The 72,089-nt window shown below is 44.4% G+C and overlaps 1 protein-coding gene across 3 annotated transcripts; it reads right to left on the bottom strand.

Moving 5' to 3' along the window:
- Nucleotides 1-24,729: 24,729 nt before the first annotated feature.
- LOC139757155 (uncharacterized) lies at nt 24,730-56,753 on the bottom strand. Of its 3 annotated transcripts, none has more exons than XM_071677255.1 (5): nt 56,541-56,753; nt 35,178-35,412; nt 34,572-34,677; nt 30,222-30,367; nt 24,730-25,725 (listed from the first exon to the last, which is right to left on the bottom strand). In XM_071677255.1, the coding sequence occupies exons 1-5, from the start codon at nt 56,580-56,582 to the stop codon at nt 25,553-25,555; spliced, it is 702 nt and encodes a 233-aa protein (XP_071533356.1). In that variant the 5' UTR covers nt 56,583-56,753; the 3' UTR covers nt 24,730-25,552. The 3 variants fall into 3 exon arrangements, with proteins under 3 accessions (XP_071533356.1, XP_071533355.1, XP_071533354.1); XM_071677254.1 differs by having other exon boundaries at nt 34,572-34,681; nt 35,182-35,412; nt 56,541-56,750; XM_071677253.1 differs by lacking the exons at nt 34,572-34,677; nt 35,178-35,412; nt 56,541-56,753 and adding an exon at nt 30,601-31,037.
- Nucleotides 56,754-72,089: the final 15,336 nt, after the last annotated feature.

A 72,089-nucleotide genomic window follows, 5' to 3' on the forward strand; every position in this document is an offset into this window, starting at 1 on the left:
CAGACATCCTAGTGGTCATACCCTGACACTGGGGGGATGGTGTGGGCTTCCCATAGTGGGACCAGACCTCCTAGTCCTTAACACCCAGATAATGGGATGGTGTGGGCTTCCCACAGTGGGACCAGACCTCCTAGTGCTTAACACCCAGATAATGGGATGGTGTGGGCTTCCCACAGTTGGACCACACCTCCTAGTGGTCAGTCCCTTGACACTTGGGATAGTGTGGGCTTCCCACAGTGGGACCAGACCTCCTAGTGCTTAACACCCAGATAATGGGATGGTGTGGGCTTCCCACAGTTGGACCACACATCCTAGTGGTCATACCTTGACACTGGGGATGGTGTGGGCTTCCCACAGTGGGACCAGACCTCCTAGTGCTTAACACCCAGATAATGGGATGGTGTGGGCTTCCCACAGTGGGACCACACCTCCTAGTGGTCAACAGCCATACGCTGTGGTAGATGGTGTGTGCTTCCCACAATGGGACCAGACCTCCTAGTGGTAAACACCAAAGTCACTGGTGGGATTGTGTGGGCTTCCCAGAGTGGGACCAGGCTTCCTTGTGGTCAACAACCAAACACCGACGGGATAGATGGGCTTCCCTTAGTGGGACCAGATCTCCAGGTGGCCAACACCCATACTCTGGGTAGATGATGTGGGCTTCCCACAGTCAAACCAGACTTCCTAGTTGTCAGCACCTAGAAAATGGGATGGTTTGGGCTTCCCACAGAGGGACCATACCTCCTAGTGGTCAACATCCAGATACTGGGGGATGGTGTGGGCTTCCCACAGTGGGACCAGATATCATAGTGGTCAACACCCAGAGACTGGGATGGTGTGGGTTTACCACAGTGGGACTAGAACCTCCTAGTGGTCAACACCCAGACACTGGGGGGATGGTGTGAGCCTCCCACAGTGGGACTCGACCTCTTAATGGTAAACACCCAGACACTGGGGGGTGTGGGCTTACTACAGTGGGACCAGACCTCGTAGTGGTCAACACCCAGACACTTGGGGTGTGGGCTTCCCACAGTGGGGCCAGACCTCCTATTGGTCAACATCCAGACATTGGGATGGTATGGGCTTCCCACATTGGGACCAGACCACCTATTGGTCAACATCCAAACACTTGGGGGAAAAGGTGTGGACTTCCCAGTTTGACCAGGCCTCTTAGTAGACAACACCAAAGCACTGGGATGGTGTGGGCTTCCCACAACAGGACCAGACCTCCTAGTAATTAACATCTAGACACTGGCGGATGTGGGCTTCCCAAAATGGGATCAGACCTCTTATTGGTCAACAACCAGACACTAGGATGGTTTGGGCTTCCCACAGTGGGACCAGACCTGCTAATGGTCAACATCCAACTACTGGAATGGTATGGGCTTCCGACAGTGAGATCAGACTTCCTAGTGATCAACACCTATACACTGGGGGGTTTGGGCTTCCCACAGTGGGACTAGACCTCCCAGAGGTCAACACCCAGACCCTGGGATAGTGTAAACTTCCCACAGTGGGACCAGACCTCCTAGTGGTCAAACCCAGACACTGGAGGGATGATGTGGGCTTCCCACAGTGGGACCAAACCTCCAAGTGATCAACGCCCAGACACTGGGGGGATGGTGTGGGCTTCCCACATTGTTACCAGACCTCGTGGTTAACACGCAGAAACTGATGAGATGGTGTGGGCTTCACACAGTTGGACCAGACCTTCTAGTGGTCAACACCCAGACACTGAGGTGGATGACGTAAGCTTCCCACAGTGGGAGCAAACCTCCTAGTGGTAAACACCCAGACACTGGAATGGTTTGGGCCTCCAACTAGACCTCCTAGTGGTCAACACGCAAACACTGAAGGGGGGAGGGGGGTGGAGTCGGCTTACCACAGTGGGACCAGACCTCCTAGTGGTCAACCCAGAGACACTGGGATGGTGCCGGCTTCCTCTTTTGGGACCAAACATCCTAGTGGTCAACACCGACACTGAGGGGGTGGATGGTGTTTCCTTCCCACAGTGGGACCAGACCTCCTAATGGTCAACATCCAGACAATAGGATGGTGTGGGCTTCCCACAGTGGGACCAGATCTCCTAGTGGTCAACATCCACACACTTGGGGTGATGGTGTGGGCTTCCCTCAGTGGGACCAGACCTCCTAGTGGTCAAGACCGAGACACAAGAATGGTGTGGGCTTTCCACAGTCAGACAAGACCTCCTAGTGGTCAACACAAAGACACTGGGATGGTATAGGCTTCCCACAGTTGGACCAGACCTATTAGTGGTCAACACCCAGACACTGAGAGGGATGATATGGGCTTCCCACAGTGGGACCAGACCTCCTAGTGGTTAACATCCAGACACTGGAGGGATAGTGTGGGCTTACCACAGTGGGAGCAGCCCTCCTAGTGGTCAACACCCAGACACTGGGAAGGAAAGTGTGAGCTTCCCGCAGTGTGACCAGACCTCCTAGTGGTCAACACCCAGACACTTGGATGATGTTGGCTTCCCACAGAGGGACCAGCCCTTCTAGTGGTCAACACCCAGACACTGGGGTGATCTGGTCTTCCCACAGTGGTACCAGACCTCCCAGTGGTCTACAACCAGACACTTGGGGGGGGGGGGGGGGGTAATGTTGGCTTCCCATAGTGGGACCAAACCTCCTAGTGGTCAATACCCAGACACTGTGGAGGATAGTGTGGCCTTCCCACAGTGAGACAAGACCTCTTAGTTGTCAACACCCAGATACTGGGGGATGGAGAGGGTTTCCCACAGTGGGATAAGACCTAATAGGGGTCAACACCCAGACACTGGCTGGGATGGTGTGGTCTTTCCACAGTGGGAATATAGCTCCTAGTAGTCAACCCTCAGACACTGGGATGGTGTGGGCTTATCATAGTGTGACCAGACCTCCTATTGGTCAACACTCAGACACTGGAGGATAGTGTGGGGTTCCCACAGTGGGACCAGACCTTCAAATGGTCAACAACCAGACACTGGGTGGATAGTGTGGGCTTCCCACGGTCGGACAAGACCTCCTAGTGGTCAACACCTAGACACTGGGATGGTTTGGGCTTCCTACAGTAGGACCAGACCTCCTAGTGGTCAACACTCGGACATTGGGATGGTGTGGGCTTCCCACAGTGGGATTAGACCTCCTACTATTCAACACGAAGACACTGGGGGGGGGGGGGGGATGGTATAGGATTCTCACAGTTTAGCCAGACCTCTAGTGGTCAACAAACAGACACTGGAGAGATGGTGTGGGCTTCCCACAGTGGGACCAGACCTCTTAATGGTCAACACCCAGACATTGACGGGTCTGGGCCTCCCACAGTGGGACCAGACCTCCTAATGGTCAACACGGAGACACTGGGGGTGTGGGCTTACCACAGTGGGACCAGACCTCTTAGTGGTCAACACCCAGACACTGGGGTGTGTGGGCTTCCCACAGTGAGATCAGACCTTCTAGTGGTCAACATCCAGACACTGGGATGGTATGGGCTTCCCACATTGGGACCGGACCTCCTACTGGTCAACACCCAGACACCTGGAGGAAAGGTGTGGGCTTCCCACAGAGGGAGCAGACCTCCTTGTGGTCAACACACAGACTCGGGGGGGGGGGGGGGGATGCTTTGGGCTTCCTTTAGTGGAACCAGACCTCCTAGTGGACAACACCCAAGCATTGGGAATGTGTGGGATTCCCACAGTGGGATCAGACCTCCTAGTGATCAACACCCAGACACTGGCGGGTATGGGCGGGTATGGTCAACACCTAGACACTTGGATGGTTAGGGCTTCCCACAGTGGGACCATTCTTGCTATGGTCAATACCCAACTACTGGGATGGTGTTGGCTTCCCAGAGTAATACCAGACCCCCTAGTGATCAATACCTACACACTTAGGGATGTGAGTTTCCCACAGTGGAACCAGACCTCCCAGTAGTCAACACCCAGATCCTGGGATGGTGTGGTCTTCCCACAGTGGGAATAGACCTCCTAGTGGGCAAACCCAGACAGTCGGGGATGGTGTGGGCTTCCCACAGTGGGACCACATCTTGTTCTCAACACCGAGACATTGGGGGGATGGTGTTGGCTTCCCACAAATGGACCATACGTACCAGATGTCAACACGCAGACCTAGGGATGGTGTGGGCTTCCCACATTGTTACTAGACCTCCTATTGGTCAACATCCAGACACTGGGGGAGGGTATGGGCTTCCCACAGTTGGACCAGACCTCCTAGTGGTCAACACCCAGACATGGGGGGATGGGGCTGGCTTCCCACAGCGGGAGCAGACCTCCTAGTGGTAAACACCCAGACACTGAGATGGTGTGGGCTTCCAACAGTGGGACTAGACCTCCTAGTGGTCAACACGCAGACACTGGGGCGGAGGGGGGGGGGGGGGATGGAGACGGCTTTTCACAGTGGGACCACACCTCCTAGTGGTCATCCCCCAGACACTGCGCTGGTATCAGCTTCCCACAGTGGGACCAAACTTCTTAGTGTTGGCTTCCCACATTGGGACCAGACCTCATAGTGGTAAACACCCAGGCACTGGGATGGTGTTGCCTTCCCACAGTGGAACCACACCTCCTAGTGGTCAACACCCAGACTCTGGGGTGTGATGGTGTGGGCTTCCTACGGTGGGACCAGACCTTCTAGTGGTCAACACCGAGACACTGGGATGGTTTGGGCTTCCCACAGTTGGACCAGACCTACTAGTGGTCAACACCCAGACTCTGGGGAGATGGTGTGGGCTTTCCACAGTCGGACCAGAACTCCTAGTAGTCAACACCTAGACACTGGGATGGTTTGGGCTTCCCACAGTGGGACCAGACCTCCTAGTGGTCAACACACAGACACTGAGGGGATGGTGTGGGATTCTCACAGTTTGGCCAGACCTTTAGTGGTCAACAACCAGACAGTGGGGAGATGGTGTGGGCTTCCCACAGTGGGACCAGTCTTCCTAGTGGTCAACACCCAGACATAGACGAGTCTGGCCTTCCTACAGTGGGAACAGGCCTCCTAAGGGTCAACACGGAGACATTGGGGTGTGTGGGCTTCCTACAGTGGGACCAGACCTCTTAATGGTCAACACCCAGACACTGGGGATGTGGGCTTCCCACAGTGAGACCAGAACTCCTAGTGGTCAACATCCAGACACTGAGATGGTATGGGCTTCCCACATTGGGACCAGACCTCCTACTGGTCAACACCCAGAGACTTGGGGGAAAGGACTGGGCTTCCCACTGAGGGACCAGACCCTCCTAGTGGTCAACACACAGACACCGGGGGTGGGGGGATGGTTTGGGCTTCCCATAGTGGAACCAGACCTCCTAGTGGACAAATCCCAAGCGTTGGGATGGTGTGGGCTTCCCACTGTGGGATCAAACCTCCTAGTGATCACCACCCAGACACTGGCGGGTATGGGCTTCCCACAATGGGACCAGAACTCCTAGTGGTCAACACCCAGACATTGGGATGGTTAGGGCTTCCCACGGTAGAACCATTCCTGCTAATGGTCAATATCCAACTATTGGGATGGTGTGGGCTACCCAGAGTGAGAACAGACCCCCTAGTGATCAACACCTACACCCTGGGGATGTGGGTTTCCCACAGTGGAACCAGACTTCCCAGTAGTCAACACCCAGATCCTGGGATGGTGTGGTCTTCCCAGAGTGGGACCAGACTCCCTAGTGATCAACACCTACACACTGGGGATGTGGGTTTCCCACAGTGGAACCAGACCTCCCAGTAGTCAACTCCCAGATCCTGGGATGATGAGGTCTTCCCACAGTGGGACTAGACCTCCTAGTGGGCAAACCCAGATAGTGGAGGGAATGGTGTGGGCTTCCCATAGTGGGACCACTTCTAGTTTTCAACACCAAGACAGTGGGGGAGAATGGTGTTGGCTTCCCACAAAAGGACCATACCTACCAGTTGTCAACACCCAGACCCAGGGATGGTGTTGGCTTCCCACAAAAGAATCATACCTACCAGTTGTCAACATCCAGACACTGGGGGATGGTGTGGGCTTCCCACAAAAGAATCATACCTACCAGTTATCAACATCCAGACACTGGGGGATGGTGTGGGCTTCCCATAGTTGGACCAGACCTCCTAGTGGTCAACACCCAGACACTGGGGGGAATGGTGTTGGCTTCCCACAGTGAGAGCAGACCTCCTAGCTGTCAACACTCAGACACTTGGATGATGTGGGCTTCCCACAATGTGTCCCGGCCACTGGGATGGTGTGGGCTTCCCACAGTGGGATTAGACCTTTTAGTGGTCAACACCCAGACACTGAGTGGGATGGTGTGGGATTCTCACAGTGGTGCCAGACCCCTAGTGGTCAACACCCAGACACTGGGGAAATGGTGTGGGCTTCTCACAGTGGGACCAGACCTCCTAATAGTCAACACCCAGATATTGGCGGGTCTTGGCTTCCCACAGTGGGACCAGACCTCCTAATGGTCAACACGGAGACACTGGGGGATGGTGTGGACTTCCCATAGTGGGACTAGACCTCCTAGTGAACAACACTCAAATTCTGCGGGGTTTGATCTTCCCACAATGGGACCAGACCTCCTAGTGGTCAACACCCAGACACTGGGATAGTGTGGACTTCCCACAGTGGTACTAGACCTCCTAATGCTCAACACCCAGACACTAGGGGGTGGTGTGGACTTCCCACAGTGGGACCAGACCTCCTAGTGAACAACACTCAAAGTCTGCGGGGTTTGGGCTTCCCACAATGGGACCAGACCTCCTAGTGGTCAACACCCAGACACTGAGATGGTATGGGCTTCCCACCGTAGGAGCAGACCTCCTAGCGGTCAACACCTAGACACTGGGGGAATGGCGTGGGCTTCCCACAGTGGGACCAGACCTCCTAACGGTCAACACCCAGAGACTGGGGGGAATGGTGTGGGCTTCCCACATTGGGACCAGACCTCCGATTGGTCAACACCCAGACACTGAGCTGGTGTGGGTCTTCCACAGTGGGACCAGACCTCCTAACGGTCAACACCCAGACACTGAGGGGGAATGGTGTGGGCTACCCACTGTGGGACCAGACCCCCTATTGGTCAACACCCAGACACTGAGATGGTGTGAGGCTTCCACAGTGGGACCAGACCTCCTGGTAGTCAACACCCAGACAATGGGGGATGGTGTTGGCTTCAAACAGTGGGACCAGACCTCCTAGTGGTCAACAACCAGACATTAGGGGGGGGGGGCTTCCCACCCAGACACTGAGGGTGTGGGTTTCCCACAGTGGGGCAAGACCTCTTTGTGGTCAACACCTAGAGAATGGGGATGTGGGTTTCCCACAGTGGAACCAGACCTTTGAGTGGCCAACACCGAGATACTGGGATGGTGTGGGCTTCCCACAGTGTGACAAAACCTCTTTGTGGTTAACACCCAGAAACTGAAGGGGGGATATTGTGGACTTCCCACAGTGGGATCAGACGTCTTAGCGATCAACACCCAGACACTGGGATGGTGTGGGGTTCCCACATTGGGACCAGACCTCCTAGTGTTCAACACCAAGACACTGGGATGGTGTTGGCTTCCCACAGTGGGACCAGACCTCCTAGTGATCAACACCCAGACACTGGAGGGACGGTGTGGGCTTCCCACAGTGGGACCAGACCTCCTAGTGGTCAGCACCCAGACACTGGGATGGTGTGGGCTTCCCACAGTGGGACCAGACCTCTTAGTGGTCAACATCCAGATATTGGGAGATGGTGTGGGCGTCCCACAGTGGGACCAGACCTTTGAGTGGTCAACACCGAGACAATGGGATGGTGTGGGCATCCCACACTGGGATCAGACCTCTTTGTGGTTAATACCCAGACACTGGAGAAGGGATGGTGTGGGCTTCCCACAGTGGGACCAGACATCTTAGTGGTTAACACCCAGACACTGGGAGGGGGGGGGGCTTTCTACAGCGGGACAAGACCTAGTGGTCAACACCCAGATACTGGGGGATGGTGTGGGCTTCCCACAGTGGGACCACTCTCCTATTGTTCAACGCCCAGACACTGGGGTATGGTGTGGGCTTTCCACAGTAGGACCAGACCACCTAGTGGTCAACACTCAGACACTGGGATAGTGTAGGCTTCCCACAGTGATACTGGACCTCCTAATGGTCAACACTCAGACACTGGGGGATGGCGTGGACTTCCCACAGTGGGACCAGGCCTCCTAGTGAACAACAACCCAAAGTCTGTGGGGTTTGGGCTTCCCACCGTAGGACCAGACCTCATAGTGGTCAACACCCAGACACTGGGGGGATGGCGTGGGCTTCCCATAGTGGGACCATACCTCCTAGCGGTCAACACCCAGACACTGGGGGGAATGGTGTGGGGTTTCCGCAGTGGGACCAGACCTCTTAGTAGTCAACACCCAGACAATGGGGGGATGGTGTGGGCTTCCCACGGTGGGACCATAACTTCTAGTGGTCAACACCCAGACCGTGGGGGATGGTGTTGGCTTCCCACAGTGGGTCCAGACTTCCTAGCGGTCAACAACCAAACATTAGGGGGGTGTGGGTTTCCCACACTGGGACCAGACGTCTTTGTGGTCAACATCCAGAGAATGGGGGATGTGGGCTTTCCACAGTGGGACCAGACTTCCTAGTGATCAAAATCCAGACACTCAGATGGTGAGGGCTTCCCACAGTGGGACCAGACCTCGTAGTGAACAACTTTCAAAGTCTATGGGGTTTGGGCTTCCCACAATGGGACCAGACCTCCTACTGGTCAACACCCTGAGCCTTGGGGATGCCGTGCGCTTCCCTCAGAGGGATCAGACCTCCTCGTGGTCAGCACCCAGACTCTGGGGGGTGTGGGCTTCCCACAGTGGGACCAGATCTCCTTGTGGTCAACACCCAGTCACTGAGATGGTGTGGGCTTCCCACAGTGGGACCACACATTGGAATGATGTGGGCTTCCCACAATGGGACCAGACCTCCTAGTGGTCAACACCCAGACACTGGGATATGTGGACTTCCCGCAGTGGGACCAGACCTCCTAGTGGTCAACACCCTGACACTGGAATGATGTGGGCTTCCCAAAGTGGGACCAGACCTTCTAGTAGTCAACATCCAAACACTGGGGTGGTGTGGGCTTCCCACAGTGGGACCAGACCTCCTGGTGATCAACACCCAAACACTGGGATGTTGTGGGCTACCCACCGTAGGACCAGACCTCCCAGTGGTCAACGCTCAGACACTGGGGGGATGGCGTAGGCTTCCCACAATGCGACCAGACCTCCTAACGGTCAACACCCAGACACTGGGGGGAATGGTGTGGGCTTCCCACAGTGGGATCAGACCTCCTATTGGTCAACACCCAGACACTGAGGAGATAGTGCGGGGTTTCCACTGTGGGACCAAACCTCCTAGTAGTCAACATCCAGACAATGGGGGATGGAGTGGGCTTCCCACAGTGGCCTCATACCTTCTAGTGGTCAACATCCAGACCCTGGGGGGATAGTGTTGCTTCCCACATGGGACTCGACCTCCTAGTGGTCAAGAACCAGACATTAGGGTGGGGTGTGGGCTTCCCACCCAGACACTGGAGGTGTGGGTTTCCCACAGTGGGACCAGACTTCTTTGTGGTCAACACCCAGAGAATAGGGGATGTGGGCTTCCCACAGTGGAACCAGACCTCTGGTGGTCAAAATCCAGACACTCATATGGTGTGGGCTTCCCATAGTGGGACCAGACCTCCTAGTGGTCACCACCCAGACACTGGGGGAGATGGTTTGGGCTTCCCACATTGGGACCAGACCTCCTAGTAGTCAACATCCAGACACTGGGATGGTGTGGGGTTCACACAGTGGGACCCGACATCCTAGTGGTCAACTCCCAGACACTGTGATGGTGTCAGCTTCCCACAGTGGGATCAGACCTCCTAGTAGTCAACACCCACACACTGGGGAGATGGTGTGGGGTTCCCATAGTGGGACCAGCCTCCTAGTGGTCAACATTCAGACATTGGGGATGGTGTGGGCTTCCCACAGCGGGACCAGACTTCCTATTGGTCAACACCCAGACACTGGGGGGATGGTTTGGGCCTCCCACAGTGGAATCAGACCTCCTAATGGTCAACACCCATACCCTGGGTAGATGGTGTGGGCTTCCCACATTGGGACCAGACCTCCTAGTGGTCAGCACCCAGATACTGGGGAAATGGGCTTCCCACAGTGGGACCAGACCTCTTAGTGGTCAGCACCCAGATAATGGGGGTGTGGACTTCCCACAGTTGGGCCAGACCTCCTAGTGGTCAAAATCCAGACACTGGGATGGTGTGGGCTTCCCACAGTGGGAAAAACCTCCTAGTGCTCAACACCCAAACACTGGGGGCGGGATGGTGTGGACTTACCACAGTGGGACCAGACCTCCTAGTGGTCAACACTCAGGCACTGGGGGGATGGTGTGGGAAGACACTGGGTGGGGGGATTATATGGGCTTTCCACAGCGGGACCAGACCTCTTAGTACTCAACACCCAGACACTAGGATAGTGTCGGCTTCCCAGAGTGGGACCAGACCTCCTAGTGGTCAAGACTCAGACACTGGGATGGTGTGGGCTTCCCACAGTTCGACCAGACCTCCAAGTGGTCAACACCCAAACACTGGGGGGGGGGGGATGGTGTGGGAGTAAAGACAGTGGTTGGTGAGAGAACAAGAGCTAAGGAAGGGGTAGCACTACTTCTGTAGCTGGAGCTGTGTGAGAGTGTGACAGAGTGTAAGAAAGTAAACTCTGGATTCATGTGGGTTAAAACTGAAAGTGGATGGAGAGATATAGTGTTTATGCACCTCGTCATGAGAGGAAAGATCATGAAAGGTGAGTGTTTTGGGAGCAATTGAGTGTGTGTCAGCAGCTTCGGTGCACGAAACTGGGTATGAGTGATGGATGATTTAAATGCGAAGGTGAGTAATGTGGCAGTTGAGGGTATGATTGGTGTTGTAAATGGAAATAGTGAAAAGACTGTGGATTAGTGTGCTGAAAAAAGACTGGTGATTGGGAATACCTGGTTTGAAAAGAAAGATAGTAAGCATATGTATGTAAGTAGGAGAGACGGTGAAAGGGCATTATTGGATTGCGTGTTGATTGATAAGCGTGTAAAAGAGAGACTTTTGGATGTTAATGTATTGAGAGGGGCAGCTGGAGGGATGTCTGATCACTATCTTGTGGAGGCGAAGGTGAAGATTAAATGAAGAGAGAATGTTGGGGAGAAGAGAGTGGTGAGAGTAAGTGAGCCTAGAAAGGAGACATGTGTGACGAAGTACCAGAAGAGACTGAGTGTAGAGTGGCAAAAGGTGAGAGCAAATGACATCAGGGCGTTGGTGAGGAATGGGATGTATTTAGGGAAGTAGTGGAAAGCATGTGGAAAAGATGCATGTGGCATGAGAAAGATGGGAGTTGGGCTAATTTAGATTAGAAAGGGTAGTGAGTGGTGGATAGAAAAACTATATTTGTTAGTGAAAGAGAAAAGAGAGGTGTTTGGGTAACACTTACAAGGAAGGAGTGCAATGGACTGGAAGATATATAAAAGAAAGCAGCAGGAGGTCAAGAGGAAGGTGCAAATGAGAGCTGGGGTGAGAGAGTATCATTAAACTTTAGGGAGAATAAAAAGATGTTTTGGAAGGCGGTAAATAACATGTGTAAGACAAGAGAACAAATGGGAACATCGGTGAAGGGGGCCAGGGGGAAGTGATAACAGAAAGTGATGAACTGAGAAGATGGAGTGAATATTTTGAAAGTTTGTTGAATGTGTTTGATTATAGAGTGGCGAATGTGAGGTATTTTGGTCGGGGTGGTGTGCGAAGTGAGAGGGTCTTGGAGAATGGTTTGGTTAAGAGAGAAGAGGTAGTGAAAGCTTTGCTAAAGATGAAGTCTGGCAAGGCGGCAGGTTTGGATAGTATTGCAGTAGAATCTATTAAGAATGGGGATGACTGTGTTGTTGATTGTTTGGTAAGGATATTCACCGTATGTATGGATCAGGATGAAATGCTTGAGGATTGGCGGAATGCATGCATAGTACCATTGTAAAAAGAAAAAGAGGATAAAGGCGAGTGATCAAACTAGAGGCTTAAGTCTGTTGTGTATTGATTGGGTATTGTTGGATATTGATTGAGAGGGTTAAGGTATGTACAGAGTGTCAAACTGGGGAAGAGGAATGTAGATTCAGAAGTGGTAGAGGATGCATGGCTCAGGTATTGCTTTGAAGAATGTGTGTGAGAAATACATAAAAAGACTGATGGATTTGTATGTAGCATTTAATGAACTCAAGAGGGCATATGATAGGATTGATAGAGATACTTTGTGGAGGGTCTTCAGAGTATATTGTGTGGGAGGTAAGCTGCTAGAAGCAATGAAAAGTTTTTATCAAGGATGTAAGGCATGTGTACAAGCAGGAAAAGAGGAGAATGAGTGGTTCCCAGTGAAGCTTAATCCGAAGCAGTGGTGTGTGAGATGTCCCCATGGTTGTTTTATTTGTTTATGGATGGGGTGGCTAGGGGGTCAAGTGCTAGAGTTTTGGAGAGAGGGGCAAGTATGCAGTCTGCTGTGAGTGAGAGGGCCTGAGAAGTGACTCAGTTGTTCACTGATGATACAGCTCTGGTAGCTGATTTGAAAGAGAAACTGAAGACGTTGGTGACTGAGCTTGGAAAAGTTTGTGAAAGGAGAAAGTTGAGAGTTAGTGTGAATAAGAGCAAGGTTATTAGGCTCAGTAGAGTTTAGGGACAAGTTAATTGGGATGTAAGTTTAAATGGAGAAAAATTGGAGGAAAAGAAGTGTTTTAGAACTCTGGGAGTGGACTGGTTTTTCTGGTCTATATGTAATGGAATAAGTATTTGTGTGGACTGTGTCTGGCATCAGCCACCATAGTCAGAAGACCAGACAGATCACAAATGGCCACAGCAGGCAAACTGGCTGGGGGTTTGGGGAGGGGAGGGCTCTTCATGGTGTATGGGTCTGGAGAGGGGAAGTCTCTGCAGGGAATAGTTGTCTTGGTAGGAGAGGTCCTTGATGGGGATGAAGGCTTTTGTTTGTGGGCACCGTGCAGGGATTGGGGATCTTGGAAGGGAGGAGCCATGTTGGGATGGGAGTCTGAGAGTGGAGGCTTATGCACAGTGCGGGGGCACGGGAAGGATAGGGCCATGTAAAGGTTGGTATTCTGGGAAGGGGAGGGCTATGTAGGAGGTGGAGGCTTGGGGATGGTGGCCTTTGGAGAGTAGGGCCATACACGTGATTGTTGCGTAGGGAGGGGAGAGCTGTGTAGGGATGGGAGTCTTAGTATTTTTTTGCTCCTTAATGTACGTATGTACATCACAGTGATGTGACATTTCTTCCTGAAGCTTCCATGTTAATATGTCAATATGACCAATTATGAGCTGTCAGTTAGTTTCCCAAGCCTTGGCTACTTTGGCCATGGTGAGTCAGTCAGATGATTATGTGAGGTGTTTGTTAACTCTGTGAAAAGTCTGTTTTTCTTGATAAAGAATATGAAGGGGTATACGCTTTACAGAACCTGATCTATGGAACCCATGACTACACTTCAAGTGATCAAACTAATGTTAATGTGAAAGGCTACAATTTTTACATCCTTACAAGAGCCTCCCATAGTTGATGACACTTTGTAGTTTTCTGATTAGTGAAGTATTGCAATTCTGGCATTTCCTAGTGTATTATTGGAACTGTTGCAATGTCCTTATACTTGAATTTTCCTCTACATTGCTACCCTTTTTCAGTGTGGCTGTTTCCTCATACCTATTGTACAGTTAGATAGTTCCACCATGCCATTACCTTTTCCTGATGTGGCTGTGCCCTGCTGCCATTTATCCATAGTGAGAACATGGGCTGGGTTTTCTTTTGCCTTGTATCGTGGTCTTAAGCCACCTATGGTGCTCTCCATGTACACACCCACTCCAACAGCTCTTGCTTTGCTGTTATAGTTCCCATGGCTGCTCCTAGCACCTAGCCTCTAGACTGTGCTGCCTCTGATGGTCTGTAGATGAATAGGTGCATCAATAACCAACTGATGACCACATTAGTTACACCCCCCATCTATTTAGGCTGGGCTGATGTGTCACTCCGCTGTCATTGTCCAGTCAATTTGGACAGGCTTCTGTCAATTTCAACCATATACCACTTGCTCGTCTGCTTGTGGGTGGAGCTTCTACCCAGGGGATGGAGGTTGCCCTATGATACGTACTGCACCTGGTGTGCCGTTTTGAGGATCACTTATCCATCGTGTCCTGAGATCTTTGGGTATACCTATGCCCATAATGTTTTGTAGTGCATCCCTCACCTATCATCAACAGATTACTGCTTGACCATGGGTGGCACGGTCTGCCTGGCCACCTGAGATGCACTGGCTTTGCTTTTCTCTCCAAATGAACATTGTTCTGTGTGTAAATGTTTGTTTCAGCTACATTCAAATATAAGAACCTGGCCTGTTGATTTATACTGGCTCCATCTTAAGTTATCTATCTCTTTAGTGAACCATTTTACCTCAGTACTGAACTGGATGTTGACTTTTTAGCACTCTCTTTAGTTACCCTCATGGGTCTAGCTTTGTAGTGTTCAGTAATATTTTTTGTTAGAGATTTCAATAAAGAGCTCATTATATTTGTCGTTACTGATATAATTCTATCTTATTCTAATTTCGCATTTTATTTTCTACTTCATAAATCCTTTATTGCTTTGCACTGGATATGTTATACCAGTTATTGTACCATTATTCATTTTAATTTTTCGAAGTGTTCCTGTATTCGTTACCTACTTTTTGTTTACAATGATGCATATATTTGCTTTGCTTATTCGGTTACTTTTCATACAAAGTCTGTTGATTTGGCACTAATTGTCTACTTATTTCATTTTCATCATCTTTTACCTGTTAATGTTTTTTTCCTTATTTATCATTCATATTGTGCGTGTCTTACTTGCCATATTGTGGGACTTTTGAATCATTCATGTGCATTTTACTGTATCTTTAATTAATTTTTAGTATTTAGTAGTTGGTAGGGCAGTTACTGATCGGGAAGCTATATTATTGTTATTACCCAACTGGTTATCAGGAAGTTAGTGGCAACTGTGTAGTGAGCCAAAACTGCAGTGGTTGTCATGTTCCACCCATCTGACCCAGGTAGCAGTCTTTTGTTTCTGTTTCACCCACATTTGGACTACTATCATTCTGTTCACAAATTGCTTCTGCTTGGCCCACATTTGGACTGCTGGCATTCTGTTCACAAACATACAATCTCTCCTTGTCAAATATAACAACTCACACAACACTTAACAAATTCCTTTTAACTAGTTTTTCCTGTGGTGAGCACTGTGTGTTAGCCCTGCCTTTTGATGAAATGGTATGAGCAATAGATAGAACTAGTAGGCAAGAGCATTTGGTAAAAACATTAGGTAGAAGTAGTAAGTTGGAACATTAGGCAGGAACATCAGGTAGATACATTAGGTAGAAGTAGTTGGTAGGAACATTAGGTAGGATCCTCCGGACACCCTGCAGTTGAGCTGTTCTCTATCAGTGGCCTGTTCAGGGTGAGGAACTGAAGGCTTAGAAGGGGCAATGGAGTGGCTGTGGCTGCCCCACTGAGGGAGTTCTCAGAGGGAACGGGCATCAGAAATGTAGACTGATAGATAGAGTTTGCTTAGGGTCCATTATGGACATTTCCTCATTGTAGAGAACCCTGCATGCGTGTTTTCAGGGTTTGGGAACAATTTCCTGTGTTTCATTTCCTTGGAATCTTAATTTTCCCTCGATGCTCCAGCCATTTCAGTGGGGCATCATTTCTTGATTTTTCATATTAATGCATTTCTTATACACTTTTGCTCACACCTTGTGTTTCCTCCAGTTTTTGTTTTGTATTAACACATGTTCATTGAGGATTATTTGCTTTCTATTTTGTTTTGATTCAATTGGTAGAGGGTCCATTTAAATGGGTAATTTTCAGTTGCAGTTTTCTCTTGGGGCCTCTCTTTCACTCTAGATGCATATCATGAGTACTCATTGTCCACCTCCCTTTTGTTGTTGTAAGTATGATCCGCAGGGTCCTGTTGAAAATGCACATTCTATCCTGACATCTGACATCTGGGCTGGGTTACCTTTTGAGTTTTCTGACTTTTTGTAGAAACCATCCCAATTTTGTAATTCATATGCTAGGACAAACTTGTGATGGTTCAAGCCTCTCTGGCTCCCATATTTGTCAAACAGGGGAGTCTTTTCATCATCATTATTTGATTTGTATGGGAGGGCAGAGGATAACATGTGTCTTAATTCTACAGATGTGGCACAGTTTTTTGTAGGTTCATCATATCCTGTTTTAATGATGCCAGAGATTCAGGTTTGCCTTTACATTCATAGGGATGACCATGTTTACCAAGTTAGTGATGCTCAAATGGCCAGATGTACTGGTATTCTCATGCCTATGATAAAAGACACCCTATGGTCTTTATTGTAGGATTTTATAAGCCTCTCATCCATGATTTTGTGAAGAAAGTTACACCTTAATGGACACATTGAAACAGACTCAAAAGATTGATTGGGACAAACTGCAACAGCAATTGTTGAATCTCTCAAAGAAGCTGAATCTCTCAAAGAAGCTCTTACCACAACTCTAGTTTTTCATTTCTTCAGTTTTTCATAACTTGTCATCTTGGTGACTGACACATCTGAAATAGATGTAAGAGCAATCCTGATGCAGTATAACCATGGTAAACCCATTCCGATTGCTTATGCTAGTAGAACAGTCTCTAAACCACGTAACGGATACCATACGGTTTTTATTGTAGGATTTTATAATCCTCTCATCTGTGATTTTGTGAAGAAATTTACATCTTTGATGGACATGCCGAAACAGAATAAAAAAATTGGTTAGAACATACTCCAACAGCACTTGTTGAATCTCTCAAAGAAGCTCTTACCACAACTCTAGTTTTTCATTTCTTTGATGTTTCATAACCTGTCACCTTGGTGACTGACAATTTTGAAATACATGTAAGAACAACCTTGATGCAGTATAACCATGGTAAACCCATTTCCATTGCTTATGCCAGTAGAACAGTCCCTAAACCAGAGTCCATTTTTCTGTAGTGGAACTTCAGGCATTAGCTTTAGTATGAGATAAACTATGGAAAGGTCTGTGGGGCTTGGTTGTGGATTAGGAGCTCTGGTTTAGTACATTACACATGACAGCTAGAGAATAGATGTGAGTGGATTCAGCCTTTATTTGTCTGTTCATGGTGTTTCCTTGTCAGTGTGGGAAAATGACGATCAGGCACGAAAATAAATATGTTATAAAAGTTCATGCCAGGACCATCATTACTCAACCATACAGGTAAATAATCCCACCGTCTTGGTAAAGCAGATATAGTAACAAATGCATTATCTCATCAAAGTGCACCCGTAAGTGCATAATTACCCTACTCTTGATGAGGAAGAGGTGGCAACTATGCAGCTGCAGGATGCTCACTTTTGGTCCCCAATATGTTTCTTAGGAGAAAAATAGTATCTCTGAAGGAGTTGATGATTACTGATAATGTGTTGTGCTGGCTCGTACCCAGAGATGTTAAGAGGCTAAAGTAAAAAGGAAGTCTATTTTATGGGCCCTTCAAGTTTTGTCTGAGATGTTTTAAATCTTTTTCATGATTCTCTTGGTAATACCTATCCTGGGAAGGACAGTATGCTAAGACAGTCACGTTGTGCTGCTCAAGTTCTTTTGGCTAGGTATGACCCGAGACAAATGTGCCTTTATGATAAGATGGGTGTCATTCGTGTATCATTTATGGTCACGTCAGTGCCAGCCCCTATACTGACTTATAATATCATGAAACAAAGTTTCTCTGGATTTACACAGTGTATTTCAAACCCTGAGGATGGTAACTCATCTCCTAGTCATGATTGAAAATTTCTTTTAATATTATGAACTGGTACCTCTCATAAAATGGCAGTTGAAGTGGAATGAGCATCCCATGATAACTTTGTTTGCAGACATACCTAGCCAAAGATGATTCTCTCTGAAAATTGCATCAAATTTGATAATGAGATTCTGAGAGGGATATGTAATTTGTATGATATATACAAGATTGCCAGTGCCTGGTTGAGTGACTAGGTAGAAAAATCATACATGTAGTGCACCATATTGTAAATTCCAACATTGCCTCCTGGGATAAGGTTGGTCCAATTGTACAAAGTGCATTTAATCCTGTGATTTCTGTTTGCATTAGGACTTCACCACATTTTACCCTCTTTGGCTTTGAAAAGAGATTACCTTATGATTTATTATGCTCAAAATCAAAACTTGTGTACAGCACTGATGACCAAATCAGGAATAGACTGGGTCAATAACACCATATATTTATAAGTGTTAAGGAGTCCCTACATAATGGGGTCAGTGAGGAGAGAAAAGGATCATGCAAGGGGCGGGAGTCTGGGGGTAGGTCCATGTAGGGATTAGGGCTTGGTAGAGGGGAGAGCAGTGCAAGAGATGAAGATTGGTGGAATGAAGGGCTATGCAGGAGGTGTGTGTCAGGGGAAGGGTGGAGTATGTGGACTGGGGAAGGAAGGGCTGTGCATGGGGTGAAGGTTAGGGATGGGAAGGGAGGGTCATTCAGGGAATGGAGGTCATTTGATGGAGGAAGTATTTGTGCGTACTATGCTCGGCCCAAAATTATCAGAGTTTTGAACTCTGAAATGACAAGATTTAAAATGACAAGATTTGAAGGTAGGTTCATGGTTGGCCAAAGATGCTACTTATGTTTCAAGTCAGTCATCATTGTCATCCAATGTTATATGTACAATTGTGATAGTTGAATATCGTCATCATCTGAACCAACCAAATTTTGTTTGTTTATACTAGCTAGCAAGGTGGGTGTCTGGTTGGGGAGGGCAAGGCATCTTTCCGCTATGTTTTTCTTTTGGTGACTGAGCTTTATAGATATCTATGTATGCTAGGTAGAGGTCCCGGTGGCATTTGGTATATACATATGCCCCAAGTCAGGAAAGGAACCATTGGTTCTTTCAGATTTTTTTTGGAACATTCAGACTGCATGGCATGTGTGGTTACAACAACCAATCATTTTTTTTTTTTTTTTTTTTTTTGCTTTGTCGCTGTCTCCCGCATTTGCGAGGTAGCGCAAGGAAACAGACGAAAGAAATGGCCCAACCCACCCCCCATACACATGTATATACATACGTCCACACACGCAAATATACATACCTACACAGCTTTCCATGGTTTACCCCAGACGCTTCACATGCCCCGATTCAATCCACTGACAGCACGTCAACCCCGGTATACCACATCGCTCCAATTCACTCTATTCCTTGCCCTCCTTTCACCCTCCTGCATGTTCAGGCCCCGATCACACAAAATCTTTTTCACTCCATCTTTCCACCTCCAATTTGGTCTCCCTCTTCTCCTCGTTCCCTCCACCTCCGACACATATATCCTCTTGGTCAATCTTTCCTCACTCATTCTCTCCATGTGCCCAAACCATTTCAAAAGACCCTCTTCTGCTCTCTCAACCACGCTCTTTTTATTTCCACACATCTCTCTTACCCTTACGTTACTTACTCGATCAAACCACCTCACACCACACATTGTCCTCAAACATCTCATTTCCAGCACATCCATCCTCCTGCGCACAACTCTATCCATAGCCCACGCCTCGCAACCATACAACATTTTTGGAACCACTATTCCTTCAAACATACCCATTTTTGCTTTCCTAGATAATGTTCTCGACTTCCACACATTCTTCAAGGCTCCCAGAATTTTCGCCCCCTCCCCCACCCTATGATCCACTTCCGCTTCCATGGTTCCATCCGCTGCCAGATCCACTCCCAGATATCTAAAACACTTCACTTCCTCCAGTTTTTCTCCATTCAAACTCACCTCCCAATTGACTTGACCCTCAACCCTACTGTACCTAATAACCTTGCTGTTATTCACATTTACTCTTAACTTTCTTCTTTCACACACTTTACCAAACTCAGTCACCAGCTTCTGCAGTTTCTCACATGAATCAGCCACCAGCGCTGTATCATCAGCGAACAACAACTGACTCACTTCCCAAGCTCTCTCATCCCCAACAAACTTCATACTTGCCCCTCTTTCCAAAACTCTTGCATTCACCTCCCTAACAATCCCATCCATAAACAAATTAAACAACCATGGAGACATCACACACCCCTGCCGCAAACCTACATTCACTGAGAACCAATCACTTTCCTCTCTTCCTACACTTACACATGCCTTACATCCTCGATAAAAACTTTTCACTGCTTCTAACAACTTGCCTCCCACACCATATATTCTTAATACCTTCCACAGAGCATCTCTATCAACTCTATCATATGCCTTCTCCAGATCCATAAATGCTACATACAAATCCATTTGCTTTTCTAAGTATTTCTCACATACATTCTTCAAAGCAAACACCTGATCCACACATCCTCTACCACTTCTGAAACCACACTGCTCTTCCCCAATCTGATGCTCTGTACATGCCTTCACCCTCTCAATCAATACCCTCCCATATAATTTACCAGGAATACTCAACAAACTTATACCTCTGTAATTTGAGCACTCACTCTTATCCCCTTTGCCTTTGTACAATGGCACTATGCACGCATTCTGCCAATCCTCAGGCACCTCACCGTGAGTCATACATACATTAGATAACCTTACCAACCAGTCAACAACCAATCATATTCATGCTATAATTGGTTAGGACTGAAAGGATTAAATGTTCATATTTCCTTAAAAAAAAATTCAAACTAGCTGTACCTTGTGCATCTAAGTGGAAATAGCAAATGACATACATAATTTCATGTCTTATCTTCAACCCTTTATCATGAAAAATTATAGTTGCACTTAAAGAACCTTGAGTATTGTACTCTAGAAGTAAAGAGTAGTTGCTATCCAGTTTTTCTTTATATTCTTTAGATAAATTCTGTTGTTCCTAAAGTTTAAAGAAAAATTGCAAAGATAAAATTGCACATGACCAACCAGAAGGTTTCTGAGTGTTGATAATTACATAAATACATGAGCATAAGCCTAGCTTGCTTACCCACAGTACAATAATCATGTGAGGCATGTTCAACAATGATTTGTGTCTTTCATTGTAAACTCAGGATCATGATGATATTTCATTCTCATGTATAGGCTATATATGGTGACCTTTATGTTATCAAAAGATAATTACTGTTTGAGACTCCACATTGCACTCATGGGACTGTATGGTCGCAGTCTGTTCCATAAGTAAAGGAAAGGGATAGCCTGTGGAATCTGTCTTCTTGATGGGTCAGCCTGTAACACACTGTTCTGTAAATAAAGGAAAAGGATAGCCACTGGAATCTGTCTCCTTGATAAGTTAGCTGGCATTGACTTATCTTGGGATTTGTATTTAGATGAGTGTGTCTTCTCTTAAGCTTATGTATTTCTAAGCTCTTCTGTTACCATCATGTAATGTCTCCTGCAGTAAGTAGGAAGCCAGCTGTGGCCACTGGGTGGGACCATAGGTCATGAAGTATAACAATGTTGTGTAAGTAAAAATGTATGCTAAATGAAGCAGCTCTGTACCTCAAAGACAAAAAATTCTTCCTTCCATATAAAACTGCTTATCATTTGATTTTTGATTATCCAATATTATTGGACACTGTATGCAGCAATTATGAATTTAGTAATGGCATATGAGAAGAAGAATGGGAAAGCACTTTGAAAAGTTTTTATTCCCTATGGTATACACGTTAAAAGCTTTTATGATGTGAGTCACATGCATAAAAGGAGGCAGTGGTGTAAGTGAGTGGTTGAAAATAAATGTAGGAGTGCATTGATGTTGTATAATGTCACCATGGCTATTTATCATTTTTATGGATGGGGCATCACATGAGATAAGATCAAGATGGGCTGATTTTGTTGTTATACTTGACTAAGGAGAAACAAAATGGAAGTTACTGCAGTTGTTGTATGCAGATAATGTTGTAGCTAAATCAGAGCAGAAGCTGGATAGAATGATGGGCAAGTTTGAGGATGTATGTTGGAGGAGGATGCTAAAAGTGAAGATGATAAAATGGAAGACATTAGTGTGTGAAAGGAAAGAGAATTCACAGCATAACATTAGCTTGCATGGTAAGAACTGGAAATTGTAAATGAATTTGACTATTTTGGAATAAAGCTTAGTGGAGATGGTAGTGGTAAAGCTGAAGTTGAGAGCAATCATGCAAGAGAGGAAAATTGGGCCTGCATTGAAAACAATAGCAAATGGGAAAAATTTGTGTGCAAGATCCTTACATGAAAGAATACTTGTCCTTGTGCTGATGTACAGCTGTTAAACCCAAGTGTATATAGGTTAGAAGGAAAACAATAGAGGTGGGTAAAGTTTGTAGTATTACACAAATTAGGAGGAAAAATAGAATGAAGATGTGATAAGGTTATGTAGTGTGAAAAAGGGATTAGAAAGACCCTGAGATGAAAGTGTTTTAGGATGGTACAATCATGTTTAACAAATGACAGGTGGGGAATTCAAGAAGAATGAAGCAATACGGTGTCAAGTACGAGGAGGAGAGTAAAACCACAGATGAGATGGATCATTATAGTGAGAGAACTGTTAAGGGCTGTGGTTATTTCAGATTAAGATATTTATGGATTGATTGGGGATCGGATACTGAGAAAGCATTTTGTGTATGGAGGTGGTATGAATGGAGACACTTGTCTCTTTTGAAGAATCAACTTGATGTGTAAAGTGGAAAAGGAAGAAGCACTTTTATAAGTGTGTAAGTCCTTGTTTCACTTTAACACACTGGTCAAGGGTTGAGGATATGTGGGTGATATTTGGATACTATGTGTTCTTGATCTACTCCATTAGACTGGGAATGAATTATGAAAATAGATAGATATGATTATAAACCTTGTTGATTAGCTCATATCCTGCTTGTGATTTGTGTTCAGTTTGTGATATCTCTTATTTCTTCTGAAATTTCCATTCTCTAAATGCCTTTTTTTTTCTCAGGAATTGATGAGTACTTCAAAAATTTAGCAAAAGCATTTTGTAGATATGCCTTTCAAGTTTGCAGTGTATGTATTTCAGAGGGAATCACCTTTAGGGTTCCTACTGTGTGAGGTAATATTCAACATATTAGTAAGATTGTGCACAGGAAAAAGCCTGTAATCTCAAAAAGAAAATTTTCTCTTCTGTTTTAAAATGAAGAGAACTTTTTCAAATGTAGATTGTTAGATTTTGTTATGACCTTTGTTTGCCTGTACATTTTTTGTATTGCAGTGCTTTCATATTATTTTTTCATTTTCTTAATATATTTTTTTAAGATTTTGTCCCTGAATCTAAGGCATATTTCAGAAACTATCAAAGCAATTCGTAGATATCTCTTTGAAGTTTGTATTTAATGTATTTTAGAGAGAAATATATAAAATATTTGAACATTTGCTAGATATTTATAATATCTAAGGTTTTCTTAAAGATTTGCAGTGTTTTAAAAAACATTTGGTGGATCTCCATGAAATTCTTTGCGTAACCATTTTAAATTGGTGTATTATGCATTGTTTTATTCTTATTGGAGTGGTCAGTGAATAATCTGTATGCTCCCCTTAGGCATTATAACTCTTTACCTCAGCTTGGAAAGGAAACTTCTTTATAGGTTTGGTATCAAAGTCTTTCCGGTATTCTGAGCATATACCATCTACCCACCCATCTCTCTTTTACATCATTCATCCTGTCACAGAGGTCTTATGATATTCTGTTACTGAATTTCGTTTTTCTCAGTTAAGTAGCTTAGGATTATCTCTTTATCACCATTCTTAAAGGTTACTATACTACTACATTAGTTTTCTTTCATTCCCATACAGCATTATTTCCTTTGACTGAGATAGATAACAACATTCTCATTGGCTTGTACAGGGTGTCTGCACACATGAGAATTTATGGTGAGATTCTATTTAGCCCTTAAAGTTTGTGAAGGTCCATCTCCTTCTTGAATCTTTCTTACTTCCAGAGCTTTCATTTCAGTAATTTTTTTTGTATCATGTCTCTTTTGTAGTTCAAGAGTGTTGAATATGATTAGAAACTTTGTGTTAGGCATTTCATATGCCCCTTCCTCTGTCTCAAAATTTTTTCTTTGCTTATTTTAATATGATTATTTGATCATTTTAGAATATTTGACCCTTATGATTATACTGTATGGAATAGTGCATAGTGATCCTTGAAATATCAATGATATTTCTTTTGTGCAGTTTTGATCCTTCTGGTAGAGTAATTTGATGATTTATTATTTTCAGCTACTGATGTTACTAAAGATGTTGAAACATTTTCTAAATAACTGTCCATAACAGTTGAAATAGATTTCATGTGGCTTGATTTTTATTGTTGTTCCTTGTTGCTGGTTATGAGGTGAATCTGCCATCCCATTAATAGTTTCCCAGAGGGAACTTCAGTACCTTAATATCTTTTGTTCCTGTATCCTAAGAGAATTTTCATGCAAGTCTACAACTTGCCTCACAACTTTTTTCGTTTTCCCCAGTTTTTCATGCTTGTAGTTCATTACAGTTGGTCCTAACTTCATCCTTGATATTTTCCTATTTTATAAACAAAAGAAGTTAGGGTAAGCAGCAGATCATTGAGATTACATGCCAGAAATGGTGTAATGAATAGCAATGTGGGAATTTGCTGGGTCCACAGTAAACAAACCATCTTATGGAGAATCTTTTAATATACATATTAAGTATAATAAATACAGAACATGTGAGATCAATGAGCAGTCATTCATGAAGTCTACGTTGTTACAGGCTGTTCTACAGTCTATGCAAGACACAGTATACATACACACTTTTGTCAATAAATAAGTTGAAAGCAGAAAGAGTGCAATACCATAATGTCTTAAAATTATCTAACAAACTTTATCTAATTTGGAAAAGACAGAGAGAAAGAATGAGTGCATGACTGGAAAATATTTCATCAGAATATATATATCTTTTAGTTATATAAGGATATTTCAATTTGCCAGTGATTCTGTTGAGCTAAAAACCGCCTTATCTCTGTTTTAGACATCAGAGATCACATTCACAGTAAAAGCACCATAGATTTAAATTGGACTTCCTTGCCACTTGTCATCGGTACAGAAATAAGTTTGTTCATCACATTATGGCATACATTTGCTGCTGTTCATTTATTTTGGAATGTTGGTCCAGCTTTGTTGATGGGGAAACAATTTTCCTACATCTTTACCTTGAGTGATCATGAATTGTGAACATTTGAAATTATTTGGAAGTGTGGTCATGAACATTGATAGCAAAAATATTTCTAAAACTTACATATGAACACACATAAAATGTGGAGAAATCTGTCCCCTCATTTTGAAAGAAGTATGTATTGCCCATGTGGGAGTGTCAGTAATAATGTCTTGTGAAATAAGTTTAGTTATCCAGTTTACCCATATAGTGGAAACTTATTTACACTTTAAGTGTCTTCCTTTCATCCAAAAGCATCATTTAAAATTTACCCAAACTTCTTGCTGTCTATGAGAACTTCTTGAAGAAGCGATGTTCTTGCTGTACAATAGGGACAGGACCATGTCTGGGGGCAAAGTGGAAGTGCTTTGGTGGCCCACCTGCCATGTGGGTCTTGGCATTGCCCAGAATGGCAATATCAGCACAGTTGCGGAACATTACCTTCTTTGGCTTGAATTGATCTGTACCAGATATAATGTTGACATGTATATAGACATATATAGATATAAGATAATGAAAATATGTATAAGATAATATTAGTGACTGAAATATTTATTGTTGGAGATGAGGACATTATGAGATACAGTGATACACAGCTTATGCATAAACTAATCCAGCTATAGCTGAAGTGTAATATATTTAGCTACTCAAGTGACCCAATGACCAAAATCAGGAATGATTGTTCTATGATTTAACCCAATAGTGGTTGACTGGTGATTAGATCAGCTACACCTTACTCTATCTTTGCCCTGGGCTATTTTCACTACATCTAACTGCACCTTACTTAGTTACAGTTGACTCATAACTAAAACCAGATAAAACGTGCCCCCTAATCTAATGCCTCTCCACCTGACCACTGATGTGATCTAGCTGCTGTTGATTCTCTGCTCCAAACCTATCTTTTTTCCTGAATCAGCTTTAGTTGTTCACTGGCCTCACATAGCCAATGATGATCTCTACCGTAACCTGCTTATGGCAGACTTTAGACTTAATCCAGCCACATCTGACCCTTGTTAGGAATCATATACAATTATCTTTTACCTGGTCCTGCAACAGTTAGCACTTAATCCAGCCATACATAACCATGAGTTATACCTGTCTATAGTGACACCCACCTGACATGAATGCATGATCTTACCCTGGTGAAATAATCCCCATATATGATCCATTTATAATCAACTGTTGATAATCTAACCACAGTTGGCACATATATTGAACCCTAAGATGACCATGCTACAATTAAATGATGATCTGACCCATTTGCAGTAGACCCACTCCTACTGTAACACACTTGTAGTAGACCCACTTGTATTTGATCTCTGACCTGACTCCTTCACAGCTGACACCTGGTGTGTATTGCCAGTTGATCCCTAGTGAAACCCATTTGAAGCTGCTTTTAACAAGACCCCTTTTTTTTCAAGCTTATCCTAGACCTGTTTTAGCTGCTGTAGGCTAACTTACCTGTGTGTTTCCTTTACTTGGCTTGCCTTTAAATTGACCTCTAACCAGACTCAGGAACAGGTGAACCTTATTTTGATGCAATCTCAATGGACTTTTCACCTGCTTACTCATGGCCTTACCCAGCAGCTGTTGACCTGCCTAACCCAGCCAAAGGAGACCACTAATTTACACAGTTTACCTCTCTGATCTGACACACACTGGCTCTCCGTCCATTGTACATTTAACCCTTGACCTGACCCAACACATTTGATTTCTGACCTGACCTTTTCATTGTTGACTCCAATATGACATAACTACAGCTGACGACAACACAGCCTCATCTGACCCCTGACCAGGCACAGCATTAACTGATCCTCAGATGCACCCAGCAGTTAAACCTTAACTGCAATCTAGCTACAGTTTATTTCTAACAAAAGCCATGTACATCTGACAGCTGATCTCACTCATTCACAGTTGATCCATGACTTGTAACCTGGTACATCTAGAGTTAACCTTCTACTGTAGTGAGCTATAGTTTTTAACTTAGTACATCTAGAATTTACCCCTTGACTGCAGTGAGCCACGACTTTTTTTTTTATGTTGAAGGCTCTAGTCACAGACAAAAAAGTCCACATCAAAGCTGGGCCTTAATTGAAATACAGAAAGAAGCATGAAATGGAAGAAGAGAAGACAAGGGAAAGTATTTACAAATTTTTGAGGTGAAAAATCTGTCATTTAGAATGTGCCAGGTTATAGTTATTGGGAAAGACATGAGAGAGTAGAGAGTTCCAAAGCTTTGACATGCAGGGAAAGAAGCAGGTATCAAAATGGCCCTCACTCGAGTTGCTGATGGACACACAGTAATCACATGACACAGCAGCTTGCCGAGTATTGCATGGTCTAGCTAGTGGTATGGGTACACAAGCAGCCATCTGTCATGAGCGAAAACCAAAGTAACACCTATAAAAGAGGGAAAGTGAACCAACATTGTGGCGTTGGGCGAGGGGGGTCAGGTTTGGAAGTTAGCCTGGAACATTTTATAAGGCGGATCGTTTTTGACTCAACTGTCAAGTAAGGATGCAGAGCTAGAACCACCTCAAATATGAGAGCAGTACTCCATATAAGGACAAATCAATCCCTTGTATAAAAAGAGCAACTGTTCTGAAGAGAAGTTTCGACATCTAAACAGGACACCCAGTTTCTTAGAGGCAGACTTAGCTATTCCTGTGATGTGGGTTTCCAAGAAAGAGTGGATGTTTCAGTAATACCAAGTATGTTCATTGAGTCAGAAAGGTGGAATTACAGAACTGTCAAAGGAGGGATGAGAGTTGTGAGGAGTTTTCGACAGATGGATAGAAACTGGGTCTTGGAGGCATTAAACTTAGATTTTGTGTACTCCACTGAGCTGTCCTCTTAAGGTCAGAATTTATTGAGGAGGCTGTGTCGAGACGAGATTTAGATTGAGTGAGAGAAGAGAGAGCAGAATTAAAGGATGTGGATGAATGCAGTGTTGAGTCGTCAGCTTATGAGTGCATTGGATTATTTGTGGAGAAGAGGAAGTTATTGAGAAAAAGGAAGAAAAAGTGTAGGGGGACAGGACAGAACCTTGAGGGACACTGCTGTTGATGTAGAAAAGTGGGGGAGGCTGATTCATCAACAACCACAGAGAAAGATGGCCAGACAGGAAGCTAGATATGAGAGAGCAGAGTGAGGGAGGGAAGCTAAAAGAGGGGAGCATAGAGATGAGACCCTGATGCCAAACCCTGTCTGAAGCCTTAGATATGTCAAGGGCAACTATAAATGACTCCCCAAGATCTTTCAGGGATGATGACCAGACATCTTTAAGATATGAAAGAATATCACCAGTGGATCTTACCTTATGGAAGCCATATTTGTGATCAGGGAGAAGATTATGATATTCAAAGTGTTTAAGGATATGGGAGCTGAGGAGGGATTCAGAGACTTTGGGAATGGTAGATGACAAAGCAATAGGACAGTAGTTAGAGGGATCAGAACAGTCACCCTTCTTGGGGATTCGATGTATCAATGCATGCTTCCAAGGAAAAGGAAAAGTTTGGTTTTTAAAGAAATGGAACAGATAAGCAAGCACAATGTGAGTTCAAAGGCAATCTTTTTCAGTGTCTGGGGATGGATGCCATCAGGGCCATAAGCCTTGCTTGTGTCCAGAGATAGAAGTGCTTTCCTGACAGTATAAAAAGATATTATGGGAAGGGGCATAGGATTAGTAAGAGGAGCATCAGGGAGTGAAGGAGTGTTAGAGTCATCCAAGGTGGAGTTAGAGAAGAAATGGAAACCAAAGAGTGTTGCTTTGTCTGTGGAAGAGACAGCTATAGTACTGCTGGAGCGGAAAAGTGAAGGGAGAGCAACAAAAGTTGGTAGAGATGCCCTTACCTAAGACCAGAAAGATCTATCACTGGATGATGTGGAGAGGTTATCACACTTCCTTTGAATAAAGGAATGGATAATGTGCATGCAGGGATTACAGGCAGCAAATAAAAGCTGAATGGGCGCCAGTTGACCCGTGATGACCTAGCTACTGCTGAACCTTGACTAACTCAGCTTTTGTTGTCAACTGATGTGTCAGAGTCCCCTTTAAATCCTGACCTGTCCCAATTACAGTTGGTCCTTTGACCAGTCTTGACCTACAACCACAACTACTAGCAACTGATTCTCCGACAGGAATCACTTTTAGTTGAAATTTGATTACACCAAGCTACCCAACACTTATTCGAACTCAAATTCAGCCGTGTCTGTCTTCTACATCACTGTTTGGCAAGATGACCTTTGGCCAAACCCAGCAACAGCTTAGTGTTGACTTAATCCACCCACTCAAACTCTGACCCACCCAGGCCACTTCTGATCCTTAGTCTTATCCTTGCTTAATTAGTCCCCAGCAAAATTTCTCTTTTTCATGACTCATGACCTGATTCAGTCATCGGTAATTCCTGATGTGTCTTGGCAACAGTTAGCCTCCAAACCGTTAGAGCTGCAGTTCATCTTTGACCAGACCCAACTTCATTTTATCCCTGATGTTATTTAGGCACTGGTAATCGCTCGACAGCGTTCAGTAGGAATGGTCGTTTAACTGTGTGGGGACTAATGAACCCTGGTCTGATGTACAGGTTTAGTTGACATTTCATATGAGCAAGAGTACCATTAATTTTTGACTTGTTTCGGCCAAAATGCTAAGGTAGTTGGTGCTTCATCTAAACCAGTAAACCCTGATCTGATTCAGTCACCCCTTGACCAAGAACCTTACTAGAATCTGCCCTCTTATAGCTGACCCCAGCACAAAGTAGAAATTGATCTCTGACTCACACATTTCAGTTGCTGAACCATCTATAGGGGACCAACGACTGGCATGGAGGTGACGTCTGATCTGGCAATGGTTGAAGACTGGAGATAACCCCGACTTACCAACACCTCATGAGATGATACTCAAACACTTTTTGAACCCTGATCTGCACCCAGCTCTTGACTTAATCCTCTGACCCACCTGCTATGTTGGTCATCTGCAGGACACACTGATCACAGGTGACGCCTGGGGGCAGCTTGACTTGAAGGTGGAGTTGTTCCTTGTCGTCGTAGGCCGCTGAAAGGCTCACCTTGTTTCCCCTGTGACCCACGATCTGCAGGGGGTACCTGTAGTGAGTTACAGGGAGGTTAAAAGGGATGACAATTGGTTATGAAGGAGGAATTTGTGTGCATGGTGTCTGAGGTGGGAGAGGGGGAGTGTGAATGAGATAGGTTGAGGAGAAAGAGAGATGTCCAGAGAAGCATGAATAGTTCTGATTTTTAGAGATAACCTGATGAATATATATGCCTTGAGACTTGTTCCTGTGAACATTTGACAGATTGTAGCTTACTCAACACACCTGAATGACTGACAGACGTGGCCTGTCAAACACTCCTGACTGACTGACAAAGATATGGTTTGCTGTACACATCTGACTGATTGATAGATGTAGCTTGTTTGCCACATCTGCCTTAATGATGGGTGTGGCTTGCTGATCACACCTGAATGACTGACATGTGGCTTGCTGAACACTCCTGAGTAACCAACAAATGTGGCTTGCTGAATACACCTGATTGACTGAATGATGTAGGTTGCTGAACACACCTGACTTGACATGTGGCTTGCTGAACACACCTGACTGAGTGGCAAATGTGGCCTGTCGAACACTCCTAACTGAATGACTGATGTAGCCTGCTGAATACACCTGACGAACTGACATGTGGATTGTTGAATACACCTGACTGACATGTGGCTTGTTGATAACTCCTGATTAACTGACATGTGGCTTGCTGAACACACCTGTCTAAGTGACAAATGTGGCTTGCTGAACACACCTGACTAACTGACATGTAGCTTGCTGAATACACATGAATGACCGACATATGTGGCTTGCTGACCACATCTGACTGACTGACAGATGTGGCTTGCTGAATACACATGACTGACTGGCAGATGTGTCTTGCTGAACACACCTGATTGACTGGCAGATGTGGCTTGCTAGACACACCTGACTGACTGACATGCGGCTGGCTAACACACCTGACTGACTGATAGATGTGGCTTGAACACACCTGACTGACCGACAGATGTGGCTTGCTGAACACACTTGACTGACTGACATGTGGCTTGCTGAACACATCTGACTGACAAATGTTGCTTGCTGAACACACTTGACTGACATGTGGCTTGCTGACCACACCTGACTGAGTGACATGTGGCTTGCTGAACACACCTTAATGACTGACATGATTTTAGCTTAACACAGCCGACTGCCTAACAAATGTGGCTGGCTTAACAGAGCTGACTGATTAACAAATGTGGCTTGCTGAACATACCTGACTGACTGATAGATGTGGCTTGCTGAACACACCTGACTGAACGACATATTGGCTTTCTGAACACACGTAACTGACACATGTGGCTTGCTGAACGTACCTGACTGACTGATAAATGTGGCTAGCTGAACACACCTGACTGAACATATTGGCTTTCTGAACACACGTAACTGACACATGTGACTTGCTGAACACACCTGGCTGAATAACATATTGGCCTGCTGAACACACCTAACTGACTGACTGACTGACAGATGGTAGCTTGCTGAGCGTATGACTGACTGACATGGTAGCTTGCTGAAAGTATGATCTGAACATTTTGGCTAGTTGAGTGTGCAGCAGGGAACATTGACTTGTGGTGTTTCTTGACTCCACTTGATGTGAAAGAGAGAGTTTTTCCCTGACATGCCTCCAGGGGAACGAATCGTAAGTGTTTACTAAGAACCTGTGACAGGTTTTGTATGGTGGTGAACATTTCCTTCCTGTTGTACTCAGCATTTGACTTGTGGTGTACATCAATCAGCATCTGAGAGATCGGCGCACGTAAGTCAACGTTTCATGAATTGTTTTAGTGTGCATTTCCCACTGTTTCATTGTTCTGGTGGACATTACTCAATGTTTTATTGTTTTGGTGGACGTTAGACAACGTTTTACTGTTTTCGTTTCATTGTTTTTTTTTTTAGACATTAGGCAACGTTTTATTGGTTTGGTGGAAATTAGGTAATATTTCATGGTTTTGGTGGACATCAACCACCATATCATTGTGTTGGTAGGCATTAGGCAGGCTGCGTTTCATTGTTCTGGTGGTCATTGGTCGGCTTTTCATTGTTTTTGTGGACAGTCGTTTCATTGTTTGGTGGAAATCAGTCTACGTTTCGTTGTTTTGGTTGACATTAATCAACATTTCATTGTTTTGGTGGACATATGTAACGTCTCATTGTTTTGGTGGACACTGGTCAACTTTTCATTGTTGTAGATGTACATTAGTCAACGTGCCAGCGTTGATGTACAAGAGTCAGAGTTTCATTGTACCTGGTGTGCAAGTTAACGTTTTATTGTTCCTGGTGTACAGTAATTAACGTTTTATTGTTCCTGGTGTACAGTAGTTAACGTTTTATTGTTCCTGGTGTACAGTAGTTAACGTTTTATTGTTCCTGGTGTACAGTAGTCAACGTTTCATTGTTCCTGGTGTACAGTAGTTAACGTTTCATTGTTCCTGATGTACAGTAGTTAACGTTTCATTGTTCCTGGTGTACAGTAGTTAACGTTTCATTGTTCTTGGTGTACAGTAGTTAACGTTTTATTGTTCTTGGTGTACAGTAGTTAACGTTTCGTTGTTCTTGGTGTACAGTCGTTAACGTTTTATTGTTCACGGTGTACAGTAGTTAAAGTTTTATTGTTCCTGGTGTACAGTAGTTAACGTTTCATTGCTCCTGGTGTACAGTAGTTAACGTTTTATTGTTCCTGGTGTACAGTAGTTAATGTTTTATTGTTCCTGGTGTACAGTAGTAAAAGTTTTATTGTTCCTGGTGTACAGTAGTTAACGTTTTTTTGTCCCTGGTGTACAATAGGCAACGTTTCAGTGTTGTTTAGTATCGTTTGATAAAATTGATTATGGGAGGAAAACAGGTTGACAGAGAAAACGGGAGTTAAATGTAGACAAAAGAAGTGTGCTTTCCGCTGGTGAGAGTGGATAAAAGTGCATTAGAAAGTGGACTTAAAACTGGAAAAAGAGTAGAGAAGAATTTGAAGGATGGAGGCAAAATATGGTGGACTCGAAGCAAATCGGTAGAAAATGGGAAAGTTTTCAGGCAAAGAAATGGAAATAAAGTAATTTGTTGTGAGTTGAGGACAACAACGAAAACTAGAGAGAGAGAGAGAGAGAGAGAGAGAGAGAGAGAGAGAGAGAGAGAGAGAGAGAGAGGTCGTGTACAGGTAATTCAAAACTGGCCCATAATTAACCTAGCTTGGACAAATTAGGATGATCATAGGAATGAAGCTGGAGTTGAGAAGTTAGGTGGATACAATCAGACATAGTGTAATATTAGGGCGTAAAATTCTTCTTGAGAGAGGAGGGTTTGTTAACGGTGTTTTTACAAGATCAAGTTTACAAGAGCACGGTAGGTTGTGGAAGGGGTTGGGGAGACTGATGAAGGCAGTTGTATCCTATTTGACTGTCTGTAGATGACTGTGTCAGACGTTACTTGGTCTGAATGTTGATCATGGATTATAACCGGATAGGAGAGTGGATGTTGCCGGCGAGCATGCATAGGCTTTTGCGCTTGAAAAGATTCATGGAGGAGAAAAAAAAAAGCAAAAAGATGAATGATGGAGAACTGGGTCCTGAAAAAGAAATATGTCATCTATGCAGGTAGGGCTGATTGCTATCAGTGCATGCGAACAATGAGAAAGCAATATTTCGGTAACTATGTAATTGCGTGACTCTTGAGTGTACATTAGGTATACTTAGGATGTTATGGATCTGATTAGTAAGGAGATTATACGTAGTGTTAGGATACTGAATAGGGGTTAGATCCCTTTTACTGCTCTGGGTAGACTGTCCAAGTTGGACTTGCCCGCTGGACATATCGTACAATTATGGAATATGTCGAAAGGAACTGACCATGAGGAAGCGGGTGTTGGACAGACAGGATATGAAATGAAACATCGAGAGTATAAAGCGGTACGACGAAATAATAATGAGGTGTAAGATACCATGCATATGGAATGGATAGGCGTAAGGTTTTGTATTGCGGCTAGATTGAGGATAGGATACGAAAGCGGATGGGAGTATGGGATGTTGACGGGAGGACGATGGGACGGTGAGGCGAACGCGGCGATGAATAGATGCAATATGTGTTTCGAGGAAGAACAAAGGAACACTGAGCATTATGTTTCTGATGAGAGATGGAAGGAATAATGCTATTAGAGTTTTGAGATACGTAGGTGTGAAGTAAATTGATGGAAAACAGCAACAGAAAACGGTAAGACTCACTGGTCGAGGCAGCCCTGTTCGACGGGTGAGGTTAAGTCGTTATGGGGACACAACTTGAAGTCCACGGTGCCTCCATGGCTCCGCGTCACGTTCACGTGGACGTCCACTGTCTGGTGGTAGAGAAGGAGGAACCGGTTAGTTTGGCGAGGGGACTGCAGGGGGGGGGGGGGGATTGTGGTTACAGGGAGGGAAAGTGGTGGGAGGAGGATAGTGGAATACAGTGTAGGGGGCAAAGAAGGATTGTGGTGGATGGTGGATTTAAGAGCGTTGATTCAGTGACGGGATGGTGCGAGAGGTAATGTGGGACAATACCATTATAGGTGGTGGTGCAAGAGTGAGGGTGGAAAGGGGAGGGGGATGATAGTACACCTGTGGAGAGGGTAAGGGGTATACAGGATGGTGAAACAGCTTATCTCCAATACCTGTGGTGGAGGCGGGGTGTGTGACGCCAATATCTGCAACACGTGTTTGTGTGTGTGTGTGTGTGTGTGTGTGTGTGTGTGTGTGTTTTGGGGTAGGAAGGATGGTGGGGAAGGGACAGGAGAGGGTGGTGGTAGTAGTGATCAACAGGTATTTAGGTGTGGGAGGATGGGGGGTTGGGGGGACTTGCCTGGCCGATGGTGTAGGTCCTGGAGATGATGCCGTTGGCCCAGTCACCTCCCGCTTCGTGACGGTGTTTGACCGGGGTGTCGGCACTGTCCCCACACGGCCTGCAGCGCGCATTGGGCTTCTCTTGGCAGATGAGGTAGTCATCGTCCGCGTGTTTGGGCAAGTGGTTGAAGCCCATTCGCCAGAGGACATTCCTCGCCGGTGGCTCCTGCAGGAACAAATGTCCTGCCACCTGGGGCCACGGGAGAGAGAGAGAGAGAGAGAGAGATTGAGAAAGAGAGCTCAAGAGGGGAAACACTGTAACTTATGGGAGGAAGACTAGACAACATATGGGGGAAAATTTAGGGGACACACTGTAACTTGTGGGAGGGAGAGTAGACAACATATAGGGGAGATGTGAGAGACGCTGTAACTCATGGGAGAGAGAGAGACTCGACAACATATGGGGGAGATTGTCTATAACCTGTGGGTGGAACTCAGTCAGTTATGAGGGAACTTGTCTATGATTTACAGAAGAAATCTGTCTTCGTAGATCTTGTGAGTTCGAGGCGAGGGGAGAAAGGTGGTGTCAGGCCGGGGACATGCATGTGGGAGTCTCTCTTTGTACAGCTGTAAGCTCTTCCATCCGTCAACACTGGACGAGGGAGAGCTTTCTTTTGTTGGTGTCATCTGAGACGGCAAGGGAAACTGAGCCCTGTATATATATATATATATATATATATATATATATATATATATATATATATATATATATATATATATATACGCACACACACACAAGGAATAGAGTGAACTGGAACGATGTGGTATACCGGGATCGACGTGCTGTCAGAGGATTGAACCAGACCAGGGCATGTGAAGCGTCTGGGGTAAACCATGGAAAGTTTTGTAGGGCCTGGATATGGAAAGGGAGCTGTGGTTTCGGTGCATTTTACATGACAGCTAGAGACAGTGTGAACGAATGTGGCCTTTGTTGTCTTTTCCTAGCGCTATCTCGCGCACACGCGGGGGGGAGGGGGTTGTCATTTCATGTGTGGCGGGGTGGCGACTGGAATGAATAAGGGCAGACAGTATGAATTATGTACATGTGTATATGTGTATATGTCTTTTTTTTTTTTTAAACTTCGCCATTTCCCGCGTTAGCGAGGTAGCGTTAAGAACAGAGAACTGGGCCACTGAGGGAATATCCTCACATTGAGATGTATAGGTATATATGTATATGTATATGTGCTGTGTGTGGACGTGTATGTATATACATGTGTATGTGGTAGGGTTGGGCCATTCTTTTCTCTGTTTCCTTATTCTGCCTCGCTAAAGCGGGAGACAACGACAAAGTGTAATAAATATAAGATAATATGTATATATATATATATATATATATATATATATATATATATATATATATATATATATATATATATATATATATAATCCCTAGGGATAGGGGAGAAAGAATACTTCCTACGTATTCCCTGCGTGTCGTAGAAGGCGACTAAAAGGGGAGGGAGCGGGGGGCTGGAAATCCTCCCATCTCGTTTTTTTTTTTTTAATTTTCCAAAAGAAGGAATAGAGAAGGGGGCCAGGTGAGGATATTCCCTCAAAGGCCCAGTCCTCTGTTCTTAACGCTACCTCGCTAACGCGGGAAATGGCGAATAGTTTGAAAAAAAAAATAATATATATATATATATATATATATATATATATATATATATATATATATATATATATATATATTTTTTTTTTTGTCGCTGTCTCCCGCGTTTGCGAGGTAGCGCAAGGAAACAGACGAAAGAAATGGCCCAACCCACCCCCATACACATGTATATACATACGTCCACACACTTAAATATACATACCTACACAGCTTTCCATGGTTTACCCCAGACGCTTCACATGCCCTGATTCAATCCACTGACAGCACGTCAACCCCGGTATACCACATCGCTCCAACTCACTCTATTCCTTGCCCTCCTTTCACCCTCCTGCATGTTCAGGCCCCGATCACACAAAATCTTTTTCACTCCATCTTTCCACCTCCAATTTGGTCTCCCTCTTCTCCTCGTTCCCTCCACCTCCGACACATATATCCTCTTGGTCAATCTTTCCTCACTCATTCTCTCCATGTGACCAAACCATTTCAAAACACCCTCCTCTGCTCTCTCAACCACGCTCTTTTTATTTCCACACATCTCTCTTACCCTTACGTTACTTACTCGATCAAACCACCTCACACCACACATTGTCCTCAAACATCTCATTTCCAGCACATCCATCCTCCTGCGCACAACTCTATCCATAGTCCACGCCTCGCAACCATACAACATTGTTGGAACCACTATTCCTTCAAACATACCCATTTTTGCTCTCCGAGATAATGTTCTCGACTTCCACACATTCTTCAAGGCTCCCAGAATTTTCGCCCCCTCCCCCACCCTATGATCCACTTCCGCTTCCTCCAGTTTTTCTCCATTCAAACTCACCTCCCAGTTGACTTGACCCTCAACCCTACTGTACCTAATAACCTTGCTCTTATTCACATTTACTCTTAACTTTCTTCTTTCACACACTTTACCAAACTCAGTCACCAGCTTCTGTAGTTTCTCACATGAATCAGCCACCAGCGCTGTATCATCAGCGAACAACAACTGACTCACTTCCCAAGCTCTCTCATCCCCAGCAGACTTCATACTTGCTGAATGAGTGTGTTAGTGGTTTTGATGCACGAGACCGGGTTATAGTGTTGGGTGATTTGAATGCAAAGGTGAGTAATGTGGCAGTTGAGGGAATAATTGGTATACATGGGGTGTTCAGTGTTGTAAATGGAAATGGTGAAGAGCTTGTAGATTTATGTGCTGAAAAAGGACTGATGATTGGGAATACCTGGTTTAAAAAGCGAGATATACATAAGTATACTTATGTAAGTAGGAGAGATGGCCAGAGAGCGTTATTGGATTACGTGTTGATTGACAGGCGCGCGAAAGAGAGACTTTTGGATGTTAATGTGCTGAGAGGTGCAACTGGAGGGATGTCAGATCATTATCTTGTGGAGGCTAAGGTGAAGATTTGTATGGGTTTTCAGAAAAGAAGAGTGAATGTTGGGGTGAAGAGGGTGGTGAGAGTAAGTGAGCTTGGGAAGGAGACTTGTGTGAGGAAGTACCAGGAGAGACTGAGTACAGAATGGAAAAAGGTGAGAACAATGGAAGTAAGGGGAGTGGGGGAGGAATGGGATGTATTTAGGGAATCAGTGATGGATTGCGCAAAAGATGCTTGTGGTATGAGAAGAGTGGGAGGTGGGTTGATTAGAAAGGGTAGTGAGTGGTGGGATGAAGAAGTAAGAGTATTAGTGAAAGAGAAGAGAGAGGCTTTTGGACGATTTTTGCAGGGAAAAAATGCAATTGAGTGGGAGACGTATAAAAGAAAGAGACAGGAGGTCAAGAGAAAGGTGCAAGAGGTGAAAAAAAGGGCAAATGAGAGTTGGGGTGAGAGAGTATCATTAAATTTTAGGGAGAATAAAAAGATGTTCTGGAAGGAGGTAAACAAAGTGCGTAAGACAAGGGAGCAAATGGGAACTTCAGTGAAGGGCGCAAATGGGGAGGTGATAACAAGTAGTGGTGATGTGAGAAGGAGATGGAGTGAGTATTTTGAAGGTTTGTTGAATGTGTTTGATGATAGAGTGGCAGATATAGGGTGTTTTGGTCGAGGTGGTGTGCAAAGTGCGAGGGTTAGGGAAAATGATTTGGTAAACAGAGAAGAGGTAGTAAAAGCTTTGCGGAAAATGAAAGCCGGCAAGGCAGCAGGTTTGGATGGTATTGCAGTGGTATTTATTAGAAAAGGGGGTGACTGTATTGTTGACTGGTTGGTAAGGTTATTTGATGTATGTATGACTCATGGTGAGGTGCCTGAGGATTGGCGGAATGCGTGCATAGTGCCATTGTACAAAGGCAAATTACAGAGGTATAAGTTTGTTGAGTATTCCTGGTAAATTATATGGGAGGGTATTGATTGAGAGGGTGAAGGCATGTACAGAGCATCAGATTGGGGAAGAGCAGTGTGGTTTCAGAAGTGGTAGAGGATGTGTGGATCAGGTGTTTGCTTTGAAGAATGTATGTGAGAAATACTTAGAAAAGCAAATGGATTTGTATGTAGCATTTATGGATCTGGAGAAGGCATATGATAGAGTTGATAGAGATGCTCTGTGGAAGGTATTAAGAATATATGGTGTGGGAGGCAAGTTGTTAGAAGCAGTGAAAAGTTTTTATCGAGGATGTAAGGCATGTGTACGTGTAGGAAGAGAGGAAAGTGATTGGTTCTCAGTGAATGTAGGTTTGCGGCAGGGGTGTGTGATGTCTCCATGGTTGTTTAATTTGTTTATGGATGGGGTTGTTAGGGAGGTGAATGCAAGAATTTTGGAAATATCTCTCTCTCTCTCTCTCTCTCTCTCTCTCTCTATATATATATATATATATATATATATATATATATATATATATATATATTAAGGTATTAAGAATATATGGTGTGGGAGGCAAGTTCTTAGAAGCAGTGAAAAGTTTTTATCGAGGATGTAAGGCATGTGTACTAGCAGGAAGGAAAGTGATTGGTTCTCAGTGAATGTCCGTTTGTGGCAGGGGTGCGTGATGTCTCCATAGCTGTTTAATTTGTTTATGTATGAGGTTGTCAGTGAGGTGAATGCAAGAGTTTAGGAGAGAGGGGCAAGTATGCAGTCTGTTGTGGATGAGAGAGCTTGGGAAGTGAGTCAGTTGTTGTTCGCTGGTGATACATCGCTGGTGGCTGATTCGGGTGAGAAACTGCAGAAGCTGGTGACTGAGTTTGGTAAAGTGTGTGGAAGAAGAAAGCTTTGAATAAATGTGAATAAGAGTAAAGTTATTAAATACAGTAGGGTTGAGGGACAAGTCAATTGAGAGGTAAGTTTCAATGGAAAAAAACTGGAGGAAGTGAAGTGTTTTAGATATCTGGGAGTGGATTTGGCACCGGATGGAACCATGGAAGCGGAAGTAAGTCAAAGGGTGGAGGAGGGGGCGAAAGTTCTGGGAGCATTGAAAAATGTGTGGAAGGGGAGAACGTTATCATGGAAAGCAAAAATGGGTATGTTTAAAGGAATAGTGGTACCGACAATGTTATATGGTTGCAAGGCGTGGGCTATAGAGAGAGTTGTGCGGAGGAAGGTGGATATTCTGGAAATGAGATGTTTGAGGACAATATTTGATGTGAGGTGGTTTGATCGAGTAAGTAATGAAACTGTAAGAGAGATGTGCGGTAATGAAAAGAGTGTGGTTGAGAGAACAGAAGAGGGTGTTTTGAAAAGGTTTGGTTACATGGAGAGAATGAGTGAGGAAAGATTGACAAAAAGGATATATGTGTCAGAGGTGGAGGGAACGAGGAGAAGTGGGAGACCAAATTGGAGGTGGAAAGATGGAGTGAAAGAGATTTTGAGTGATCGGGGCCTGAACATGCAGGAGGATGAAAGGCGTGCAAGGAAGAGAGGGAATTGGAACGATGTGGTATACCAGGGTCGACGTGCAATTAATGAATTGAATCAGGGCATGTGAAGCGTCTGGGGTAAACCAATGAAAGTTTTGTGGGGCCTGGATGTGGAAAGGGAGCTGTGGTTTCGGTGCATTATACATGACAGCTAGAGACTGAGTGAGAACGAATGTGGCCTTTGTTGTCTTTTCCTAGTGCTACCTCGCGCACATGCGGGGGAAGGGGTTCTTATTTCATGTATTGCGGGGTGGCGACGAGGAATGAATAAGGGCAGGCAGTGTGAATTATGTACATGTGTATATATGTATATGTCTATGTGTGTATATATATGTATCCCTTGAGATGTATAGGTATGTATGTGCGTTATATTTCTTGTATCTCACTTGATGATGTGATTCTTACACAAAAACTCATTTGGGAACTTATCGTGTTTCATTTTCCCTGTGGACTCATAGGAATATATATATATATATATATATATATATATATATATATATATATATATATATATATATATATATATATATATATACATATATATATATATATATACAAGGAATAGAGCGAATCGGAATGATGTGGTATACCGGGGTCGACGCGCTGTCAATGGATTGAACCAGGGCATGTAAAGTGTATGGGGTTAACCATGGAAAGTTTTGTGGGGCCTGGATGTAGAAAGGGAGCTGTGGTTTCGGTGCATTATACATGATAGCGAGAGACTGAGTGTGAACGAATGTGGCCTTTGTGTCTTTTCCTAGCGCTACCTCGCGCACGTGCGGGGGGAGGGGGATGTCATTTCATGTGTGGCGGGGTGGCGACGGGAAAGAATAAGGGTAGACAGTATGAATTATGTACATGTGTATATATGTATATACGTTGAGATGTATAGGTATGTATATTTGCGTGTGTGGACTTTTATGTATATACATATGTATGTGGGTGGGTTGGGCCATTCTTTCGTCTGTTTCCTTGCGCTATCTCGCTAACGCGGGAGACAGTGACAAAGTATAATAAACATAGAATAATATATATATATATATATATATATATATATATATATATATATATATATATATATATATATATATATACATATATATATATATATATATATAGGGGAGAAAGAATACTTCCCACGTATTCCCTGCGTGTCGTAGAAGGCGACTAAAAGGGGAGGGAGCGGGTGGCTGGAAATCCTCCCCTCTCGTTTTTTTTTTTTTTTTTTTTTTTTTTTTTTTTTTTTAATTTTCCAAAAGAAGGAACAGAGAAGGGGGCCAGGTGAGGATATTCCCTCTAAGGCCCAGTCCTCTGTTCTTAACGCTACCTCGCTAATGCGGGAAATGGCGAATAGTATGAAAGAAAAGAAAAATATATATATATATATATATATATATATATATATATATATATATATATATATATATATATATATATATATACATATATATATATATATATATATATATATATATATATATATATATATATATATATATATATATATTTAAGTAGGAGAGATGGCCAGAGATCGTTACTGAATTACGTGCTATTTGATAGGCGCGTGAAAGAGAGACTTTTGGATGTTAATGTGCTGAGAGGTGCAACTGGAGGGATGTCTGATTATTGTCTTGTGGAGGCGAAAGTGAAGACTTGTAGAGGCTTTCAGAAAATAAGAGAGAATATTTGGGTGAAAGTGGTGAGAGTAAGTGAGCTTGGGAAGGAGACTTGTGTTAGGAAGTACCAAAAGAGGCTGAGTACAGAATGGAAAAAGGTGAGAGCAATTGACGTAAGGGGAGTGGGGGAGGATTGGGATGTATTTAGGGAAGCAGTGATGGCTTGCGCAAAAGATGCTTGTGGCATGAGAAGCGTGGGAGGTGGGCAGATTAGAAAGGGTAGTGAGTGGTGGGATGAAGAAGTAAGATTATTAGTGAAAGAGAAGAGAGAGGCATTTGGACGAGTTTTGCAGGGAAATAGTGCAAATGACTGGGAGATGCATAAAAGAAAGAGGCAGGAGCTCGAGAAAGGTGCAAGAAGTGAAAAAGAGGGCAAATGAGAGTTAGGGTAAGAGAGTATCATTAACACTTAGGGAGAATAAAAAGATGTTTTGGAAGGAGGTAAATAAAGTGCGTAAGACAAGGGAACAATTGGTAACTTTGGTGAAGGGGGCTAATAGGGAGGTAAGAACAAGTCGTGGTGATGTGAGAAGATGGGGTGAGTTATTTGAAGGTTTGTTGAATATGTTAAATGATAGAGTGGGTGGCAGGTATAGGGTGTTTTGGTCGAGGAGGTGTGCCAAGTGAGAGGTAGTGAAAGCTTTGGGGAAGATGAAAGCTATCAAGGCGGCGGGTTTGGATGGTATTGCACTGGAATTTATTAAAAAAAGGGGGTGACTGTGTTGTTAACTGGTTGATAAGGATATTTAATGTATGTATGGCTCATGGTGAGGTGCCTGAGGATTGGCGGAATACATTCATAGTACCAGTGTACAAAGGCAAAAGGGATGAAGGTGAGTGCTCAAATTATAGAGGTATATGTTTGTTGAATATTCCTGGGAAATTATATGTGAGGGTATTGATTGAGAGGGTGAAGGCATGTACAGAGCATCAGATTGGGGAAGAGCAGTGTGGTTTCAGAAGTGGTAGAGGATGTGTGGATCAGGTGTTTGCTTTGAAGAATGTAGGTGATAAATTCTTAGAAAAACATGGATTTCTATGTAGCATTTATGGATCTGGAGAATGCATATGATAGAGTTGATAGCAATGATCTGTGGAAGGTGTTAAGAATATATGGTGTGGGAGGCAAGTTGCTAGAAGCAGTAAAATTTTTTTATCAAGGATGTAAGGCAAGTGTACGAGTAGGAAGAGAGGAAAGTGATTGGTTCCCAGTGAATGTCGGTTTGCGGCAGGGGTGTGTGATGTCTCCATGATTGTTTAATTTGTATATGGATGTGGTTGTTAGGGAGGTGAAAGCAAGAGTTTTGGAGAGAGGGGCAAGTATGCAGTCTGTTACTGCTTCTGTATGTGTCATTAATAGTAACTCTGGTATATTTCTGTGACTTGAAAATTAAATGGAAAGCCTTAACAAGATAATTTGGGAGATGAAGAAGTTGGTTGGTTGGTTGTTTGGGCTACAGATCTATCAACTAATGGGGTCTTTAAGGCCGTCAGAGTTAACATCTGCTAACCGAAAAATCTTTAAACACTTTCTTTGGGTGGATAATTCTAAGACCACATACACTCTCATTATGCATGTGGAGGTTTCACAGCGTTGAAATGATAGCCGCCATTGTCTCAAGTCTACTCTCAAAGTGACGTGCGATTAATTTGGCCAGTACATTGTTCAGCTGATTTCCAGCGTCCGTGAAATGCAACAACGAAGCGATCATTACAGATATTTGAAAGTGCAAGATTTGTATTTAATTCATTAAAGTGTCAGAACTGAAACGTTGAGGAACAAGTCTGTAGTTCTCACAGTTGACGGTTTCATCTCCCTTCAGCAACACTTACTTTAGGACCGGTGTTATGTGCCTTTTTGCCAGCATGTTATGAATACCCGCTCCCAGGTTAACGACTGGCCACGCCAAGATAATGATGTATGACCCTGGGGGCAGACACTAGACCGAAAGGTGAAGAGCGGGATAAAAAAAAAAAAAAAAGAAAGAAAATCAGCGGACGGCGATTTGGCGGGAGATTTGGCCAAGAGCCGGCCGCTAGCCAGCACCATGTTATTCACGTCTCTATCAAATGTTTCGTGTCGTATGAAAAGGAGTAAGTATTGACCTATGTATGAACGTGAAAGATATATGTTAATAAGATAAAAGTCTTGGCTTCGTCTAAAGTCAGTACACTCACTTATTTGCGCCAGGCAGCCTGACGCGGATTCAATGTTAGTTTTTTTGTTTGGTGTTTGCTTTCTTAAGTACGCATGTTACAGCTTTGTTTATAATGTGCAATGATCAGAGCTTCTGTTGTATCAGTTAGTACATCTTTTATCAGGAGCCCACACCGTTTATATACATGCTAACAGTAATCCAACACCGTTGATACACCCGTTCCCATAACACGACATTTTGATGCTTCTGTTACCAGTAAGCCACGCCATTCGGACATTTGTTACCTTTTTGATAACATGCAGTTTTTGTACATCTGTTAGATGCAGTGTAGGTAGGTATCATCTGTTAGTTGGTATCAGGAAGTATTGCTGCATCTGTTAACAGCTGCGTCCGTTAACAGATGCCGGCAGCACTGGTACATCTGTCTTCCACAGTGTTGATTCTGCCGTTAACGGTGAGGTGTGGAACAAGGTGGATAGCACACCCGTTGGTTGGTGTGGTGGTCGGGTGACACAAGGTCCGCGGGTGGTAATCGCCCCGGGGTTTGAATCCCGCTCCTGATGGCTGGTGAAAGGCCTGTAGGAGTGGTAGGAAGTGTGCAAGGCTCAAGGTGGAGGTCATGGCCGAGCTTCTCTGGGGTATATTGGGGCGCCTTCTTGGGTAGACGTGGGGGCCGGGGTCGAGATATTGTGGGAGATTTGAGGTGGTGACAGAGGCGTTGGTTGGTGGGGGCGGATGTGGGGAGATATAGAGCGTTCATGGGGAGACTACTGTTGCTGGGGTGAGGGGAAATAGTATAAAGGGGTGATGGTGGGATTGGTAGGTGGGGGAGAACAGTGACATTTGGAGTGAAAAGATCGTGTTTTGGGGAGAACAATGATGTTGGGGTGAGGGATGTCCTGTGAGGGGGTCGATAGGTAGCGAGCTTAGTTGTGTTAGGAGTGAGAGAGATCTTGAGTGTGTGATGGTGGAGAGTTAGTTGGGGAGACGTGATGTTTGGGGCGCGGTAGGCCTTGAACAGTGGTAATCATGGGGATGTTGGGGTAAGGGAAGTTATGAAGGGGTTATGTGCGGGGAGATTAGTGGAGCTGCTGTGAAAAAGGGGGTCGGATAAGGCGACGATGGTAGGAGAGGTTGGTGGGGAGGCGAGGAGTGTTGAGTGAGTCAGGTCGTAACAGGTGGTTAGGCTGTAAGCAAATCGATAGCAGTGATAACAAGAGAAGAGCGTCATGCATGACATGGGCTGTGGCGGGTGTTATCGTCAGCAATGTCTGCTGTCAAAGAGAACATTGTGTTGTGATTGTGACGATGACCGCAGATCTGGTGACCACGTTACAAGGTTCGCCCGAGGAGGTAGTTGTGGTGCAGTTGTTCCCCCTGGACACACTTCACGCTCAGTACTTCTTTTGACGTGCTACATATAGTGAACCCGTATCGTGACCATAGAAGAGAGTGTCTCATAATGTATACACACTTAATCATCCTAACTATCATAGAGGGCGCGTGTGTGAATGCCTGCAACAAGTTGGGGTGGAGGCATGATATTGTGTTTCAGAGTGTGTTGTGGAGAGTGGGTCCAACAGTCCATACCATACAGATGGTTTAAGGAGCTGCTTTCACAACGACCTTGTGATGTTCTCCGTCATTCTCTCTACACTCATCCTCTCCATTTGTCTAAAACATTTCATTGCGGTTCATTTTTTTCCCTCAGGAACATTCACATCTCAGCAGTGAGCAGGGTTAGTTTGGCCGAGATTCATTGCTAACTGTTTCTCAAAGATGAAAGTTTTCCCATCTTGAACATTCGTGTTGAGAGTAACATGGGTCTTGCCTCACCAGATGTGGCATTGACATTGGCAAAGAGGAGTGGGAGGTGAGGTAACTATAGGGAGCTTGCATTGTACCGGTAGTTTGGGGCAGTTGGTTCCTGCCTAGTCCACTATATACTACGCTTTACGCGTATCTTTTGTCTGGTCCCACTAGCAGCCCTATACCATTATATACTACGCTGTATGAGTGTCTGTTGGCTGGCCACACCACCAGATCTGGTCCACTATATACGGTGGTACACCTAGTTCTTGAGGAGTTAGTTAACTTGGGAGTGTTAGCAAGCAACACATACCACCAAAGTGACGGGAGAGGAATGAAAGGTACTATAAAGACGCCAGCTTGCAGAGAGAGAGAGAGAGAGAGAGAGAGAGAGAGAGAGAGAGAGAGAGAGAGAGAGAGAGAGAGAGAGAGAGAGAGAATTATGCAAGTAGACCCAAGATCCAGGTAAGAAGAGCTGGATAATGGTGGGGTTTAAGAAAAGGGCAAAAGAAAACGCATTTGTAGGGACGGAAGAACAACAATGAATAATAGTGATAATCAAGTGGATTAGTAAACTCAAAATGGTCCTACGGACGATATGAGACAGACATAAAGAACTGAAAGGTGAAGAATGATGATAAAGATGGGGAAAAAAGGTGAAGAATGATGATAAAGATGGGGAAAATGAATAAAAGAGAACGGAAGGTAGTGTGGATGGTGCGAAAAATAGATAACAGAAGATAGACGATGGGGGTAAAGGAAAATGAAGTATGAGATATGGCACGACAGAGAAGGTAAGATGAAGAACAGGAAATAAAGAATGGAAGATAATAGCTGATGCAGAATGTAGAATGATAAATCATAGAACGAAAGGTACAGAACAGATGACTAGAACAGGAAGCAGAAAACAAAACGAAACAACAACAAAAAAAACTAAACTGATTGATAACGCATGAGATAAGAAACAGATAGGAAGATGATTTAACATTAATAAACAAGAGATTGGATGATCGGAAGTAATCAAAAGATTAGTGGAAACAGGAGGATAAAGAACAGGAAACAAAGGAATCCAGAAAACGAAACTCCGCGCGCGGAATACAGAAAACAGGAAGGAGCGGACATCAGAGTTGAGGGAACGAAGAATGGAAGATTGGGAACAGTAATCACTGATCGGAAGATACAGAACAAGAAATTAAAAGAGCGCAAGCCAAAGAGCTGCAACAAAAGGAGGGAAGTCACAGAAAACGAGGGATGAGCAGGATACTTAGAAAACGGGAGATTAGAAACGGATATTCAAAAACTAGGTAAGCTAGTGGACAGAAAACTGATTGATGTTAAGAGGGAAGAAAATGCATGAAATAATGGCGTGGAAAGGCACTGTAGGATGAATTAGACCTTAAGAAAACACGAGACAGAGCACGTCAGGTGAAGAACGGCCATCGGAAGACGATGAAGAAGAACGGGAGGTGAAGAAAGGCGGAGGGGCGGGTGAGAGCGGCCGGCAGAACGGTCAAGGTTAATGGCTTGACCACCACTTTCCCCCAGGAGGGTCCGTGCACTCCCGCAAACCCCTCCACGTCTCTCTCTTAACTCCCACACTCTTCCCTGAAATCCCACTCCTCCTCCCCTTAACTCCCACACCCCATTTACCATAACTGCTACACCTTTCCCTTATCTCATACCTCCTCCCCATACCTTCTGCATCCCCTTCCCTCAGCTCATACTCCAGCTTTCACGTCCTTCCGCTGCCACAATGCCCCATGCAACTCCCCTCTTCCCAGAAAAAAAACTCACAACAGATCACAGAATCCTTTACAGGTAATTTGTGATAATGGGACATGGGAACTGAGACGAAAACACACAGACACACAGACACACACAGACACACACACATATATATAATATATATATATATATATATATATATATATATATATATATATATATAGATAGATAGATAGATAGATAGATAGAGATAAATAGATATTATTGCAGAGGCGTTATAGAGGTCAATCATGAAGTTTAAACGAAGCTTTTGTGAAACCTTTTTTTAAACGTGGTTATGGTGGTGTTTTCAGCCACTCTTGTTATTAAGTCATTGCACGTGTTAACAAGTCCTGTTGAAGATAAAAGTTCTGTGCCCTATTCGAAGAAATACACACACACACGAAGATGTGTACTGTCCACATGAATCCATTGTCTCAATACAATGTTGCATATAGCAGACCAAATTAATTCTCTACCCATTTGGAAGGAAGTTACACTTTTTGCCTCAGAACCACATGTACCAGGGATAAGAAAGGTTCTGATGTTTGCACGTTTTCTTTTACGGCAATAACATACTAAAATTGGAAATTGAACGTGTAAATGAATGGGAAACGACTTAAAGAAATTTAGGATATGCCATAAAGCATTGGGACAGCGTATGAAGAAATTAGGTACCGTCCTAATATAAGAGGAAACTAAATAAAGACATGAGAAAGCGTATATATTAAAACCAGGTCGCCGAAGTTCGAGAAGCACCTATGATGTAATTTTGTCATGATGGCAGGGTAGGTAACCTACGCTGTGCTCAACTACAGGAAAATAGAGAGTAAGAAAGAACGACGAGTCGTGGAAGCTTGTCGTCGACCCTTCCGTTACCCAGGTGGGTAGTAACGGTAATATTAAAACCTCAGTGGTCGATGACTGCTTGCCGCCAGAGAGAGAGAGAGAGATTTATGACGCAGCAGAATATCGACCACAGGAGGACACTTAACTGTTCTATTTACAAGCTGAAAAGAACTAGTTTCTGCACGCGTCATCGTCTGGGTAAGGTGGGGATATATATACACATGCGAGGTTAGGCGGTGAGTTGAAAGCGACCTGAACATGGCGGACTGTTCCCTGAGGTTAAAAAGATTAGACTGGTTTGCGGGACCTGGGCTTGCAACTGGGGTCATTACAGAATTGGAGAGATATTAGCATAAGTGTGTGAAAGGAACGGAAGAATGGAGACAGACAGACCAAAGAGCAGACAAAGAATAGGAGAATGTATGTTATGCGTATTGTAAGTAAGAATATGAAAGCATTTCACTTATGGGATGTATTACGTTAAATCTAATGTAATTCACATGATCCACATTGGCGATTTGGAAGCCGAATTGAGCCTCAAAGTCACGTACATAACAGTTAAACAAATTGTTCCCCTTAATTCGCCATTCTAACATTCTGCAAGGCTGCAACATCTATTCTTTTTTTCTTTATTGTTGGACTGGAAAGTAAATTTGTATCTTGCTGGCTGGTTTTCATGCATGAGTTTGCATCTCTGTATCTAAGAAGGTAAAATTTATTGTTCATTTAAGTAGTTCATTGCTCAGAAAGCTTTTAACGGAATTAATGAGGTATAAGCCATGCAAAATGTAATGAATACGGGCAGCTAAAGGTTATCTTCTGCCAAAATTATGAGAAACAGTGAATTACGACAGGTTATTCCTCTTGAATTTTAAACTGGTATATTTTGCTGTTTTACTGTAATATACCAACATAATGATATAGAGAACGGCAGCAACCGTTGTAATAGCACTTAAGCATAAGTAGTAGAAACTGCAGTGGTAATATTAGCAGCAGTAGTATTTGTTGTTGTTGTTGTTGTTGTATCAGTTTTAGTGTATTATCTCTAGTGGTAAGACTCATATAAGTAGGATTAGTAGTAAGAGCAATATCTTTATCAGCAATATCGGTAGAAGTATTTCTATAGTTTTACCAGTATTCGGAGCCTTAATTGCAGTAGTAATAGCTGAGGACATTTGGATGTCTAATCATCATTAAAACCTTTTATATATACTAATTAATCATACAACAATAGCACAACTTTTATGGCGCTTTATCTTTAAGGCTGATTTCCAATCAGTAGCGGGGAAATGATGAGGGCGTGCATCGTCCATTAGCAGTGATACAACCTCTCCGAACGCGACTTTTTACTCATTGTATAATCACCTGAACCTTTTATATATATGTATACACACACACACACACACACACACACACACACACACACACACATATACACACACACACATATACACACACACACATATACACACACACACACATATATATATATATATATATATATATATATATATATATATATATATATATATATATATATATATATATTATACTTTGTCGCTGTCTCCCGCGTTAGCGAGGTAGCGCAAGGAATAGAGTGAATTGGAACGATGTGGTATACCGGAGTCGACGTGCTGTCAATGGATTGAACCAGGGCATGTGAAGCGTCTGGGGTAAACCATGGAAAGTTCTGTTGGGCCTGGATGTGGAAAGGGAGCTGTGGTTTCGGTGCATTATTACATGGCAGCTAGAGACTGAGTGTGAACGAATGGGGCCTTTGTTGTCTTTTCCTAGCGCTACCTTGCACACATGAGGGGGGAGGGGTTGGTTATTCCATGTGTGGCGAGGTGGCGATGGGAATAAATAAAGGCAGACAGTATGAATTATGTACATATATATATATATATATATATATATATATATATATATATATATATATATATATATATATATATGTACATTGAGATGTATAGGTATGTATATTTGCGTGTGTGGACGTGTATGTATATACATGTGTATGTGGGTGGGTTGGACCATTCTTTCGTCTGTTTCCTTGCGCTACTTCGCTAACGCGGGAGACAGCGACAAGGCAAAATAAATAAAAAATGAATAATAATAATAATAATAATATATATATATATATATATATATATATATATATATATATATATATATATATATATATATGACAATTACAGTAATCCTCACCCCTCCGCCTCCCACGTGAGAATAGTAAGAGAGCAAACACGATATGAAGCTAACGTGTAAAAGTTGAGTAAGAAGCAACATTAAGAGTGTTGTCTCCTTGGCCAGTGTGGAGGGGGTCCAGCCACCCTGCGAACTCCTCCTCCATTGTTATCGTGTTGGCTGCTGTCCATCTTGCCGGGCAGTGTTCTCACTGGAGACGTGGGTCACGTGCCTAGCGCAGAGCTTTGTTGTGAACATCACTTGTTGGCTGGCGGGCGGGCAGGAAGGAAGCTTGTAAAGTGATCTCAGATTAGATTGGGTTAAAGTCATATGGTTTTGGAGCAACACGGGTATGGAAAGTTTGTCTTAAAACTGTTTTATTATCGTCTGATGGACATGAATTTTCACTTTTGTTTTCGTCTGGTGAGGTAAGGGAATGTGCCAGGTTAGGTTGCATTATAGCGGTTCGATGCAGTTAAATAATCCAAAAGGAATTCTCTCTCCAGACACAAGCAGCGCATTTGGAGCAGATAGCATTCCTTCTTGTGTATTGATATTGTGCTTCTGGACTCGCGTGAGTGCTTGAACATATCTCTCGCTTCTGCTGCATTGAAAGCCGAAACATCTCTTTCTTAGAAATTCGAGTAGATACAAGTCCTCACGGCGAGTAGGGGAGGGAGAAGCGCTTCATTTTCCATCTCTGCCACTTGCTTTGCCTTTACTATTTCCAAAGTCTTTGAATCTCTCCCCAACTCCCCTTTCCTTAAGAACATTTGATTATAACAATTTGGCTTTCGTTTGAGGAGTTCTACCCATGATGTCCTTTTCTATCTTGCTAATGTTTAATCATACTCCTTGAAAGACTTTGGGATATTTTGTTTCTCTCTCGATATAATGAAAACTTTTGACATGATACGAGACTCTTCCGTCACTGTTTTTATCATGTTCACATGAGCTTTCTCTTTGACTGGATCAACGTATGCCTCTTCTTCCCTTAGTAAGAGCGGCGTCCTTCTAGGTTCTCTCTTGTCTCATTTGCTCTTCGTTTTCTTTATCAACGATATACCTTTCTTCGACAGTTAACCACACGCATTCATAATCTGACGGCTCAAAACTGCATTTCACAGCTCCTTACAAATTCGCTCTATCATGTCCTGCTCGATCCACACCTTTGTCTCAAGTACCTCTGTAAATTCATCTTTGGACGTGATTTCCCACTGCTACGATTACACACAGACTTAATTCGTCTGTGTATGGTGTACTACCCTTACATCTGGGGAGGTTCTGATTCCACATATGTGCCACTCGAGCCCAAAGCATTCAGACTTATGAGTTCTCCCAGTCTGACCTTAGAACCTGACACACTTGCCCTAAAGCCACAATATTGGTTCTCTTTTCCTATTCTATAGATATTGCTCTTAAGAGCCGGTTGGTTAGGTACCCTTGCCATTAGCTAGACCATGTACTACTGGGCAGTCTACTGCGTCACGTTATTACTGTGTGACAGTCGGCAACTCGAGGGTGAGCTGTTTTGGATCTCTTTACTTTCCCAAGTTTACCTTAGAATGTTTACCTCTTCTGAAAAGAAAATTTTCCACTTCCCGCAAAACTGGTAATTGGTTCTCCTCTTCTCCCCATATTTCTCTGTCTTTTTAATCCTGTCCCTAGGGTAGGGGAGTGTAGTAAACCTTAAGGTAGGAGAGTGTAGTACACCCTGGCATAGGGGAGTGTAGTGCACCCTAGGTTAGGGAAATGTAGTACACCCCGGGATAAAGGATCGCACTAAACTCGGGGCAAGAGATTATAGAACAACCCGGGAAGAGGTGAAATGCGCCTGGGCAGGGGAATGTAGTGTATCTAGGGGCAGGGGAGTGTAGTGCATCTCAGGGCAGAGGAGTGTATTATATCCCGGGGTTATGGAGTCGAGTGCACCCTGGTGCAGGGTAGTGTACTACACCCCGGGTTCTATACCCTGGGCCAGTGGAGTGAAGTATACTCCGGAACTGGGAACTATATACACCCCGGGATAGGGTAGTGTAGTACACCCTTGGGCAGAACACTGCAGTGCACTCTGGGGTAAAGGATTGTAGTACTCCCCGGGTAGATGAATGTGGTGCAACCCGGTTTAGGGGAGGAATACTCAGTTATACCCCGCTGGTGGGAGGAGGATCAGCGTTATTGAACAAGTATATAAATGCGAATGGATGAAATGGATTGATAGATACTTTGATGGATTGATCATAAGACTGAAACACAAATAAACATAAGTGCACAAATATTGAATGTGTCTATCAGCACAAAGCACTGTGAATGATGATATAAATGAATTATCGTAATCCATATACAGGATGCTAACCTCGTGCCTATGATGGTGTAACAATGTCTGTTTTTATTCCAGATGCAGCAAGAGTGGGTCGAATGTGCCAGGTGGACTCGGTTGCATTGCAGGATCCCAAGCGCACGGAAATAGCAACAGAGAAAGGTGGGTGGGTGTTGGGTTGGGTTTCAGGGGGAAGGCAACGTCCACTAGCCAAGGGAAGGGGTCATATGTAGCCTAGAGGGTCTTCATAAGACTGGCCGGTCACTTGAGACGGACGACGGCGGTACATAACCTGACCTTCGCCTTAATAATGGACCCGGGAGCTCTTGAACACCTCGGCTCCCGGTCTCTCGCCTTGGCTCTGCCCTCACTACCACTTTTGCGTCCTCCATATCGGTCCCTCGGACGGTAATGGCGTGGAAGTCGGAAATTTTGGCCTTGTCTTGGTATTTTCGGCTCGCCTGCCGTCTTTGCCATATGTAGCGCCATCATTGTTTGATATATCTGTTTCGTTTAGGTTATACTTCAGGGCGAGAGTAAATCTGAGTTACAAAAACGCCTTAGCTTGCGGTAGTAGTTGTTGATCTCTTGATTACTGCAATGGTCGGCGATGCTGGTATCATTATCATGGTTATGATTAGTACCAGTTATCGATAACTGACCATTGTTATTATGCAAATGATTCGTAAATTTTCGTAATTGACGAAATTATCGTAATTGACGTGTGTTCACTCAGGATTACAAAACATACACACAGACTCTGTCACAGCCGGTAAAACATGACACTTGCATACTGAAGCCTAGCACGCAAACTGAAGCCTAGCCGAATGAAGTAATCGAAATCGTATCTGTATTAGATGTGGTCTGAAAACACTAGCTGCAGTGGCACTGAAATGGTAACTTGAATTGAAAGTACATATCTCAAGTTGTCATTTGTTTTGACGATCCGGTGGTACGTTACTATCTTTGTAGAATAGTACAGTGTGACTCAGTATTTGTAAGCAAGGGAATTCCGCTCAGGAGGCAACGAAAGCTGCCTTTACCGATACATCGTCTTTGTTGCCTTGGCCGCCTGCTGCCAGCAGCTCGGAGTTTCACGGGCGAGTTCACTCGAGGACGCCAGGACACCTTATGTACAGGAAGACGCGTCATCGAACGATTTCTAACTGAAGCAGACCAGGCGAATCGTTTGCACTATCTCCGAGATTCGAGAGTTTCTGAGCATGCTAGAGTCTCCTTCCAGGAAGTTAGGAGCTTTTTAATATAATTTCCAACACTGAGGTCTCATACCATCGTTGTTTTGGACCAGATAGCTTTATAGTTTTACTTTACCGAACCTTTATGATCATACCATTGCTGTTTCGGATCAATTTTATTTTCATTCCTTCTACTGTTTCGAGTTTGAAGGTTTCTTTTTTTTTTTTTCTCGAAGCTAGAGGTCTCGCAACACTCCTGTTTCAAATTGGAAAGTTCCGTATTGCTGCTTTTTGTCTTTGACCCCATATGATCTGTACTGGATCCAGATGAAGGGCATTAGATTGCCTTTAGTAGGACAAGGTTGGTTAGGGTAAGGACGAATTGGATAAAGTTGGGCTGGGTCATCTTGGCATGACTTAGATTTGGATTATCAATGTTACGGGGCTGACAACTGCGGACTGTTTTGGGAGGAATTACCCGTGGCACAAAGTTCTTGTTGGATGGAACCTGAAACTGGCGTTGAGATGTATGTAGTTGTGCCTCAGTGACATTGGTTGTACCAAGAATATGCTCGTTATATTCGGGTGCCATTAGCAGTGCTTCGTAAGGGTGTTGAAAATGTTGGACGTATTCGTAAAGTTCATATGATTGTTGTGCTAAATAGTTTAGGTGCGTCAGTTGTGATAGACAAAGTATTTGATCAGCAATGACTTTCTCTTTTTTTTTGCTAGGGCCAAACTGGAGAAATAACTCACGGGTAACAAGTTAGTACGACTGTGACAGTGGTTCATTGGTGAACTGAAATATCGTCATAGAGAACGTACGAGATAAAGTCTAAGTAAATCTACCATTGTGTAACTTTATTTCAAATATTTAAAAAAGAATGGATGCTCTCGTTAACCTCATGTTATTTAATGGTATTGATGTATTTGAAAACTGACTGGTTCGCTCCACCTAAGTTACGTATGGCGGTAGAGTTACAGTCTGTAAATTTTGACTTTATATAGTAGTTATCAAGCTAATACCCGGGCTCGCTTCATACTAGCTTGGGTTTAAGCCTGGTTTGATGTTTCTTAAAGCTGGTTGAGGAAGGTTGTTATATGTGCGTGGTCTCAGATCAAAGGTTACTACGGCATCTCAGTCAAAGCCCATTCCGTCCATATGAAGCGGGTTTATACCACCTTTAGTTCGCCCTGTAACCGTTTTTTTCGTGCCTCAAAATTTTCTGGTCTGTCTCCGAACCTATTTTATCTTTATTCTTCCTCCCGAGCACGGGACGTAACTCATGATACGAAAAAAAAAAAAATCTGTGGTGCGAAACAGACTTTGCGTGCGCGGACGGTGGGTCGAAACCCGTTGACGCCCCTCTTCTGCCGTTGGCCAGGCAGGTCAGGGCGGACATGATGGCCAGTCTCTCGATTCCCCCAGCAGGCAAATCATGACCTACCTACCCCAGTCCCCCACTTGCCACACCCACGACTATTTTTAGCCTCGGCGGATGATGGATCGTGAACTGAGTACAGATTGGCGAGTGTCGGTCGGTGCAACGAGATGGGGAAGTCTGTTTAAGAGACTTGCAAGTCACAGACCTCCAGAGGCATCACCACTGACTATTTGTGAAGTCCGGACTGCTCGCTCAACGTTGGGTAGGTTATGAAGTTATGGCTAGAACCGTCTCAAGCGCAGCTTTGTTATGCACGTCTGGTCGTCCCAAGCGCAGGTGCAAGAGTATGAACGCTTGCCAAAGGCGACATTATCAGTAGTCAGAGACGCGCCTCACTCTTACTTTCTCTCGGTTCAGATGTCCTCGGAACCCAAAGGGAATTCTAAGATTTACTAAAGGTAATCATTAGGATGGATGGGTCTTCAAGATCACTACTTGCGTGAAATCACTCACCTGGGAGACAATGGCTAGAGCGAGGATGGCTGAGGGAGTCATGACTGGACGAGGTTTCGCGGCTCACTGGACGCACTGGCTGGATGGGTAGATCCTCTTCTCCTGGCTGGCGGTAGTGGTTAGGTGTGTATGCCGAGGAGCTGTGCGCTGACTGGCTGGCGAGTTCGATGTGATCGCTACGAGGTCCGGCGACCGTCTGAGCGTATGTGCTGCCCCGCCTGCTAGGTTAAGTCTCGGTGACGTCATGACTACCGCTGACGTCAAGCAAACGTTTACGGTTGGTCGCTTGTGGGTGCAGTATTTTTACAGCGGGATTTCGTGTTGCGGATTTGTTGCTCAGGGATAATGCGGTGGTTAGGTGTGTGGCGAAGGGGTTAAGGTGACTTTTGAGTTGTCTGACGTGGAGAGAGATCTTATGGCGGGTGGGAAAGCTGGAGTACAAGAAGTGTCTGGCTTGGTCTGTTGCATCCTGTGGTGTGGTGGTAGAGGTCATGGGCGACCACCTCCATGCGGTGTCACCACCGATGTTAATGCCACCACCTCTCCTGTTACCAATAACAGTAGCACTGGCGCTGTTGCTCCCATCTGCCATTGCCACCACTGCCATCTGTAGAGCTAACTTTGCTCGCACCGCTTACACCACTGGGATCGTGTGGCGTTTTGCACTGTCACTCCGGCTGCCCCCGCTACCAACGGTGTCGACAGCTCTCACACCAGGAACATTACGCAGCAACCACCCACGACTGCCAACATGCCCTCCACCATGAACTCTAATCTGCCATCACTTACCAACATCACCACACCTACTACTGGCGTCACCACTACCACAACCACCTCACTTATCACCACTGCCTGTGCTATGACTACTACTACCACTACTGCTACTACTACTACTGCTACTACTCCTACTACTACTACTACACCTCCTCAACTACTGTCACTATTTACGCCACAAACACGACCGCAGTGTTACAACTACCACAACTACCAACCCGTCCTATCAGTACTTGTCGCCACCATTATCCCCAGTTGCTTCAACCACCAATACCACTGCACCAACACTACCACACAAACCCTACCAGTTTCATCATCAGTAGACACACCACCGCCACCATAACAATCTCAGTTACTATCGTTAGCGTCTCTAAATCAGGCTTCATCAACAAACATGGATCTCATAACCATGTCCATCATTATCCCCCACAGGATATCACCATCACCCTCATCATCAACACTATTACCACTAGCTTCGCCAACATCACTTGCCCACCCTCAAACGCCGTCCCATAAAAAATGACATTGGTAATCTACCACCACTTAAATGTTCCCTACCATATCCGTCACCAAACGATCGTTCATTCAGCCTTGATCCCCACCACCTTGATCATACCCATATAACCGGTAACACTGTCAAGAGCTTAGTCACCATCGCATAATTTGCACCTCTGTAGTTGCATATCCACAGGTGTGTTGTTCGTACCGCCAGTGCTGTGTCTAGAATTTCCACTCGCTTCCTGTGCATTGTAAAAGATCAGCCAGCATTACGTGCATCCTTGCCAACACTCCGTTAGTGACAACAGCAACCCTCCCACTTTAATATCCACTGACACTGTCTCGGCCTATACTGTTTACCAGGTAGCCACCACAATCACTTGGTCACAACAAACACCTTCACAACTGCCACCAACATTTATGGTGTCGGAAATCTGGGGAAAATGTATGCTAAAAAGGACAGCATAAAGGAGTCTGAGAAAATCAAAAAGGTTCAGAGTGCAGTAATGAAAAAGTAAAAACAAGACTCCTAGATAATCCAGACACAAGAGACAGACTCCCAACCAACAGTTGGCTGGAGGGTTTAGGCCCATCACCTCCCTGTGTCATGCTCTCCGTCAACGCCAAGCTACATCCACTGAGAAAATCATTTAACACCATCAGGTGTTGAGGATGAGTCGAATACCACGTTACACAGTCTGCATGTGGCATTTGGAAGCCGTTGTGAGCGACACATAATCTGTTGGCAGAATAATGTCCCGTGTGTTGGAAAGAGTCCAAAGGAATGCAACATGAATGGGACCAGACTTAAGTGAAATGATCTTATAAAGAAAGGAAGCCCTTAATCTGTCCTCATTTTAAGAAAGAATTACAAAGGGAGGTCATGGTGAAGTTGACATAGAATAAGTCAATGATACGAGGAGAGAGTCCAGAGCAGGAGGGAACAAGCGGAAGTTAGGCAAGAGAAGTGTATGGAGGGAGGAGAGGAGGCATTCTTCAACAACAAAGATGTTGGTTCTTGGGAAAGACAAAGCTTAACCATAAAGATGAATATGGATGCCATTGGAAAACAGAATGAAAAAATATGCAATTAAAGACAGTGATAGGCTGGCTGGGCTCCACGAGGGTAAGGCTCCCTCCCATTAATCACTAATAGATGATATGGGTAATAGATTATGGTTGTTGTCCCAACTGATGGGTGACAACCCAGCTTAACGCTTCCCGTCTACCATGTTGTGACGTACCTTGCCTCACAATGTCTATTTTTAGCTTCGACTCAGACTTTGTCGGGTCTGCAAGGATGGGGAATTTGAGGTTTAATGAGTGGGTGGTAGAGAGGGTGTGGGGGTTCTGCCGGCAGGATGGAAGTACGCCCACGACACACTTGCTCAGGGAGTGGATGGCGTAGGAAGGGAGTTGTGGATGCCTTCTGAAAGTAGACGAAGGTTGGAGTCCCTGAAGGCTTTGTCATGGGGCCAGTACTATTACTTGATCTACATAAAAGATTTTCCCATCGAGGTGGATTCATGCTTGGGTGTGTTTGACGAGCTGAGAATTGTGAAAGTACCGCCAAGAATGTACCTGCTTACCTGCAGTTGTGACAAGGTTGTATTCTAATGAACTGGTATCCAGGCACATGGTGTTGGTCATCTGCTAGGTCATATGTCATGACCTCAGGGGTACTGATATCGAAACGACCTGAACATGCATACATTACATTGAAACGAGTTCGAGGTAAAGCAGAGATGCTGTTTGAAAGAGAATTATTGGTAAGTAAAAGGATGATAACTCTGTGCAGTACAGAATTCGAGATCGATACGACCTACTGGATTGGGAAACATGTATAATTAGCCCATTATAGCGCTCATTTAGCCTTAGTTTTCGGCTACGTTCGACTGTTTCTTATGCATACAGACAGAAATAGTGAGGTTACAAAGTGTATATAAGCTGTATCATCTTTGCTTCCTCGTCTTTACCTGCCTGCCTGCCTCGAGGCTTTGTCTGACCTCCAGGTCTGCACGAAATGCGCGGCTCGTAAGCTGGTAATGTGCACTGCTGACAAAGGAATCGTGTACTTGTGAACTGGGGTGTATATACAGTGTAAAGGACCACAATCACGTCATGTGTACCTTACCTGAATGTGAGGCGGCTTACAGACGTATTTCAGTGAGCACATCATAGACTAATACATGAGCACGACGGTAACACCCTTGGGGGTGATATGACTTGGCTTTTGACCCGGCCATTCAAGGGTAAGGACAAAGACCAGGCCATCATGCCCAAGGGTCGTCCCGTCGTGTTTATGGATCGTGCAGTCATGTTCAAGGGAATGACGCAATTTTTTGTCTTTCCATTTCTCTGCTTTTGACAAAGTGCGACTCCTGACCACAAGTATTTTCTCTTCGCCAAACACTGCTGCTGTGGACCGCAAGCATCTCTCCCGCCTTCTGTTCCTTGCAAGACGTTTCGTGGAAGGAGAAATTCGTGGACGCCGTAACCTCTGGCTGTTTTAAGACTCCTTTTGACCTTGCTTCATCCCTGCTCCACCTCTCTCCTTTCTCCTCTGGTTCATGAAATTGTTTCTACAGGTATTCTCTATGGTACCCTTATTGTACTATGTAGATCTCTGTATTATCACGTTACATCTTGGTGCTTAATATAGATATGAAACGGGGAAGTGTTTGGGAGCAGGTCTTGAATGGCAAGGACCTCACCGAGGCTGACTGACCCCTTCATAACTTCCTGCTGCTGCCTCATCAACGGGGGAGGAAAAACCCCCAAATGTATGGTGCCCTTGTGACCTCACCAACAGGCAAGGACAGACCCCTCCACGTGTATGGTACAGGGTGTGATCTCGCCAACAGGCAAGAAGAGACCCGCAGTGGAAGGTGTAGTTAAGATCATCCAGACAGATCCTGTCTGGATGATGCTTCCTGCAGAAGAGGAGATAAAGTACGTGCTGTGTTTATATGGTGCTCCACCCGCCTCTGGAAATGAAGTAAGTCGTCAGGGTGTCAGTCCATTAAGATCTTAGGCACAGAGTTCAGGGAGAGGGAGCGAGTGGTCGCAAGGTGCGTATCTGAGGTGCAAGATGATAATTGGGTTATGCTAAATAATCATGTAAGCAAGTTAGCACTCTCACCTACCCTTACCTCACACACACACACACACACACACACACACACACACACACACACACACACACACACACACACACACACACCTGCCCGGCTGGATAGCTTTCGCCAGAAGACTGAAGCAGTGTTGACCTAAAGTCACTGGAGAGGCACGAACTGATTTCAAACTAGACTCAACCGTCTGGGTAGAAGATAATTGAGCTAGCCAGGTGGTGACTAACCGTAGAGGTATTGCCTGGAGCACATTGTGGGTACAACTATTGCTGCTATTGTCATTCTCTTATGTACAGTGCTTCACTGTGTGGTTGACAACACGAGGGAACTGGGTAACCTTGTTACATAAATCATCCTCCTGATTTACACTTTATGTACTGTACAGGAGACGGGGTTCTTGATCCTTGACCATATGCATGATGCATTCCCTCGATCCTCAAGTTAGTCTGCTGGGACACTGAGAGCTCAGGCAGTGTTTGTATGGTATGGACACCAGTTCCCTGGATGTTTTTGTATCTTTTTCTTTAATCTTATATCACCATATCCGCGTCCAGGGCTAAAGGTCTCCCTCTTGTAACACAGACAACGCCCTTGGCACGCCTTGCGCATTTCGATTTGATGGTATCTGGTCCAGAGGTTGTCTCCCAGCTTCCATTTTCCGTATTCACCTCCTGTTCGCCCTAATTCGGCCAGTTTTGTTAAAGCTCTTCGACTATCTCGCCTCCTGCTACGCTGTGCTCTCCCCTCATCCCCTGTTTGAGGTCCTCCGACGGTGATAATGGAGGCAATGAACGCCATGGCTTTCTTGCTCTCGATGATCTAAATCACCTGGTCTGACGTCATACTTTTGCTCCCCGGTTCCTCAGGCCGGAGACTGTCTCGCTGTTTGTTTGTTTTTTGTGATTTTAAACCTTCCTTGTCGTTGCAGCATTGTTTTGCCCCCATATTTACGTCTTTATATCAGAACTCTGCAGCTATCATCTCTGATCTTAACACCCACACGACCCATTCCCAAATCTTAACGTTCTTTGTGGCACTCAGCGATGACGCTGTGGACTGATTTGCAAGATTTTGTTTATGAATTACCTTCAAATGACCGGTACTTCTCGCTGTCACAGCACTATTTTGACTCCTAAGCTTTTTGTAACAATTCTGTAGCTATCACCCCTGATTTTTAGAATCCCCATATTTTAAATGCCCTTTGTAGCACTGATAGATGACTCATTAGACTATTTTGTTAGCTTTCATTTAAGAATTTCCTTGGAATGACTGGTATTGGTGGTATTTCTCCCAGCTTGACGATTTTGTATGTGCTAAACACTTACCTAAAGTCAGTGCTGTGTCTCTCTCTACCTTCGTATCTATAGTTCTGTCGCTTTTGTTCTGGGTCTTGTAAGGGAAAGGGGACCGGCCATATGAAACATGGAAACCCCTTCATCTGACTCTCATTCATCTCTCAAGTCCACAGGTATTGTTGACCATGTGATGATCTCCATTATGAACTGGAGATCTGCAGACGTCTCTACATTTCCAGCACGATAAAGCTTTCTTGTCGTTAGCTAAGAGTGCACTGTAATGACTTGCCCACATCCACTTTTCTCTCCCTTCCTTTGCCTGGGTGGCTTTCTGTTTTCTCTGGTTGCAATCCACGTTCACTGCTTCACTGTTTTCCTGTCATTCTGTTTTGGACGATTCCCGACATTCCTTCTCCTTCAGATTTGCTTTCGCTCAGCTACCGAACGTTCCAGACTCTCTCGTCACAGGGTTCAAAGAGCAGTTTCCTCTTTACCCCTTAGGTACAAGGGTACGACCCTTAGATATATTGGCCTAGCCTTCAGGGTCAGGTCAAAGGTCACACTGTCTTGCCTAAATGTCGTATCATCGTGCTCAAGGATCGCACCGTCATGCTCAAGGGTCGTACCATTGTGTTCAACGGTCGTAACTTCGTGCTCAAGGGTCGTACCGTCGTGCTCAAGGGTCGCACCATTGTGCTCCAAGAGTTCACAAGAGAGTAAAGCTCACAGTCCGGACATCCTGGTCTGAAGATCTCTATTTTTCCCTCCGCATTAAGACAAACCTCGATTAGGGTAAGAGTCGCACGGAGACAAAACACTAGCCTAAATGTACTTGGCTAGAATCGCACGAAGGCAAAGCACTAGCCTAAAAGCAGTAGACTAGAGTCGCATTATCCTAGCCTGTTTTGAAGAGCGGACGCGTCCACTCTGGTCCTTCATACAGTCGCTAACCCAGCTGCATACAACTAACAAATCAAGATTATGGCCGCCATGGTCTTAAGAGAACAATGATATGATCCATCAGTATCACCGGAAAAAATAAAATCGCGCGAAAAACCCCGGGCGCTTGAAAATCTAGCCTGGGCTCCATTATTTTGGAGTGAGATACGACGTTATTTGTGGTGAGTCGCTCGACCAATGTTAGTTTTTCTGAAGTTGTTGTTACTCGTACATACGATGACGTGGAGCTTGTATTCCCCTGAATGTGGCAGTCATATCAGGGGCTTCCGCAGCGGCAGGTATCAAACGTGACAGGCTTCATACGCGGTAGCTGTCCTCAACTCGGGTGCCAGTCAAGGTCTTGAATTTTTCAAAGAATCATTTGAAAATCATTCTTTTCTGAGAATGTCCGACGTGAATATCGCATCCTTTGAGGCATTCAAGTCTATATTGTTATGTCTGAATGTCTTTGAGAAGCTGTCGGGGATCGAGGAAAACTGTATACATTTATATCAAGCATTCAACATGAATTTAATTGGATTACATTGTTTGGAAAATTTGTTTAGTCATGAGTTTTCCATATGTGAATGTTTCCTTGTTTATTATGTTCATTCCATCCCTCGAGTCACGTACTAATTAGCATAGATCAAGATAAACCATGATAGAACGCACCTCCGCAAGCCACGCTGTCCGTGAAGCGCAGTTCCCATGACATTCCGCGTCCGTTTGCACAATGCGTGGAAAAAACAACTGTTGCCACTCCAGGGTTCTGGACGGTGTTGATTCATGACATACATTCTGGGAAGATAAGATGATGTCAGGCGAGGACTAAGGTGCGGATGATATAGCTAGAGCTGTTGGCCTTCCGTGGGAACGGATGGAGATGTGTAGGTGTAGCAATGGTTGGAAGCTGAGCGTCATCAACTTCCTGCCTGGGTGCGCCCTGCCTTCTCGGTAACCTCACCGCATGATAAACAGTCACGTTCGTTATTATACTCGCTTGGAGGTTTACAATACTCTGTGTTGTTGGTGAGGAGAGAAAAGAAAACACTGAAATCAGTATCGTTCTTAGTTCAAATTGATTTTTGTTTGTTTGTGTGTGGATAGGGGAGAAAAAATACTGCCCATGTATTCCCTGCGTGTCGTAGAAGGCGACTAAGAGGGGAAGGAGCGGGGGGTTGGAAATCCTCCCCTTCCGTTTGAATATTTCCTAAAGAAGGAATAGAAGAGGGCCATGTGAGGATATTCTATCTAAGGCTCAATCCTCTGTTCTTAGCGCTACCTCGCTAACGCGGGAAGTGACGAATATGTATGAAAATATTATGTCTATCTATCTATCTAATTATCTATCTATCTATCTATCTATCTATCTATCTATCTATCTATCTATCTATCTATCTATCTATATATATATATATATATATATATATATATATATATATATATATATATATATATATTCATGCCATTTGCCATTTCCCCGCATTAGCGAGGTAGCATCAAGAACAGACTGAGCCTTTGAGGGAATATCCTCACTTGGCCCCCTTCTCTGTTCCTTCTTTTGGAAAATTAAAAATGGGAGAGGAGGATTTCTAGCTCCCCGCGCCCTTCCCTTTCAGTCGCCTTCTATGACACGCAGGGAATACGTGGGAAATATTCTTTCTCCCCTATCCCCAGGGATAATATATATATATATATATATATATATATATATATATATATATATATATATATATATATATATATATATATATATATATATTTTTTTTTTTATACTTTGTCGCTGTCTCCCGCGTTTGCGAGGTAGCGCAAGGAAACAGACGAAAGAAATGGCCCAACCCCCCCCCCATACACATGTATATACATACGTCCACACACGCAAATATACATACCTACACAGCTTTCCATGGTTTACCCCAGACGCTTCACATGCCTTGATTCAATCCACTGACAGCACGTCAACCCCGGTATACCACATCTCTCCAATTCACTCTATTCCTTGCCCTCCTTTCACCCTCCTGCATGTTCAGGCCCCGATCACACAAAATCTTTTTCACTCCATCTTTCCACCTCCAATTTGGTCTCCCTCTTCTCCTCGTTCCCTCCACCTCCGACACATATATCCTCTTGGTCAATCTTTCCTCACTCATTCTCTCCATGTGCCCAAACCACTTCAAAACACCCTCCTCTGCTCTCTCAACCACGCTCTTCTTATTTCCACACATCTCTCTTACCCTTACGTTACTCACTCGATCAAACCACCTCACACCACACATTGTCCTCAAACATCTCATTTCCAGCACATCCATCCTCCTGCGCACAACTCTATCCATAGCCCACGCCTCGCAACCATACAACATTGTTGGAACCACTATTCCTTCAAACATACCCATTTTTGCTTTCCGAGATAATGTTCTCGACTTCCATACATTCTTCAAGGCCCCCAGAATTTTCGCCCCCTCCCCCACCCTATGATCCACTTCCGCTTCCATGGTTCCATCCGCTGCCAGATCCACTCCCAGATATCTAAAACACTTCACTTCCTCCAGTTTTTCTCCATTCAAACTCACCTCCCAATTGACTTGACCCTCAACCCTACTGTACCTATATATATATATATATATATATATATATTTTATATTTATATATATTTTTTATTGTACTTTGTCGCTGTCTCCCGCGTTTGCGAGGTAGCGCAAGGAAACAGACGAAAGAAATGGCCCAACCCCCCCCCCCATACACATGTATATACATACGTCCACACACGCAAATATACATACCTACACAGCTTTCCATGGTTTACCCCAGACGATTCACATATATATATTATCCCTGGGGATAGGGGAGAAAGAATACTTCCCACGTATTCCCTGCGTGTCGTAGAAGGCGACTAAAAGGGGAGGGAGCGAGGGGCTGGAAATCCTACCCTCTCGTTTTTTTTAATTTTCCAAAAGAAGGAACACAGAATTGGACCAGGTGAGGGTATTCCCTCAAAGGCCCAGTCCTCTGTTCTTAACGCTACCTCGCTAATGCGGGAAATGGCGAATAGTTTGAAAGAAAGAAATATATATATGTATATATATATATATATATATATATATATATATATATATATATATATATATATATATATATATATGAGAGATGTGGGGTAATAAAAGGAATGTGGTTGAGAGAACAGAAGAGGGTGTGTTGAAATGGTTTGGACATATTAAGAGAATAGGGGAGGAAAGATTTAACAAAGAGGATATATGTATCAGAAGTGGAGGGAACAAGAAAAGCGGAAGACCAAATTGGAGGTGGAAGGATGAAGTGAAAAATACTTTTTAACGATCGGAGCCTGAACATGCAGGAGGGTGAGAGGCGTGCAAAGAATAGAGTGAATTAGAACGATGTGGTATACCGGGGTCGACATGCTGCCAACGGACTGAACCAGGGCAATTGCAACGTCTGGGGTAAACCATGTAGATAGGGAGTTGTGGTTTCGGCACATTACGCATGACAGCTGGAGACTAAGTGTGAAAGAATGTGGCCTTTTTTTTTTTTGTCTGTTTTTCTAGCGCTACCTCGCTGACGCAGAGGGTGACGATGCTGTTTCCTTTGGGGCAGGGTGGCGTTGGGAATGGATGAAGGTAAGCGAGTATAGAAATGTACATGTGTATATGTGTATATGGTTGTGTATGCGTAAATATATTTAGCTGTTGATATGTATATGTATGTGTCTGTACGTGTATGGTCATGTATGAATATATGTGTGTGTATTGGTGGATGGTTTTTTCTTCGACTGTTTCCTGGCGCTACCTCGCTGACGCAGGTAACGGCGATCAAACACAATGAATAATTTTCTCGCTAAAACTTAAAATCTGTTTTGTCGTATCGGCGTCTCCTTGGAAGCCTAACAAACAGAATAAAGACACAGTAAATTTGAGTTTAACAAGCTTGGGTTTTACGTTCTTTCATCATGTAAAATTTTCTTGATTTGAACACTGTTAACTCTGTAGGTGACATCAGACCCTCCAAAACTTCATGAAATCTCCCCAGCAGTAACTCTGGTATTCCTAGTCTTACACATTATTTTCACGTAAATCTTAAGTCATTATCGGTGGCTGATTTGAGGGTAGAGATTGCACCATTTTGATAATTATTTTTTGTTCCCATCTGCTGAGTTTACATGATCAACAGTGTCGAGACTTCGTCAGATGAGGAAGTGACTTGAAGACTTTTTCCTTGAGGTGCAGGAATGATAATGTGCATTGTATTACTTCAGATACAAATGTAACTGAAACTGACCTCAATACAGAAGTAGCCTTGTCTTTCTTACTTCACATAAGGATATAGCTCTGAAATTTAACTTAAATACAGGGTCAACACTATTCTCTTACTTGCAATAACGAAGAGACGTTGTGAAATTGACCTCAAATGCAGAAGTAACCTTGCATCATGTCCAATAAATATTTTTTTTTTATGGGAGGGGGGGGGGGTGAACATTTAGTACTACCTTAAAAGCTGACGATCCTGTGATATCCTGGACACATATCTTTTTCCTTTCAATGGTGTCCAAATTTTATGAATCACCGGAGACACAGACGAGGTGTCCACTCCCATTCTTCTGGGAGAAGCTTCTCGAGCTCTTGGACATGTCCGCCTTATCATCAACTTGGGAAATTCCTGCCACTCCCAGCCAAAGTTCCCTGGGAGCACTCATCCTAGTGGCTCAGGAATGCTGCTCACACCTGGTGGAGGACACACCCTCCTCACTGGAAAAGAAAAGGAGTCATTGACGCTCCTGCGTCTACATCCTACTAATAAGAAAATATCGGTAGAGCGCACACCCTCCCAGCCAGTAACCAAGATACCTACACCAGGTCGTGTGGGATCTTAACCCTCCATACGGCCTCTACGGTGAAAGGCAGGCCTCCAGCAGTGACGTAATGTTCCTCACCATACCAGCACATGCCATCATTACACACACACTTCCTCAATTAGTCGAGGGTGTATGGATAAGGTGCCTGAAAGACATTTCCAAATCCACTCAAACACTTTACTGAGCACACAACATAACGTCATCTTAAAACTTTTTTAAGTGTCTCCTTTTTTCTCTGCTTTACCTTGTCTTACCTACCGCTTTATTTCCCCCTCTCTCCACTCATTAGTAAAGATAGTCAGTCCCTGTAGCTTCTAGAGTCTTTCCTACACATTAATTCATAGCTGTTTCCTAGTCTGGAGAGAAGGGTGCCAGGTGACCGAATTCTTTATGCTTCCTACTGTATCGCCACCAATTGTTCCTCCAGCCTTTTTGACCATCGCCCTGCAACCCGATCTTCAGTAGACTCAAACGCAATTGTAGTGTTCTCTCTCGCAGGGTACCGTCAGTCCACCAGGTATTGCTGTACGTACATGCTGGTCTGAGACTGATTCTTACAGTGGTGGCACCAGAACTGCGAATAAGTTCCAGTCTCAGGATATGGCTGGAGTTCCTCACGAATTTTCTCCCTACATTAATTTCTTCACTTTTTCTTTGGTGATCTGATTAGTGCTAATTTGTAACGTATTATGTGCCTTAGTTGGCACATGGCATTTGATATAATCTTTATTTGTCTTCCTTCACTTCCTCAAGTTAGGAGGTCATCGTAGACTTCACTAACCAGATCTCTGACCCAGGCAGCTTTCACGTCTCCATTTCCTCCTTGGGCTATGTACTTTTTTCTACTTTCGCCTCTCTCTCTTCTCTCTTCATCAGAGCGGATCTCCTCAGCTCCCTGTGTTGTCTTTTTGTGGGACGTCGTATCGAAATATTCTGAGGTTAGGACCATGGCCTGGCTTATCCAACTGGGATGTCTATACACTTTCTTTCGTCTTTATTTCCTTGGCTGCCACACCTTTCACCACTTTCACTTTCTCCTTCTCCCTCTCCCTCAACATTTCAAGTTGCTGGACCTTCAGAGTTTCTTAGAGGGACATAGAGGCTTCCTTTTGTAACTCTGAACACCCTTGTGTTAGTGCTGTAGTTGTAGGCTCGCGGACAGTTGAGTCTTAAGGCATGGTGGTCCCCCCAGATGTGCACACAAGTCCAGATCCCCATCTTCTCAACATGGATCGTAGCAACTTCGTACCCCGAGATGAGAGACCACGTTAACCTTGAGAGTTATCAGGACCTCAAGACAACTACGGTTGAAGCCATGCAGGAAGAATGCGTCTGTCACAATTCTTCTCAAGCCATCTTCTACCACCAACTTAAAACCCTCATTTGTTTGGTCCTTGTAAATGTTTCATGCATATCAACGATCAGATGTCTTCCAATGGTTCCTCTGTCCACTGTCAGTATCTCTGCCGTCTATAAGGATATGATGGACGTGCGTTGGTGTACGTGTGCGCGTGCGCGTGTAGTCTACGCATGCTTCATACCCTTGATAGTGATTTAACGAATTATTGAATTAACTGCAGGCGAATTTATACCGAGAAAATGCATATGATAGAGACAGGAAGTGGAGAGAGGTTAAAGAGGCAGTACAAAAAAAAAAAAAGAAAGATGGAAGTTTCAGCCCACTGAACAATAATGTTCTTGTGATGGTCTGTACGAGCTCAGATGATCGGTAAGATTGTGGTAGTGCACTGCAACATGGGGTCGAGGGATCTTTGGTAGCGTATGGTAACTGGCATGGATGGTTCGATTGCTTCCAGTCGGAGCTGTCAGACGAAGCACAAGTGATGCTTTGAGAGTTGGGAGGGCAAATGCGTAAATCGCAACTAGATAGGCGGGCAGGGTATGTGGGACCAAGGATACTATTTCATATCCTTTTCTACATATTTCATTGTTTCCTCTGACGTGTGGTTGATAAGGAGGAAGACCAGGTGAGGGGGAGCAATGTCGAGTTTGGGAGGAAAGTTGCAGATCATCTATAAGTTCAGGCGCAGGGAGTCCACGTGTCCTGAGATGGTGCTGATGTGTTCCTTTCAGTTTACTTCATCGACCAGGTTGTTACCATAATGTTTGGTTGGGCTGAGCAGCCTGGGGCGAGCTGAGGCTTAGTGAGGCAGTGGAGAATAAGAGGAAAGGGGCAGATAACAGGAGACCTGATGGTCCGTGACCAACTCATTTATCAGAGTAGAGTAGTAAAGTTCTGAGGTCATGATTGTGGTAGAAACAGAGCGAAGGCCACTCTCTACCCTCCATTCCCTCCGGCGCAATCGCCAGCAAGAAAGAAAAAAAGCTGAAGAGGAACATCCTGTAGCATAGGAAGAGTATACTGCCGTGGTGACTTAATAGGATAGTGTGAACAAGGAAATTTCCGTTATCAGAAGGAAGCGCATTTGACCTTAAAAAAAGGAATGAATGATGAATTTTAAATTACTTTTTAGCAACGAATGTATCTTACATTTTATATTTTTTATTTCTATATTTTAGCAACGAATGTATTTGTATAGCCGCAAATTCAAGGAATTGATAGTTTTTGCATTTATTACATCCAGTGGTAATTTATTCCAAAGTTCTACGACTGCCACCCCCCCCCCCCCCCCCCCCCCCCCGTGCGCGCGCGCGCGTTGTGATTGCATCTCCTGCCCTTCAGTTTGATCCCTTGGATACGGCGACAGAGTGGGAGCGAGGCTGTCGTATACGACTCAGGCCTTGGTTTGGTTGATGATTGCGTGGTTCGTAGGTATATACATACACGTCCACACACGCACATATACATACTTATACATCTCAACTTATACATACAACAGTGTTGTGTGGTTGCGGGGCGTGGGCTATGGATGGGGTTGTGCGCAGGAGGATGGATGTGCTGGAGGTGAGGTGTCTGGGGACAATGTGTGGTGTGGGGTGGTTTGATCGAGTGAGTAACGTAAGGGTAAGAGAGATGTGTGGAAATAAAAAGAGCGTGGTTGAGAGAGCAGAAGAGGGTGTTTTGAAATGGTTTGGGCACATGGAGAGAATGAGTGAGGAAAGGTTGACCAAGAGGATATATGTGTCGGAGGTGGAGGGAACGAGGAGAAGAGGGAGACCAAATTGGAGGTGGAAAGATGGAGTGAAAAAGATTTTGTGTGATCGGGGCCTGAACATGCAGGAGGGTGAAAGGAGGGCAAGGAATAGAGTGAATTGGAGCGATGTGGTATACAGGGGTTGACGTGCTGTCAGTGGATTGAATCAAGGCATGTGAAGCGTCTGGGGTAAACCATGGAAAGCTGTGTAGGTATGTATATTTGCGTGTATGGACGTGTGTATGTACATGTGTATGGGGGGGGTTGGGCCATTTCTTTCGTCTGTTTCCTTGCGCTACCTCGCAAACGCGGGAGACAGCGACAAAGTATAAAAAAAAAAAAAAAAAGATGTTCTGGAAGGAGGTAAATAAAGTGCGTAAGACATGGGAGCAAATGGGAACTTCAGTGAAGGGCGCAAATGGGGAGGTGATAACAAGTAGTGGTGATGTGAGAAGATGGAGTGAGTATTTTGAAGGTTTGTTGAATGTGTTTGATGATAGAGTGGCAGATATAGGGTGTTTTGGTCGAGGTGGTGTGCAAAGTGAGAGGGTTAGGGAAAATGATTTGGTAAACAGAGAAGAGGTAGTAAAAGCTTTGCGGAAGATGAAAGCCGGCAAGGCAGCAGGTTTGGATGGTATTGCAGTGGAATTTATTAAAAAAGGGGGTGATTGTATTATTGACTGGTTGGTAAGGTTATTTAATGTATGTATGACTCATGGTGAGGTGCCTGAGGATTGGCGGAATGCGTGCATAGTGCCATTGTACAAAGGCAAAGGGGATAAGAGTGAGTGCTCAAATTACAGAGGTATAAGTTTGTTGAGTATTCCTGGTAAATTATAAATGGGAGGGTATTGATTGAGAGGGTGAAGTACATGTACAGAGGGCATGTACAGAGCATCAGATTGGGGAAGAGCAGTGTGGTTTCAGAAGTG

This window comes from Panulirus ornatus, chromosome 25 (genome assembly GCF_036320965.1).
Source record: "Panulirus ornatus isolate Po-2019 chromosome 25, ASM3632096v1, whole genome shotgun sequence".
Lineage (NCBI taxonomy): Eukaryota > Metazoa > Arthropoda > Malacostraca > Decapoda > Palinuridae > Panulirus > Panulirus ornatus.

Coding starts and splice junctions, on each gene's coding strand:
- LOC139757155 (XM_071677253.1), bottom strand. CDS start 31,022: ATGTCAGTTAATCAGGAGTTATCAACAAGCCACATGTCAGTCAGGTGT. Junction 30,368..30,600: donor CACGTCTGTCAGTCATTCAG/GTGTGTTGAGTA, acceptor AACTCACTACAG/GTACCCCCTGCAGATCGTGG. Junction 25,726..30,221: donor GCAGATGACCAACATAGCAG/GTGGGTCAGAGG, acceptor TATCTGGTACAG/ATCAATTCAAGCCAAAGAAG.